This window comes from Myotis nattereri (assembly GCF_964212035.1).
Source record: "Myotis nattereri genome assembly, chromosome: 2".
Taxonomy (NCBI): domain Eukaryota; kingdom Metazoa; phylum Chordata; class Mammalia; order Chiroptera; family Vespertilionidae; genus Myotis; species Myotis nattereri.
Window position 1 is genome coordinate 102507865 of NC_138076.1, and position 72089 is coordinate 102579953.

Consider the following 72089-nt stretch of genomic DNA (forward strand, 5'->3'; position numbering starts at 1 on the left):
ATGCTACTCCAGTCCTGCTGTAGCACTAAGCCCCAGAGGCTAGCTCAGTTCATCCCTTTTCTTTTTGTCTCACTAACAATTCACCTGGCATCTGATTACATCAGAAACGTGGGCCTCCATATGAGCAAGACTTAACATGTTTCCTCAGGTCCATAGCTCAGTTGCCAGAACAGCCTTTTTAGCAGCAGAGGGGCAGACTGAAGGCCAGAAAAGTGTGTTGGGCAGAGGCAGAAACTTCCATGACTAATTTCTTAGAATTTTTTTCTTGACCCTAAGACCATGATAATTATGAATCCCTCTTGCCTGAAATTATCAACCCTGCAATCTCTACTTTCTCTCTCTCCATGTAATCTTCAAATGGTTCCCCTGAGTAGCAGCTCACTGATGGGCCTGTCTCATTAGTTTTACAATGAATAGCAGAGTTTTTCAGCTGGCAGTTGCAGAATTTTAAAATCACAATCAACCTTACCCATATTCAACTCTATTTTAAAGATGATGAAATAAAACCTGAGAGGCTAAATGACCAAAGTTACATATCGCTTCTACCTGGAACTAGACCCAAACACAGATATCTTGACTCTTAAATCAGTGCTCCTTCCACTACCCCACATTGTTTTCAAAAGCAATATGCTGGGAGAGAAGATGATAGATAGATAGATAGACCATTTTATATAATGTTTTTCAATCTTTACATTAAGAGCCAGGGAAAACTCTTACAGACTAAGGGAGGTTAAGTGGGCATTGTAGTTTAGGTAAGCAAATCAGTTTTTCTTTTTGAGGATTTTTATAAACCTGCCATAATGGAAACATGAAGCAATAGCAGGCTAAGACAGAACACTTAGAAGCACGGAAAATGGAGCTCATTCAATCTACCTTTCCCAGCAGTGTCAGCCTTGGATGTTAAAACTGCCACATTATTCCCAAGGCTTAGACTATCCAATTTTGAGATATTCTCTTTCAAAAAAAGAAATCATGTCTCCCAGTGTCTTGTACAGAACAAAAAGAGAGTTTGCAGTATTACTTAATCCTAGTTTCCTATTTCTGGGCTACAGTGAGGGTGTGGAAATATCAATTTAACAGAAGAAATGAACTCAGAGTCCCTCTTCAACACACATTGCCTCTCAGCAGCCCCCAGCTGAATCACAGTCATTGCTGGCTAGCAAGCTGAGAAGTTCTCTTTCTAGGTGCAAATTCCATTCCGGCTTATCCTATCTAATAAAAGAGAAACATGGTAATTAGCCGTACCTCTGCTACCCTTCCCATTGGCTAATCAGGGAAATATGCAAATTAACTGCCAGCCAAGATGGCGGCAGCAGCCAGGCAGCTTGAAGCGAACATGAGGCTTGCTTGCTTCAGTGACAGAGGACTCCAACGTTCCCCGCCTGCCACTGCTGGCCTCTGAGCTTGCAGTTTGTAACATTGTTACAAATATAGAAGCTAAACAAAACCCCAGAAACCTGCTTTCAGCCAGCCGGGATCTCAGAGCTGGAGTTGAAACAGTGTTTCGATTATAGAACCCAAAAAAACCAGATACCTGCTTTCAGCAGCTGAGGCCTAAGAGCTGGAGCCAAGCCTCAGAGCTAAAGCTGGCCCAGAATAAAAAAGAAAAGAAAAAAAAGGAGCAGTTGGGAGCTTCAGTAACCCACCTGTGGGAAACTGTTTATTGCCTTCACTGTCTGATAAGCATAGATAGAGAACCCCCCGAAGGCTGGGTGCCTTTGAAGCCCTCCCAAAGGTCGGAGCTAGGCACCACCTCTGTTTGTCCAGACAGTGGTAGCTGAAACTACTCCCCCATTTATTATTATGTAAATCCTTGCTGATGGGCTTGTTACTAGGAGGTCACCTGCCTAAGGGCTATGCTATGGGTGCATCCCAGATGAATAAAAGCTTGGTGAGGCCTGAGCACAGAGGGAAGTCCTTCGGGACTTGCCGCCTGGTCCCCCAATATTGCAAAATTATCTCGTGTCTTTTTCTCTCATTTTCTGTGCGGCTCCTCTTTCAGATACCGAACCCTACTCCACGCGAGTCGTGGAAGGAAACACTCAACACCGCCAGCCTGAAAACAGCCCTCAGCCCCTCATCAAGACTGGCCAGGCACCCCAGTGGGGACCCCTACCCTGATCCAGGACACCCTTCAGGGCAAACCAGCCGGCCCCCACACATGCACCAGGCCTCTATCCTATATAGTAAAAGGGTAATATGCCTCCCGGCACCAGGATCAGCATGACAGGGGGCAGTGCCCAAACCCCCTGATCGCCCTGCGGCTCTGTGTGTGACAGGGGGTGGGGCCACAAACTCCCTATCTGCCCTGCTCTGTTCTTAACAGGGGAAGGCACCTCAACCCCCTGGTCAGCCCTGCTCTGTGCCTGATGGGGGGAGCTCCCCAACCCCTGATCGCCCTACAGCTCTGTGTGTGACAGAGTGCGGCGCCCCAACCCCCTGATCGGCCCTGCCCGGAGTGTGACAGTGGCGGTGCCCCAATCCCCTGATTGGCCCTGCTCTGTGGGTGATAGAGGGCGGCACCCCAACTGCCCCCCACAGGCCCTGCCCTGAGTGTGACAGGGTGCAGCACCCCAACTCCCCTATCGGCCCTACTCTGTGAGTGACAGGGGGGAGCTCCCCAACCCCCTGGTGGGCCCTGCTCTGTGTGTGACAGGGTATGGAGCCCCAACCCCCCTGATGGACCCTGCTCTGTGAGTGACAGGGGGCAGCACCCCAACCCCCTGATTGGCCCTGCTCTGTGCGTGACAGGGGGTGGCGCCGCAACCTCCCCATCAACCCTGCCTTGAATGTGACAAGGGGCGGTGCCCCAACCCCCCAATCGGCCCTACCCTGAGCGTGACTGAGGGTGGCATCGCAACCTCCCGATCTGCCCTGCTCTGTGCATGACAGGGGGCAGTGCCCGAAGTTCTCAATCAGCCCTGCTCTGAGCCCAACCAGGGGCTGCACCTAGGGATTGGGCCTGCCCTCTGCCACCCGGGCACGGGCCTAAGCCAGCAGGTCGTTATCTCCCGAGGGGTCCCAGACTGCGAGAGGGCACAGGCCGGGCTTGAGGGACCCCCCGAGTGCACAAATTTTTGTGCACCGGGCCTCTAGTCCTATATAATAAAAGTGTAATATGCAAATTGACTGAACAGTGGAATGACTGGTCAGAGGGGGGCAGGGCTGGTGAGTAGTCTGTGCCAGGCCAGCCAAGGCGCGTGCCAGCAGGCAGAGGGAAGGGATGGCGATGCTGGGGGTGGGGGGGTGAGGTGGCGACCAGCAGCAGTGGAGGGGCGATCGGGTGGATGGGGCCAGCCGCTCATCAGCCAGTATCAGGCCAACACCATCCCCTGATGGACCTGCTCAGTTGCCTCCCACAGAGGGAGGTCAGTGCAGCGGCAAGTTGATGGGGGTGGAGGTGGCCACTCGCTGGCCAGAGCTTTTCCCTGATTATCCCGCCCAGTTGCTTACTGCAGAGGGAGGCCCAATTGCAACTTAGGCCTGCTCCCCACTATATAAAAGTCCAATGGGTGAGGAAGGGGAGAAGAGGGGCCGAGGTTGCTCCACAAACTTGCTGGGGACGAGTGAGAACTTTCTCTGGGGCAGATCCTGTGGGGTGGGGATGTGGTCCCCAGTCACCTGGTTCTTGTCTGGTCTTGCACTTGGCAGCTGCTTATTCTTTATCTTGGCCTTGTTGTAGTCTTCTGAGTCAAAGTACTTTTGCTGCCTCTCCTTGCCACTCTTTCCACAGGGTTCTCCTCTTCTTGTTTCCGAGACATGGTAGGACTGGGATTGTGGAGTGTAAGGGGTCTAGGAAGTCAAACAGAGAAGGAAAGGGGGAGGGGAAATAGGGACAATCTCTGCTGCTCCTTCAGCTCCTGTCACTAGGGTTGCTCAGTTAAAATGGTGGCCCTTGGCTGTGATGTTGCCTTATTATTTTTTAAAAAATTATTTATTAAAAGTATTACAGATATCACCTTTTTTCCCCCCTTGATCCCCTTCTCTCCAATCCCGCTCCTTCCCAGACCTTCACTGCACTATTATCTGTGTCCATGGGTTATGCATATCCTATACTAGAGGCCCGAGGCCTGAAATTCATGCATGGGGGGGGGGTGTCCCTCAGCCCAGCCTGCACCCTCTTCAATCTGGGACATCCTTCTCACAATCCAGGACTGCTGGCTCCCAACCACTTGCCTGCCTGCCTGCCTGCCTGATTGCCCCTAACTGCTTTTGTCTGCCAGCCTGATCACCTCCTAACCACTCCCCTGCAAGCCTGATCAACACCTAACTACTCCCCTGCCAGCCCGATTTCCCCTAACTGCCCTCCCCTGCAGACCTAGTTGCCCCCAACTGCCCTCCTCTGCTGGTCTGATCACCCCTAACTGCCCTCCCCTGGAGGCCTGAGTCCCCTCCCCCCCTGAACTGCCCTCCCCTGCAGGCCTGATTGCCCCCAATTGTCCTCCCCTACAGGCCTTGTCCCTCCCAACTGCCTTCCCCTGCTGGCCTGACTGCCCACAACTACCATCCCCTGCTGGCCATCTTGTGGCAGCCATATTTGACCACATGGGGGCGGACATCTTGTGTTGGAGTGATGGTCAATTTGCATTTTACCTCTTTATCATATCCTATCCAATAAAAGAGTAATATGCAAATTAACCATCACTCCCTCACTCTGTCACTCCGCCAGAAAGATGGCAGCAGCCACAGAGCTGGAGCAAGCAGGAGGCATGGGTTGCCCCAGTGATGGAGGAAGCCAAGTTTCCTGCCTGCCCTGGCCAGCCCTGAGCTCCGCTCAAGGCTACAAAGTTTCAATTATAGAAGATAAGTAAATCCCAGATACCTGCTTCCAGCCCGCGACTGTGGCCAGCCTGAAAACAGCCATCAGCCCCTCACCCAGGCTGGCCAGGCACCCCAGCAGAACCCTCACCCTGATCCAGGACACCCTTCAGGGCAAACCAGCTGGCCCCCACCCATGCATCAGGCCTCTTTCGTATCCTATATAATAAAAGGGTAATATGCAAATTGACCCTAACAGCAGAACGACTGGGAATGACTGGTCACTATGACACACACTGACCACCAGGGGGCAGACGCTCAATGCAGGAGATGCTCCCTGGTGGTCAGTGCACTCCCACAGGGGGAGCTTTGCTGCCAGCACAGTGGTGGTGGCGGGAGCCTCTCCCACCTCCTCAGCAGCGCTAAGGATGTCCGACTGCAGCTTAGGCCTGCTCCCTGCTGGCAAGTGGACATCCCCTAAGGCAGTGGTTCTCAACCGTCCTAATGCCATGACCCTTTAATACAGTTCATGTTGTGGTGACCCCCAATCAAAATTATTTTTGTTGCTACTTCATAACTATAATTTTGCTACTGTTATGAATTGTAATGTAAATATCTGATATGCAGGATGTATTTTCATTGTTACCACCTGAACATAATTAAAGCATAGTGATTAATCACAAAAACAATATGTAATTATATATTGTGAAATATTTATTTCTAATTACAAATAAATGAAATTTTGTCTTGAAGCATGGTGTAGCATGGGTAACAGTCTTAATATAACAACAGTAAACTACATTGCTACATTTTGCGACAGTATGCGTAAAAAGCCAACGTCAGTGTGAAGGTTGAGATTGCTTCTTTCTCACCAGATCAGAAATTCTCGGGGCAGTCTTTGCAAGAGCACAATGAAGAGCATCTTCCACAACAAGTCTACTTCTGTATTTAGACTTGATAACCAACAAATTGGAAAACCCTGTTTCACAAAGACATGTTGTTGGAAATGGAAGAAGAAGGTGCAACACAGTCTCAGACAGAACAGGATATGACTGCAAACACTTGATCCAGAATTTTGTAACTGGCATTGTAGAGAAATCAGTTCTCCCTGCATCATTGTTAATAAGTTCAATGAACTCCTCTTGTGCTGTCTCAGGAACATATTCAACTTTGACTGTGAATGGGCTTCTGGCAAGTGCAAATGGGGTGTCAGGTAGATTTGGAAAGTATGATGAAATTTCGTCTGCAAGCATGTGCAAGTGTTCTTTCACAGATATTATCATCATAATCCTTTTGTCTGGTTCAATGTCATGTTCCTCAAAGAAAGCAGATAAGGTAGGCAACATGTAAATTTTATGTTCACCCAATTTTTTTGGCCAAAGCTGAAGTTTCATTTGGAATAAAGATCTTTTCAGACAAATCGAGGCATGCTGCATTTGGTCCTTGAAGTGATAAATTTAACTCATTCAAGATAGCAAAGATGTCAACCAAGTAAGCTATTTTCTGCAGTTCACTTTTAGCGCCGAAAAGTGCTTTGAACTGCAGTCTTGCTTTCTGATTAAAAAACGTTTGAGTTCATCACAAAGCTCAAAAACACGTTTTAAAATTTTTCCTCTCGACAACCATCTCACTTCAGTGTGAAATAGCAGAGCATTGTTCGGCGCATCCAACTCGTTGCACAGTTGCAAAAACAGTCGACTGTTTAAAGTGCTCGCTTTTACAAAATTGACACAACTTATGACGCTTTTCATTACTTCTTGTAATTCTTTTTTAAAAAAAATATATTTTATTGATTTTTTACAGAGAGGAAGGGAGAGAGATAGAGAGTTAGAAACATCGATGAGAGAGAAACATCGATCTGCTGCCTCCTGCACATCTCCCACTGGGGATGTGCCCGCAACCCAGGTACATGCCCTTGACAGGAATCGAACCCGGGACCTTTGAGTCCGCAGGCCGATGCTCTATCCACTGAGCCAAACCGGTTTCGGCACTTCTTGTAACTCTTGTGGCAGCATATTAATTGCTAATATTTGCTGATGAATCATACAGTGAGTTCTGATGACTTTCAGTGACTCATTCAGTACCAAATATTGAAATCCAGATCGACATCCTAGCATAGTTGGAGCATCATCTGTGCAAACACCACAAACCTTTCCCCAAGAGATCTTATGCTCTTTCAGAAATTAACCAACTGTGTCAAATACATCACATGCAGTAGTTGTCGTTTCAAGAGGTTTGCAAAAAAGAAACTCATCTTTAAAGTCGCCATCATTAATATACCTCACGTAAACCAGTAACTGTGAACAATTTGCAATGTCTGTAGATTCATCAAGCTGGATACTAAATATTGGAAATGGAGCAGATTTAATTTCCTGGATCACCTGATCAAGAATATCAGCAGACATGTCATCTATTCTTCTGTGGACAGTGTCATTTATAAGGAAACTGCACTCAATTCTGTTACAAATTTGTCTCCGATCATAACTCGAACAATGTCTTTGGTCGCTGGCAACAGTAAATCCTCAGCAATGATGTGAGGTTTCATAGCTCTGGCGATTCTGAGTGCCACCAAATATGAAGTTTCAATGGCTGCTACGTTTTGTTTGTGGTACTTGCCACCAGTGTCAAGTCTGGTTTTCTTGAGTCCATCAGCTTTGCTTCTAAAATAGTTTGTATCCTTGTTGGCAAAGCTTTGATGCTTGCTATCAAAATGGCATTTTAGTTTGTTCGGCTTCATAGATTCAGCTGATAGAACTTCACAACAAATAACACATTGTGGTTTCTCAATTCCTGCTATAATTATTGAGGTAAAACCATACTGTAAAAAATCCTCACTATATTTTCATTTCTTAACGTTCTTCTCTACACGATCCATTGTCATGGGATGGTATGTTTATGAAAATAATATATAACAATAGCTTTAATAATACAAAAGATGATACATGGCATAGTTCAGTCAATACAGTTCATTAAAGTTTCCTGATTTACCATTCTGTGTTGTTGTTTTTTACATACCTGTTACTATCACAAGGGGGCAGTATTCACATCAACCACAGCTGAATATTAAAAGACCAATCAGCATCCAGATTAAGTTCCCATGATACAGATATTTTTTTTTTGCAGTAGTTGATGATTTTACAGTACATGATTTTACATTTACCCAGTAATTATAATTCATTAAGTGTTGTTTAACCTCCAATACTGCTGCTTTCAACACAGTAGCTGCTTTCTACACATGTGTGACTGGTCCACATAAGTACATTATGGCGCCAACCCTGTCACATACATCTGTATTTGTATGGGGTGTATGTGATGAGGCTGGCGTGATGATGTCGTCACATCAGGTACTCATATGTGGGCGTATCTGCATGTGGGTGGACCTGCCTGGAAACGGATAGAGGAGCAGTGTCTCGGTTCCTAAGACCATCCAAAATATGTGTTTTCCAATGGTCTTAGGTGACCCCTGTGAAAGGGTCGTTCAACCCCCAAAGGGGACACGACCCACAGGTTGAGAACCGCTGCCCCAGGGCCTCCCAAGCTGCCAGAGGGATGTCTGTCTGCCAGCTTAGGCCCATTCCCCCAGGGAGGCCCATTCCCCCTGAGGGATCCCAGACTGCGAGAGGGCACAGGCCGGGCTAAGGGACCCCCCTGAGTGCACAAATTTTTCTGCACTGGGCCTCTAGTAGGATAATAAAAGCCTAATATGCTGTGTCCAGTCGTCCGGTTGGCCATTTAACCAATCAAAGCATAATTTGCTAATGATATGCTAAGGCTGCTCAACCACTTGCTATGATGTGCACTGACCACCAGGGGGCAGATGATCCAACTTGTAGGTTAGCTTGCTGCTGGGGTCCGGCTGATCGGGACTGAGTGAGATGGGCTGGACACACCCTGGAGCCCTCCTGTGGTCCCTGCCTGGCTGACCAACCTCCTGCATCCCTCCCTAGCCCCGATTGTGCACTGGTGCAGTACCTCGGCCTGGCTTGCACCCTCTCACAATCTGGGATCCCTTGGGGGATGTCAGAGAGCCAGATTTGGCCTGATGGTAGAACAACCAATCACTATGACGTGCACTGACCACCAGGGGCAGATGCTCAATGCAGGAAGGAGCACTGCTCATCCAGAAGCTGGGCTCACTGCTGGTGAGCGCAGCGGTAGTGGTGGGAGCCTCTCCTGCCTCTGCAGCAGCGCTAAGGATGTCCAACTGCTGGCTTAGGTGGAGAGAAGCCGCCTGGGTCCCGGGTGTCTTGCTGGTGGCTGGAGGGAAGCCACATGGGTCCCGAGTGCCAGAGGGAAGCCAGTGCTGGCAGCCAGGGGAAGGAAGGCCTACTCTTGCATGAATTTTCATGCATCGGGCCTCTAGTGTTGAATAAGAGTCGTGAAAGCAGACATCCCTGTCTTGTTCCTGTTCTTAGGGGAAATGGTTTTTGTTTTACCCATTCAGTATGATGTTGGCTGTAGGTTTGTCATATATAGCCTTTATTATGTTGAGGAATGATCTCTCTATTTCTACTTTGCTGACAGTTTTTATCAAAAAAGGGTGTTGGGTTTTGTTGAATGCTTTTTCTCTGTCAATTGATATGATCAGATGATATTTTGTCCTTCAATTTGTTTATATGATGTGTCAAATGTATTGATTGGCAAATATTGTACTAGTTTTGAATCTGTGGAATAAATCCCACTTGGTCATGGTGTCTGATCTTTTAATATATTGCTGGATCTCATTTGCTAATACTTTGTTGAAGATTTTAGCATTCATGTTTATCTAGGATATTCTATTTCTTTGTAGTGTCTCTGTCTGGTTTTGCTGTTAGAGTAATGCTGGCCTTATACAGAGAGCTTGGAAGTGTTCCTTCCTCTTGGATTTTTTGAAATAATTTGAAGAGGATAGATGTTAGTTTTTGTTTGTTTGTTTTTTGAATGTTTGGTAAAACTTCACTGGGAAGCTGCCTGGTCCAGGGCTTTTGTTTGCTGAGAGTTTTTTGATTAATGCTTCAATTTCATCAGTTATTATTGGCCTATTTAGATTTTCTGGTTATTCCTGATTTAGTTTTGGAAGATTGTATTTTTCTAGGAATTTGTCCATTTTGTCCAGGTTGCCCAGCTTTTTGGCATATAGCTGTTCATAGTATTTTCTTACAATCCTTTGAATTTCTGTGGTATCAATTGTTACTTCACCTCTTTCAGTTTTAATTTTATTCATTTGGGTCCTCTCTCTTTGTTTCTTGATGAGTCTGGCTAAAGGTTCATCAATGTTATTTAACTCTTCAAAGAACCAGTTCTTGGTTTCATTGATTTTTTGTATTGTTCTTTTTGTCTCTATGTTATTTATTTCCACTCTGATCTTTATTATTTCCTTCCTTCTACTTTGGGCTATCCTTGTTGTTCTCTTTCTAATTCTTTATATTTTAGGGTTAGATAATTTATTAGAAATTTTTTTTGTTTTTTTTTGAGGTAGACCTGTAGTGCTATGACCTTCCCTCTCAGGACTGCTTTTGTTGCGTCCCATAGATTTGGGATTGTTGTGTGTTTATTTTCATTTGTTTCAGGAAGCTTTTGATGTCTTCCTTGATCTCATTGGTAACCCATGCATTGTTTAATAGCTTGCTATTTAGCCTTTGTGTGTTTGAGTTTTTTAAGTGTTTTTATTGTAGTTGATTTCCAGTTTCATGCCATTGTAATTTGAGAAGATTCTTGATATGATTTCAGTCTTCCTGAATTTTTAGAGACTTTGTTTGTGTCCTAACATGTGGTTTGTCTTTGAGAATGACCCATGTGCACTTGAGAAGAATGTGTGTTCTATAGACATGGAGTGGAATGTTCTCTGTCAATTAATTCCATCTGATCTAGTGTGTCATTTAGGATCACTGTTTCCTTGTTGGTTTTTATCTAGAAGCTCTATCTAGTGATGTCAGTGAGGTGTTAAGTTCCCCTACTTTTATTGTATTGTTGTTGATCTTTTCCTTAAAGTCCTCTAGAAGTTTTTTTAATATATTTGCATTCTCCTTTATTAGGTGCATATATGTTTACCAGGGTTGTACCCTATTGTGGTTTGATCTCTTTAGTATTATGTAGTGATCTTCATTGTCTCATATGGCCTTCATTTTGAAGTCTATTTTGTCAGATATCAGTATTGCTACCCAGCTTTTTTTTTTTTCATTTCTGCTTGCATCGAAAAATTTTTCCATCCTTTCACTTTCATCCTGTGTAAGCCTTTGTTCATAGTGAATGTCTTATAGACAGCATATATATGGGCCATGTTTTCTTATACATTCAGCTACCCTATGTCTTTTGATTGGAGCATTTAAGCCCTTTATTTAAGGTTACTATTGAAAGGTACTTACTATTATTTTTAAAAATATTTTTATTGGTTTCAGAGAGGAAGAAATAGGGAGAGAAAGATAGAAACATCAATGATGGTAGAGAACCATTGATTGGCTGCTCCCTCAATGCCTCCTACTGGGGATCTAGCCCACAATTCGGGCACGTGACCTAACTGGGGATCCAACCATGACCTCTTGGTTCATAGGTTGACGATCAACCACTGAGACACTCCAGCCACATGAGAGGTACTTATTTATTGTATCTCTCAATAGTAACCTTAAATGTAAGCCCTTTACATTTTAATTTTTTAAAAGTTATTTTTATTAATATTTTACAGAGAGGAAGGAAGAGGGATAGAGAGTCAGAAACATCGATGAGAGAGAAACATTGATGAGCTGCCCCCTGCATACCCCCTACCGGGGGTCAAGCCCACAACCAAGGTACATGCCCTTGACCAGAATCAAACCTGGACCCTTCAGTCAGGGGCCTGACTCTCTATCCACTGAGCCAAACCAGTCATAGCCATATTTATTCTTTATGCATTTGTTCCTCTCTTTCTTTTCATCTCTTCCTCTTACACCAGTTTAGCATTTCTTGCAATGCTGATTGGGCAGTAATAAATTCCTTTAGCCTTTTTTGTCTGAGAAGCTCTTTATTTCACCTTCAGTTTTAAATGATAGCCTTGTTGGGTATACAACAAGGCAGTGTTGGGTTCAGTCTTTTGCTTTTCATTATTTTGTGTGGTTTATGCCACAACCTTCTGGCCTGAGGTATTTCTATTGAGAAATCACTGGCAGTCTAATGGGAGGTTCCTTTTAGGCAACTTTCTGTCTTTCTGTTGCTACTTTAAGATTCTTTCTTTGTCTTTACCATTTACAAGTTTAATTATGATGTGTCTAGGTGTGAGTCTTTTTCAGTTCATCTTGATTGGGACTCTATGTGCTTCCTGAACTTTTTTCTCTTGTTTAAAATATTACATATAGTATTACATATGTTTCCAGCCCCCCCCCCCATTGACCTCCCCGCATCCACCCCCACTCCCTAGCACATGCCCTCATCCCCCTAGTGTCTGTGTCTAATAGTTATGCTGATATGCATGCATACAAGTCTTTTGGTTGATCTCTTACCCCCTTCCCCCTCCTTCCAACTGAAGTTTGAGGGTCTATTTGATGCTTCTCTGTATTGGTATCATTTGTTCATCAGTTTATGTTGTTCATTATATTCCACAAATGAGTGAGATCGTGTCATATTTATCTTTCTCTGACTGGCTTATTTTGCTTAGCATAATGCTCTCCTGGTCCATCCATGCTGTTGCAAATGGTAAGAGTTCTTTCTTTTTTAAAACAGCTTACTATTCCATTGTGTAGATATACCATAGTTTTTTAATCCACTATTCTGCTAATGGGCACTTAGGCTGTTTCCAAATCTTAGCTATTGTAAATTGTGCTGCTATGAACATAGGGGTGCATATATCCTTTCTGATTGGTGTTTCTAGTTTCTTGGGATATATTCCTAGAAGTGGGATTACTGAATCAAATGTGAGTTCCATTTGGGGGGGGGGAGAAAGGAGAGGGAGGTCAGAGAGAGAGGGAACCCAAGATTTCCATTCATTCATTTTTAATTTTTTGAGGAAACTCCATACTGTTTTCCACAGTGGCTGCATCAGCCTGAATTCCCACCAGCAGTGTATGATGGTTCCTTTTTCTCCACACCCTCACCAGCACTTATCATTTGTTGATTTGTTGATGATAGCCATTCTGACATGTATGAGATGGTATCTCATTGTTTTGATTTGCATCTCTCAAATGATTAGTGACTTAGAGCATGTTTTCATAAGTCTCTTGGACTTCTGTATGTCCCCTTTCGAAAATTCACTATTTAAGTCCTTTGCCCATTTTTGACTGGACTGTTTATTTTCTTTTTGTTAAGATGTATGAGTTCCCTATATATTTTGGAGATTAGTTCTTGTTCGGATATAACATTGGCAAATATGTTTTCCAAGGCAGTGGGATTTCTTGTTGTTTTGTTGATGGTTTCTTTTGCTGTGCAGAAGCTTTTTATTTTGATGTAGTCCCATTTGTTTATTTTCTCCTTAGTTTCTATTGTGTCAGTAAACATATAGCTACCACATATGTCTGATATTTTGCTGCCCATGGATTCTTCTAAGATTTTTAAGGTTTCCCATCTTATGTTTAAGTTCTTTATCCATTTTGAGTTTATTTTTGTGTATGGTGTAATTTGGTGGTCTAGTTTCATATTTTTGCATGTATCTGACCAATTTTTCCAACACCAATTACTAAAGAGACTATCTTGATTCCATTGTATGCTCTTGCCTCTGTTGTAATGTACCCCGCGAATCAGGAAGGACGCCTCAAGGAGTCGAATTAAAGAGTCACATTTATTGCAATCCGGGACTATGAGGGGTCATCCCCAAATCTCATAGTAATAAGATGGTGGCAAAACCAGACTTATATAGGCAAAAATCTCAAAGGTATTGATTACATCTCAGGGTTTGGAATGTGGCACCTGGCTCCCAAAAAAGCAGATTACAGAAGCAGAATTAAGCATGTTAATTATAGTTTCGGGTCTCGGGGTCACTGAATTGACAGAAATACATTATCTAGAGTCCTTGGGTAACCTGGGTTAAACTTAGGCATGTTATCTAAATTACAATTTTGGGTCTCTGGATCACTGAGTTGATAGAAACACATTATCTAGAGCCCTCGGGTCTCCTGACCACTGAGTTGTCAGGACAATTTAGAGTAATTGTGCTGTCCTGGTCTTGGGAACACTGAGGCAGCTGGAACGCACCACCTGTGGCCACTAAAACAATTTTGGGTAATTGTGCTGTCCTGTTTCTCAGGTACAGAAGAATGTGCTCTCTAAGACCAGTATGATAACAATCAATGTAATAGTCATTCAATCAATAAGGCATTCAATCGAATGGGATGACTTATACAATTTAGAAAATCAAAGTAACCTTTCTATTGTTAAGCCAAACAACAGGGTTAGAGTTAAACTACAGTTTCCACCTGAAATGGTTGCTACCATACTTCACCTCTTTGTCAAATATTAATTGAGCATAATGGCTTGTGTTGATTTCTGGGTTCTCTGTTCTGTTCCATTGATCTATACCAGGCAGTTTTGAGAATAGTATATTTGTAATATAACTTGATATTGGGTATCATTATCCCTCCAACTTTGGTTTTCTTTCTCAAGATTGCAGCAGCTATTCAGGGTCCTTTTTAGTTCCATGTGAATTTTTGGAGAGTTTGTTCCAAGTCTGTGAAATATGCTATTGGTATTGTAATGGGGATTGTATTAAATCTATAGATTTGTTTGGGTAGTATGGACATTTTAATGATGTTGATTCTACCAATCCATGAACACAGTATATTCTTCCATTTGTTTATGTCTTCCTCTATCTCTTCTTTCAAGGTCCTGTAGTTTTCCGAGTACAGTCTTTTACCTCCTTAGTTACGTTTATTACTAGGTATCTTAATTTTTTTTTGGTGCAAAGGTAAATAGGATTGTCTTTTTTTAATTCTCCTTCTGTGGGTTCATTGTTGTATAAAAATGTTATAGATTTTTGGGTGTTAATTTTGTATCCTGCTATATTGCCAAATACATTTATTAAATCTAGTAATTTTTTTGGATGGAGTCTTTTAGGTTTTTCTATGTACAGTATCATGTCATCTGCGAATAGTGACAGTTTTACTTCTTCTTTTCCAAATTGTATGCCTTTTATTTCTTCTTCTTGTCTGATCGCTATGGCTAGCACTTCCAGTACTACGTCGAACAGGAGAGGTGAGAGTGGGCATCCCTGTCTTGTTCCTGTTCTTAGGGGAAATGGTTTTAGTTTTTGCCCATTGAGTATGTTGTTGGCTGTAGGTTTGTGATATGATGCTTTTATTATATTGAGTTACGACTCCTCTATTCCCACTTTGCTGAGAGTTTTTATCAAGAAAGAATGTTGGATTGTGTCAAAAGCCTTTTCTGCATCAATTGATATGATTATGTGACTTTTGTCTCTCAACTTGTATATGTGATGTATCACGTTTATTGATTTGTGATTATTGTACCAGCCTTGCATCCCTGGGATAAATCCCACTTGGTCATGGTGTATGATTTTTCAGATGCAATGCTGGATCTGACTTTCTAGGATTTTGTTAAGGATTTTAGCATCTATGTTCATCACAGATATTGGCCTGTAATTCTCTTTCTTTGTAGTGTCTTTATCTGGTTTTTGGATTAAGGTAATGCTGACTTCATAGAAAGAGCTTGGAAGTGTTCCTTCCCCTTGAATTTTTTGGAATAGTCTGAGGAAGAGAGGTTTTATTCTTTAAATGTTTGGTAAAAATCCCCTGTGAAGCTGTCTAGCCCAGGGCTTTTGTTTGCTGGAAGTTTTTTAATTACTGCTTCAATTTCCTCCATAGTTATTAGCCTATTTAGATTTTTTTATTCTTCCTGATTGAGTTTTGGAAGGTCATGCTTTTCTAGGAATATGTTCATTTCTTCTAGGTTGACCAGTTTGTTGGAATACAGTTGTTCATAGTATTTTTTTTTTTTACAATCCTTTGTATCCTGTGGGGTCTGTTGTTATTTCACCTATTTCATTTCTGATTTTGTTTATTTGGGTATTCTCTCTTTGTTTCTTGGTGAGACTGGCTAGAGTTTCATCAATCTTGTTTATCCTTTCAAAGAACCAGCTCTTGGTTTCATTGTATTATCATTTTTTTAAATCTCCATGTCATTTATTTCCATTTGGATTTTTATTATTTCCTTTCTTCTGCTCACTCTGGGCTTTTCTTCTTTCTTTCTAATTCGTTAAGTTGTTCAATTAGGTAATTTATTACTAGTTTTTCTTGTTCTTTGAGGTAGACCTGTAATGCTAAGAACTTCTCTCTCAGGACTCCTTTCACTGTGTCCCATAGATTTTGGATTGTTGTGTTTTCATTGTCATTTGTTTCCAGGATTTTTTTTTTTATTTCTTCTTTGATCGTTTTGGTAACCCAATCATTGTTTAATAACATGCTATTTAGCCTCCAAGTTTATGAATGTTTTTATTGTCTTTATTGTAATTTATTCTAATATTATGCCATTGTGATCTGAGATGCTTGATATGATTTCAACCTTCTTCAATTTGAAAAGACTTTACCTGTGTCCCTATATGGAGTCTATCTTTGAAAATGTCTTACGTTCACTTGAGAAGAATGTATATTCTGTAGCTTCATGGTGAAATGTTAGGAAGATGTCGATTAAGTTCATCTGATCTAGTGAGTTGTTTAGGATTGCTGTTTCTTTGCTGATTTTTGGGCTAGAGGATTTATTCAGTGATGTCAATGTGGTATCAAAATCCCCTATTATGATTGTATTGCTGTCAATCTCTCCCTTGATATCTGCTAGGAGTTATTTTTTAATGTATTTGGGTTCTCCTGCATTCAGTGCATATATGTTTACCAGAGTTATATCCTCTTGTTGTATTGATCCCTTTAGTATTATGAAGTGGCATTTCTTATCTATTGTTATGGCTTTCACTTTGAGGTCTATTTTTTCAGATATAAGTATTGCTACCCCAGTCTTTGTGTGTGTGTGTGTGTGTGTGTGTGTGTTTTTCATTTCTATTTGCCTGAAACATATTTTTTTCATCCCTTCACTTTCAGTCTGTGTGAATCCTTTGTTCTGAGGTGGGTCTCTTGTAGACAGCATATCTATGGCTCCTCTGTTCTTATCCATTCAGTCACTCAATGTCTTTTGATTGGAGCATTTAGTCCATTTGTGTTTAAGGTTATTATTGATAGGTACTTGTTTGTAGCCATTTCTATTCTTTATACCTGTGTTTTCTTTTCCCTTTTTACTTCTTCTTTTTACAATAGTCCCTTTAGCATTTCTTGCATTGCTGGCTGGTAATGATAAACTCCCTAAGCCTTTTTTTTTTTTCTGCAAAGCTCCTGATTTCCCCTTCAATATTGAATGATAGCCTTGATGGATAGAGTATTCTTGGATTCAGTCCCTTGCTTTGCATCACTTTGTGTACTTCGTTCCATTCCATTCTGGCCTGATGTGTTTCTGTTGAGAAATCATTTGGTAATCTAAGGGACCTACACAACAGTTGACATAATCACACTGCAACACATTGGCACCTGAGAAGTATCAGGCTGCATTTATTATGATAATGTGGGGGTGGGAAGGAACCAGAGCATAGGGAGTGGGCCTTCTTACAGACCTTCCTTCTCCCCCAGCTATAGATTACTTCATGATAACCTCCTCTTTCTTCAGGTTTTTCTCATTAATTTTGGTTTCTGAAATCTAAATTTTCTTCTCACCTCCCAACTCATTCAGGTTAATGTTGGGGTGGGAGCCACAGCCCATTGGAAGCTCCTGATGAAACCCACTACAGGGGCCACTTCTAGTCCACCCTCTAGCCCAGATTCACTACCTTGCAGACCCACTCTGCACTCCGACCTCAGTCATGTTATTTGGGGTCTTTCCTTGCCACTGACCAGGAGGAATTCTTGTCCACACTTTGGACACATTAGCTCAAGCCTCTCAAAGGTAGCCTGAGAGAGGGCTAGTCGGCCTGAAGCACCTGGGAATGGCTTGAATTACAAGGAACAACAAAGACCTCTGAGCTTTCTCAAGAGATTTGGGTAGAATTCCTATTCTTCTGTTTATTACTCATGTGACCAGACAAGTTACTTAACCATGCTAGGCCTCGGGTCCAGATCTGTAAAGAGACCAAACCTAGATAAAAGTACTGAGCATTGAGGTTTGTTCCACGCATCAGGGAAGTAGAGCTGTGATTTGGCAGATCTGCAGAGTGGATGGGAGATGTATTCTCTTTCACTGAGTTAGGGGTGCTCAAGTAACTCCATCAAGGGGCAAGCACTCACATCACTCCATGCTCCACAAAGAAGCATGGCTGTTGATGAACAGGCAGAGGTCACTATGAGAAGGATCCAGCATAAGGGCTACCATGGGTTGAAAGGAAAGTGGCCATTCTAGGGAGAGCGGGTGGCCAATGCTCCAAATATGAACTGACCAAATGTTGACCAGCCCCATAACTGAGGTTACCATGAGAGAAGGAATGCTTTTCTTCCCACGTCCAGACACTGCTGAGCTGGAAATAAAATCTCTGCATGTGGGGTATAGGGCAGGGGTGGGCAACCTTTTTGTGAGTGGGTGCAAAAACCAGCAAAATCTCTGACTCAAAATTCTTCTGCGTGCCAACCCTAATTTTTTGAGAACATGTTATGCCTACTTGATATCTCTTAAGGTGTATGTATGTGAAGAACCTTGAAGAAATAATAAAATTCATTCAAATGACAAAAACACAGTATATGATGATGAAAAATACATTTATTTTTTAATGTATACGTGTACACTGATAGTCCAACAGAAAACTTTATGACTCTGTTTGATATTAGCAGTGGGACTTTTGCTGCTGAGAGAAACATAGAAATGTATTCCCCTTTCATTAGTACCGGTGGGCAAAGTGAGAGAGAAGGTTTCATTTTTATAGAGTGAAATTTTGAATAAGTAGGTGAGGCGGTTGTCTTGTCAACGAAAACCCGTTGTGTCTAAGGCTGAAACCAAAACACTCACCTCACATCATGTTTGGCACACGTGCCAGGGGTTGCCCACCCCTGGTATAGGGCTTAGAGCCAGCAAGATTCTGGTGACTGTGTGCATGTGACTTCACCTGTTCTCACCTACTGGTGAGGGTCTGGACTATTTGGGTGACAACAGGATTGGAAAGAATTTGCACAGAATACCTGATGGCACTTTGGACACTGCAACAACTGGGGGTTGCTCCCACATTGTCAAGGGTGGGGAGCTGTGTTTGTGAGGCCCTTGTGAGAGCTCTGCTAACTAATTAAGAGCCTATGACCCAGTTTGTCTGGTATGAGACCCAGGCACCAGGGGTTTCTCAGATATTGCCAGGTGATCCTGATGTGCAGCCACGGCTGAGAATGGCTAGGTCTGAAGGAGACATGGGAAATCTGCATTGGTTGCCTCTGGGAAGGGAAGGAGAAGCATGGAATCAGCAAAAGGAAACTTTAATTTTACTTTAAAACTGAAGCAAAAATGACTATATGTTAGGATTTGTAATTCTGGAAGGTGAGACCACAGGTATTTATTATGTTATTCTTGATTTTTCTCTATTTCTTTATGTTTATAAAAATTTTTAAAGATAAAAAATAAGCTTCTTTGTGAACATGTGTCATTTTGATAAACACAAGAATAATAAAAAAACATTGTTGGTTTTGTTGTATAGAGACAAAGGAAATACTAGTAAACAAACAGAGGCTTCAGATTTGTAACTGCTGAAAACTCAAAAATAAAAAAAAGAGTCTATGACCCAGACATGTTTGTAGGGGGCAGCTTAGGACATGGCTTATGGATTCAGTGCTGGATCAGCAAGTACTGGGTTAGCTAACCCTCAACCACTGCAGGCTATGGCAAATCCACAGGAGATGGTGGGCCTGGTCCCTGGAGACTTGTGGAGGACAAGGCTATTGGTATGGAGGGATTGGCTAAGAGCTGGTTCCTAGAGCAAAGCTCTGAAAACTGCTGGCTGGGACCCTGAACAATCTAATTCAAATAGACCCTCTGTGACTTTTGGGCCTGGAAGATTCTTCTTCATCCTCAACTCAGAGTCCATCTCTAGGAGGACTTTGTTCCCATTATATTGGCCATCAGTGCCCTATAGGTCCTAGGGCATGCCATTTCCTTCACAGGGTGAGGCCCTGGCCTCTGAGTCTGTCAGCTCTTCTGGAAGTCTCCCTGAGGAGGATGACTCATCTCCAGATTGCCAGCCAGCCAGCCACTCATTGTCTTAGTACGTATTTCTCCACCTCAGTCCAGGGAGAAGGGAGACCTTCCTGTATTGAGGAGCTTGGAGCCCAATGGGGTGGGGTTGGTGTGTAGCTCTGATAGATCAGAAACAGGAGCAGGAAGTTGTTAAATTATTTTTATTTTGTCAGTCCTAGAGCAGGCCTCGGGTGGACAGGAGAGCTCAGAGATAGACAGATTTAGGAGAATGCAGGGCCCATCGGCACTAAAGCAGGCATGCTTGAGGATGAGAACTTGAGAGGGGCACTATGTGGTCTGTCACAGAGCCCTGAGGGAAATCAGCAGCAGAGGCACAAGGGTTGTGCAGCTCCTGGGCTTGTGAACAGTGCCCAGAGAATTAAAGTCATCCAAAGCAGGAGGTTTGCTCTGAGGAGGAGCAGAAGAAGGATCAGGATTTGGTGAGGCTTCCTGCTTCTCACTGATCCAGCTGGAGAAGTAGGTGAGTCTGGTGAAGACGCTGGGGCTTATGGGCTGGTGGCAAGCCAAGCTCCAGCTGGATAGCCCCATCAGAAACCAGGTATTGTTCCGCTTGCAGACAAGGGGACCTCCAGAATCTCCCTGAGGAAAAAGAGGGCATACGTTCTTTAGGCAGTGTAAAGAGACTAACCCTTGTCCTCCACTAGAGTGGAGTTTAGGAGGCCTGTATCAAGATGGGGTTATACTTAAGTTCTAATCAGAATCACTTGGGCAATTTGAAAAGTCCAAACACAGGGTCCCACTACAGACCTCCTGGGTAAAATAAAATCTAGGGTGGGGCCTGGAGCCTATTTCACAAAGTTTCGGAAGAGACCCTGAGCATCCCTCCACACTGGCAGTCATCCTATATAATAAAGAGGCAATATGCAAATTGACCCTCACTCCCTCACAAGATGGCTGCCTATGACCAGGCCAGCAGGGGGCTTAGTGAAGGACGACCAAATGACTGAACAAGCAGGCTGCGTGGGGCAACCAGGACTGCAGGGGGGTTAGTGAGGGATGACCAAACAACTGAACAAGCAGACTGTGTGGGGCAACCAGGCCAGTGGGGGGGGGGGGCTGTGAGAGGCAACCAGGCCAACAGAGGAGGGCAGTTAGGGGCAACCAGGCCAGCAGAGGGGGGCAGTTGGGATCAACTAGGCTAGCAGGCAGGGCAGTAAGAGGTGACCAGGATGGCAGGGGGGTGCAGTTGGGGGCAATTAGGCTGGCAGGAGGGGCAGTGAGGGGTGACTAGGCCAGCAGGGGGCAGTTGAGGGAGACCAGGCCAACGGGGAGGGGCAGTTAGGGGTGACCAGGCTGGCAGAGGGGGGCAATTGGGGGAGACCAGGCCAGCAGGGAGGGGGCAGTTGGGGGCAACCTGGCCAGCAATGGGGGGCAGTTAGGGGTGACCAGGCAGGCAAGCAGGTGAGCAATTAGGAGCCAGCAGTCCAGGATTGTGAGAGAGCTGTCCGAGGGATGATCCAGGGATAGGGTCTAAACCGGCAGTCAGACATCCCCGAAGGGTCCTGAATTGGGGAGGGTGTAGGCTGGGCTGAAGGGACCCCTCATCCAGTGCACAAATTTTGTGCACCAGGCCTCTAGTAGACCTATAAGAATGCACATGGAGCCCAGCTGGTGTGGCTCAATGGTTGAGCAACAACCTGAACCAGGAAGTCAAGATTCAATTCCTGGTCAGGGCACATGCCTGCATTGCGGGCTCGATCCCCAGTGTGAGGTGTGTAGGAGGCAGCCAATCAATGATTCTCTCTCATCATTGATGTTTCTATCTCTCTCTCCTTCTCCCTTCCTCTCTGATATCAATAAAAAATATTATATATATATATATATATATATATATATATATATATATGAATGCTCATGGAGACCTCTGGCAGCCCTCTTGCCCTCCCAGCTCTATGTGGGAGAAGGTATCATCTGAGGTTCCAAGGGGCAGCTTATGGCAGGCCTGGGGGCTTGGCCTGCAGACCTCTGCCTAAATCCTCAGCCAGGTACTGAACCCACCTGTGCCTTTGATTTTGCCTTATTAAGGTCTCCAGTTTTTTCTCAATTTCTTAGTTGAGCTTCTTTAGAAAATGCTAATCTGTTAGATATGCTCAGAGGAAAAGAGGGGATGCCCGTGCCCAGGCGGGAAGGTGGTTGGAATTGCAGGACAGCCTAAGACAGCGGTTCTCAACCTGTGGGTCGTGACCCCTTTGGCGGTCGAATGACCCTTTCACAGGGGTTGCCTAAGACCATCCTGCATATCAGATATTTACATAATGATTCATAACAGTAGCAACATTACAGTTATGAAGTAGCAACGAAAATAATTTTATGGTTGGGTCACAACATGAGGAACTATATTTAAAGGGCCAGAAGGTTGAGAACCACTGGCCTTCTAGAAGAATTCTGGGGGCTCAAGTGCAAGACTTCAAGGCAGGTAGGCATAATGCTTTTATCTTATAGGCCAAAAATTGGGAACCAAAGAAACACAGTACCCCTCCAGCCTTCTGTTGAATAAACATGACTGAGCACCCTATATATGCAGGACATAGAGAGGTGGCATACAACACAGACACAGACAATATATCACATATATTCAGATGCAAGATGTGGAACAAAAACATCCAGTGGATAGAAAAGGGCTGCTCTAACTGGGCCATCAGAGAACTTCTCTGAACTAAGACTGGAGGAATGAGCAAGGCTTGGCTCTGCGAGGTGCAGCCAGAGGTAGCCACTGTGCTTGGTGTGGGGGAGGTTGAGCAGTGGAAGGGCTAGCCCTCATGAGCGGGGGGTGTGTGAGTGTGTGTGTGTGTGTGTGTGTGTGTGTGTGTGTGTGTGTGTGTGTAGAGAACACTAAATGACACTTAGCAGGGAAGTGATGTGACCTGATACAGATTCTAAAAGAATGGTAGGATGGTTCTGAGACTGGGTGAGCACAGCCAGTAGCAGGGCATGAATCAGCAGAGGGAGACCATTCAAGGAACTACTGTAGCAGAAAGGTTTATGGAGACAGACAAGAAATGGTTAGGTCCAGGACTGGCAATATCTAACCCTTATCTACATCTAAAAAAAAAAAAATGGAGCAATACAAGAAGCCAGAATGAGTGCTGAGTGGTGGCTCCTTGGTGTGTGGAGGTCAGAAAGAGGAGGAGAGCATGAGACACAGGAAGAGCCACCCTTGGAGTCGGAGGGAAGCACTAAGGTATGCTGCTGAGCACCACAGGGGAAGGAGGTCTGATGTTGGATAGCAGCGCTATGAAAGAGAGAGAGGAGCACAAAAGCTTCATGGGATGGGCTGAGGTGAGAAGGAGAAATGTGGAAGCAAGAGAGGGCAAGTGCCAACAGCCCTGTGGTGAGCCCTGCTAGGACAGTGGTCTGAGAATCAGGACAGTGGGCAGGGGGTTGGGGGAGGAGAGAAGATACACATAAAGTGTTTTAAGGTGGGAATCATGGCAGTATATATCTGAGCTGTTTGGAGATGGCCAAGGAGAGAGAGAAAGAGCTGGAAAGAAGGTGCAAGAGAGGAAGAGAAGACTGTAGGAGGAAGCCTGTAGTGGCCACAGTTCCAAAGGAGGGCATGGCTTCTCCAAGTTTGACTGTGGTCTCACTACCTTGCATTGGACTATCTACTTCCCTCTCTGAGCCTCGGTTTCTCCACCATAAAATGGAAAGATTGCACAGAATGAGAGAAGACATTCATAATACATAAATCCATAATAGCCAATTCAATAGGAAAGACAGAAGATCCCATAGAACTAATGGCAAAAAACTTGAATATATACTGTACAAAAAGGCAATACACATATAAAAAAAATGCTTATCTTCATCATTCACCAGAGAAATGCAAATTAAAAATCACGTGCAATGTTTAAAATGAAAATTGTGGACCACATAAAGTACTGGTGGCAATGTAGAGCAACCTGAACTTTTACCTGCTGTAGGAGTCTAATTGGTACACACAGGTTGGAAATCTGCCCTACAGCATTTATGAGAAGAACATGTACCTATTATATGGCTCAGTAATTCTGCTCCCAGGTTATACCCAACCAAAGTGTGAACCCATGTGCACCAATATACATGCACTAGGATGTTCACAGAGTGCTATTTGTAATGGTCTCATGTGGAAACTACCTAAATGCCACCAACACTAGAATGGATAAATAAAGTGATACTATATTCACACAGTGGAACACTATTCAGCAACAAGATAATATAAACCACACACCAGATGAATAAATCTTACAAACATAACACTGACTGAAAGAGACCCAATGAGAATGTGTCCTGTATGATTCCATGTATAGAAGCCCTGACACTATTTTATGGTGCTTAAGAAGCCAGGCCAGGCTTAGCTGGGGGGAGTTAATTGACAAGATAGGGGTATATAGAGGACCCTTTGGGTGCTGGTTCCAGGAGTGTATCAGTTTCTAAAATGCATCAGATGGCACACTTATAAATGGTGCCCTTTCCTATGAATGCTGTACTTCAACAAAGCTCTTTTAAAAAATGAAGAAAACAGATGGAGTGGACCAGCCGTGGGCAAACTACGGCCCGCGGGCCAGATCCAGCCCGTTTGAAATGAAAAAAACTAAAAAAAAAAAAGACCGTACCCTTTTATGTAATGATGTTTACTTTGAATTTATATTAGTTCACACAAACACTCCATCCATGCTTTTGTTCTGGCCCTCCGGTCCAGTTTAAGAACCCATTGTGGCCCTCGAGTCAAAAAGTTTGCCCACCCCTGGAGTGGACTCTATAGTGGCTTCTGTCCTTTGGCTCTGACACTTCTAACTGGGGTGGGTAAGAAATGAAAAAAACAGAGGCTGAGGAGAGAGAGAGAGAGAGAGAGAGAGAGAGAGAGAGAGAGAGAGAGAACAGATGCCACAGGAGAGGAGAGATAGCCCCGACTGAAGATATGGAGCTGGTCTTACTTACTCGGCAGATGGACTTTCCGGTAATGAGGTCCCCGGCACACAGCATATCCTCATGTAGAGAGTATTTACCGGTGTCTGGCGATTGGAAATAAATTTTACAGACCTCGTTGTCCATGATGCCAACCTCTCCCTCCTGCAGTTGTGAAGGTGGAGGCAGGAACTCTGCAGGGGAGTGATAGTTTGGTCAGATATGAGGTGGAGCCTGGGGGAGAAGCCAGCTGCCTCTCTAACCTGTCTGCTGAAGAAGAGGTCACCATTCTGGCTAAGAAGATTGAGGAAGCCTCTCAGAGGATGTGTAAAGAGCGGGGGTGGGGGCATGGAAATGTTCAAGGCAGACAAGAGAGCAAAAGTGAGCAGCATACAGTTGGAAGGACCAGGATGGAGGTCAGTGTGGTTGTTATGGGGGTGAAAAAAATTAGGCAGTCATAGCAGGATCCAGGGCAAGCAAGGCCTCCTCACCAGGTTGTGAAGTTTGGATTTCATTCTAATTGTACTGGGAAACCACTGAAGAGTCTACTTAGATTTTAAGAACAATTAATCTGGCTGCTATGTGGGGCCAGAAATAGAGGCACAGAGGGTGGAAGCTATGAGTCCTGGCTTGGTCAAGGAGTAGCAGTGATATACCTAGCAGATGCTAGATGGGGTTAGGTGGTATGACAAATAAAACATGGCCTTGCCTCAAGGAGCATCTGGTTTGTGGACACCTTTCCTGTAGATTCTATTTTCAGACACTGCTCACAGATCTGACCTGGTGTTCTCATGAGGCAGCACAGTGTTACAGTGACCGAGCACTCCTATGGAGTATGAGTTGTGTACGGCCCTCACATGTTCTCAGGGACAGCCCAGACCAGCAACTGCAGTCTGGGGGTGGATGGAGTGGAGGGAGAAAGACAATTGAGTCCCTCTTTGATGGCAGCTGCTCCCTGTCCTGGTGGCAGCTCACTTCACTTCATTCCCCAACTCCCATACTCTGACCAGCTTGGAGAATCTTGTTTGGTATGCCAGTGGTTCTTAATGAGTCCATCCAAGGAGGGTGTCTTTGGAAATGTTGGAAGTAGACAGGAGCAGGGATACTGGCACTGGCCTGCACAGCAAAGAAAGTCCTGTCCCCAACGCCTTCACTGAGATGTTCTGCCAAATTTACATCCTATTTTTTCACTCAATGTTATGTTTAAAACAAAAGCATTCATCCCTGTGCAAAAATATTTCCCCAACATTTCTCTTTTCTCCATCTAAAAATATACAAGCCCAGCAAGCAGGCAGAATGGGCAACTTTTACTTCAGTTAGAATAAAGAGAAGTGAAGTTCACAGAGGTAAAAGCTATAAATGTCCAATTCCACCACCCATACCAGAGAGCAGGCCTGCTTCATTTCCTGACTGCTGCCCAAGTACCTACTGTGGCAGTAGGATTTCAAGAGGTGTTTGACAAAGCAAGCTCTGAAGGAGCCTGACCCAAGGAGGACCTGGGAATCAGGGTGGATTCCTGAATGGCTCAAGTTCCTGCTTCCAAAAGTTAAAGATACTCAGATTTATTTGAACAATGAACTAAAGAAAACTTGAAGTTTTAGGACAGGCTGTCAGGGCCCCATGGTGGCCACTGCACCCCCCCTCCTCCTCAGCCTCACTCTCCTCATCTCCCCTATCCTACTCACCTTCTTCAGTGATCATTCCCCAGCCAGTTATCCAGCAAGAGGTATGAGGGGGCAACGTTGCATTAGGCTCTGGGAGGCAGGCAGGGAGGATATGGGAAGTAAAATTCACAGACCTATGTAGTTGCAATAATGCGATGTCACTCCCCATGATGTAGCGCTTATTAAAATCATCGTGGACGATGACTCGGTATACTGTCATCTGCAGGCTGTGCTCGGTGGGATGCTGTAGCTTATGGTACCCTAGCAGGATCTTGTAGTCTGATGGCTCATGGGACCTATTGTGGAGAGGCTCCATTATCACCCATCTCCTCTGGGTGCTGGACCAGCACCCTTACTCTGACTGCTTTCCCCACCCCCTGGTTAGTAATTAGAGCCCACCATTATTCTAGTGGTCTCTTTCTCCTCCCTTCCTAACATTCTCTTGAGGTAGTTTGATTGCTGTCCACAGCCTCAGGACATTTATCCTTTGAAAGTTACTGATGGCTTTCCCAGCATGCCCCAGAATCAAAGGAGCAGAGAATCTTAGTGCTGGAAACATGAAGTTATACCCCTTCATTTTTGAGGAGAGGAGACTTGGCTCATTCCCAACTTTGACCAGAACCCTTGTAAGGTCCCATACCCAGGAGTGAGTCTCAAAGACCCCATTTCCCATCCTAGAATGATTCATCCTCTTCCTTCCCAGTCCACACACACCAATTTCTCTAAAGGCTGATCCCCACCTGGTGACAGGCACTCAACAAGTCTTTGTGGAGCGAATAGAGGAGTGTGTGGTGTCCTGCTTGTGTTGTCCCCTACCCAGACTCCCCATGCCTGAATCCTTCTTCCATAAGGCCCAACATCTGATGAGATCTACAGCACCTCTCTTGACACTTGCTCAGCATCTACCCTCTCACACATTATGGACTCTCTACCCTGGATCACAGTAGTTGGACTGTGTCTTACTTTTCTTATAGGATGAGAAGTTTCAAGTGGAGCCTTGCATCTCTACATCACCCACAGTGGGCTTCACATGGTGCCTGGCACCCATGTTTGCTGAATAAATGAATAGAAGTGGGGTCTCAAAGCCAGCTGACACCAGCAGCCTTGTCTTCCTGACATGGAGCATGATGACTTTATCACTCCCTCTGGGCACAGAATAAGCCCAGGATACACCTGAGGAGCAGCCCACTCTCCTAACTGCATCCATCTCCCGGGACAGAGACCATCTTCTTTATTCCTCACTCTGGTCTGTGAGGACAGTGGTGACAACAGCTGTTCTTAGGCACATAGTTCTACAGAGGTGAAAGAAAGAGCTGAGTTCTAGTTAGGTGTGCAGAGTCCTAGCACACCTCTAGAGAGGAACTGTCAAGTGTGCAAGTAGTCAGGACCCAGGGAAGTTTCAGGCAGTTGTGCTGGAGACAGCCTTCAGACAAGAGGGCAAAATACTTGTTCACAATGGGCCCTGACTGATGTTCCCCACCCCCAGCTTTGGTACTGTCACTCTGACTTACAGCATGAAGCCTGTGCCAGGATGTGGCAAGGGACACTACACACCAACTACCATTTGCACAAGAGGAAACTGAGGCACATTGGAATCTTATGGGGCTATCTAGAGCTGGGCAACATATAGAAACCAGAGTCCACCTTGAGTTGAAACAGGATTTAGATTCCTAAAGTTTAGGGAAAATAAAGAATGAACTGGAGGCAATTATTTTGGAACTAAAGTCTGTTTTCCAGTATTTACTGATAATCATAATTAGAGCCAATTTCCATTTAGCTACTTAAAAATAATGTAGCTGAGACAACCACACCATCTTCGTATATGTTACCACAATATGAAGGGGGGGGGGGTGAAAAGAACATCCCCGTGAGGAGAGATGAGGCAATTATCCTCTGTCCTAGGAGAAATGACTCAAGACAGTCAGAAGACTAGAGTCAGGTGGTGACAGTGATGGTATTCCAGGTAGAGAGGACTGCAACAACACCCAGAGACACCTGGTGGTAGCAAACTATCCCAGAACAAAGCCTAGAAGAAGAAAAAAGCTGCAACCTCCTTTACCCCCTTCTTTTATGGCCATTTGTGCTCCCTCCCTCCCCACCCCCCAGCAGCTGCACCCCTGTGGGAAGACTCACTTTTGGAAACAGTGGGCAGCTGAGATCACCCAAAAGGCACTGATGAGGGCTGCTCCACAGATGTGCTTGCCATGGTAGAGCAGGCTGGCCTGCCATGGCCACCGCTGGTCAGATGCATTCTTGCCACCAAAGATCTTCCCAGTCACTACGGGCCTCCCACACACTGTGGAGATAGTCCCAGTCATGAGGCACAGCCTTGCTGCCTCCATAAACCCAGGGTGAAGTGACATGGCCTATGTGACAAAGGCCACCTGGCTTCACTGGAGTGACAGTGTTAAGGAAGCAGCTTGTGGGTCTGGAGGAGGGGGCAAAGAAGGAGGGGGGGCAGCCAGGTAGGTACAGATCAGAATAGCAGTGAGGAGGTCCAGGCTGGGCATTGGCATTTCCCCAGGTCCTTCCCCAGACCGATTTCACTTAACTAATACACAACTGTTTGAAGTCCCAGAAACTGAGGACTTAAAGAGGAATGCTGTTTGCTCAGGGCTACTGATAATGACCTGTTTGCACACCTCCCACCTCAGTACAATATTCTAGGGAGCCTGAGGCCAAATGATACATACTTTGCTTGATAATCCCCCTCCTGAAGTAGCACTTCCCATTCTTAAAATGAAGAGGCTGTGGGGGGCTGACAGAGACAGGCTAGTGCAGGACCTCTACTCCTGGCCTAGGATACTGAAATCTAGTGGGAAAGAGCTGCAGGGCAGAGGGGGCACCTTGGTCTCCCCTGCCTCTCCCTCCATGGCCCCACCGCGTATGTTCCGCAGAAACCCAGGGACCTTAGAGCCCAACCCCCTTGGCTGCTGTTGAGGGTGGGACATGTCAAAGTGGGTGACCTGGGCTCCCTTGCCCTAGCTGCCCACTCACCAGCCCCAGCCTGAGTGGTCCTCCTGGGCTGGGCGGTGGTCCCCGCAGGCTGGGCGGTGGTCCACGCAGATTGGGCGGTGGACCCCGCGGGCTGGGCGGTCATCCCCGCAGATCGGGCGGTGGTCCCCGCAGATTGGGCGTGCAGCAGTAGTGAACACAGCCAGAGAAGGGCCACAGCCAGGGCGTAGGCTGCCCACCAGCCTGGAACTGCACCCCCCACCCCAGCGTTCGCCATCAGATGGAGCGGACAGCACCTTGGCCACCACGCAGGGGCAGCTGGGAAACCGCCTCCTGGGGGTCGGTGGAGTGCACTGATCTGGACTCAGATGGCCCTGCGCCACACCGGAAGCTGCAGAAGCTGGTGTCAGGTCCAAGAAGGCAGTCCACACTGGGAGTCCCCAGGCTAATAGGGGAAGCAGAAGGTACATAGGTTCCCTCTATCCACAGGACCCCGGTTTGGTGACAGAGTCATCAGGAAGTTACGAGGTAGACCCGGGAATATGCACTAGTTCATCAGAGGTCAGTTGCTTACATAATATCACCAAATATTGCCAATTTGTTTTCAAGATCTGATGTAGTCATCTATACCATCTTCTATGACTAGGTCAGGCCCATGAAGGGTAATATCTCTTTCTGAAACTCACTAGTGCAATACAGCATGACATAATCAAGGAGAGGATATCTCTTCATTCAAGTGTCTCCTCAACTTAGCAGCAGGAAATTATGGGTCAAGGGGAAGCGGGGTCCAACCTCTGTCCTCTAATAACTAGTATCCTTCCTAAATGCAAGATTATTCACTATATCTCAAGGTTCCCAAGTCTCTACCTATTACAGTATCAACACAAAACACAAATTCTCATCTGTTGGTGGAGGTCATCAATAGGACATGACCTCCAGTTAATCACTGAGCTGGACTTCAGCAATTGAAGGTTCCTTACCCCTCCCCTGTCCTTGGACTGTACACTCAGCCAACTGTTCCCACAGTGGGAGCTGTTCCAAGGATGTAACCTTGAGAGATATAGGTATTGTTGAGACAATCTGGATGGTATATTTGACTGAGCCTAGGTATATTCTCTATATAGATTCTGGCAGGTGGAAGTGAGTCTTCTGGTTGTCAAATATGTTGCCTTGTTTATTAAACCTGCCACCTATCTATCTGGAGTGGTCTACTTATTTCTTCCATCTCTTCTTGCCCTCTATGTAGAGGGGCCAGTTTGTGAACCAAAATCATCATCTAAATCTAAATATCATTATCTCATCACCTCAAAGTCCAAGATCTCATCATCTAACTCCTCAAAGTCAGGTGAGAATAAGTTTCCTAGTGATAACTATTAATTTTTTAAAAACATATTTTTTATTGATTTCAGAGAGGAAGGGAGAGGGAGAAAGAGATAGAAACATCAATGATGAGAGAGGATCATTGATCGACTGCCTCCTGCACGCCCCCAACTGGGTATCGAGCCTGCAACCCAGGCATGTGCCCTTGACCAGAATCAAATCTGGGGCCCTTCAGTCCACAGGCCGACACTCTATTCACTGAGCCAAACCAACTTACTAGGCAATAACTATTTAAATACAGCTTTTAAGCACAATTCTTCCTCATCTATAGACCCATGATACTGAAGAAACTACCCACCCAACATTCCCAGCACACAGTGGAGGGACAGGCATGGGTCACAGACATTTCTGTTTAAAAAGGACTGGTGGTGGATGGAAAGTAAAAGGAGTTACTGGTTGTTTTTTTTGTTTTGCTTTGTTTTTTTTTGTTTTGTTTTGTTTTGTTTTTTTCATTAATCATTGCAAAATTTTATTTTTGAAATAATATGCAATTATACTACAATCAACACTTCAACATAAAAAGAACCTAAGATTTTCCCTCCAAGTTACATATAAAATGTGTTCTATATTCATAAAGCAAATATTTAGATATTAGCAATAAAATCGAATGACTTGCTTTGTTTGTGTTACTAATGGTAACTGACAGTCATATGCTTATGCACAGATTTAGGGATACAAGAAATGACATTAAGGTAGATATTTGACCTTTCTGCATCCAAGCCAAAACAACCCCAAACACAGAGGTTGAAGATCAACATCAGTGCTAGGTGCTAGATAGCTTTTCCTTAATTGCTATGTTAAATATATTACATTTTCTACATATTGTTGGTATGCAGGAATTGAGTTTTGCATGTTGATTTTATATCTAGCAATGTTGCAAAATTTTCTCCTAAATTTTAATAGTGTCTCTTATTTTGGGGGCCATTGAAGACCACCATAACAGCTGTGAATAATGACAATTTGTCATTCTTTTATAATGGTTTTCTTTGCATTGCTTTTTTGTTAGGGTGAGGGCCTCAACAATGTTGGATAGAAGCAGAGCTAGCAGTCATCTGTCTTGTTTCTGATTTTTAAAGAGTATGCTTTCAACATTACCTCATTCATTACGAAGTGAGCTAAGTTTTTCAGAGAAACTATGGAAACAAAATTGGAAACTCCGTGTCTTTTCATTCAACAAGTCACATTTTCAACAAGTCCCATATTCTTAGATTCAGCCTGGCTCAAGAAAAGCAGGGGTATGTCAGAGATTAGGAGGCTCTTATAGCATTCGTTAGCAGGAACCTTGAGAAGATTAGGACTATTGGCTCAGTAGGAGAAAGAAACACAGATAAACTTTGCAAATATCTGTGAAACATTTGAAGATGCCAAGAATGTAAATTTTTATTAAAAAAAAATTTGTGGTGAAATACACATAACATAAAGTTTACCATATCCAAGAAATCATTGCGATATCCAATATTATGGACATCCCCCCTATGTTTATTCTGAGTTTTATAGTTTAGGTTTTGGGCCCATTTTGAGTTAGTTCTTGTATATGTTAGGGTCCTACTTCATTCTTTTGTTTGTAGATAACCTGTTGTCCCAGCACCTATTCCATTGTTTCATCTACCTTTTTGTTAGTGTTACATTGTTTTGATTACTAGAGCTTTGCAGTAAGTTTTGAAATTAGGAAATGTGAGACTGTCAACTTTGTTCTGCTTTTCCAAGACTGTTTTGGCTATTTGGGATTCCTTGACACGCCCTATCAATTTTAGGATGGGTTTTTCTATTTTTGCAAAAAAGCATCATTGGGATTTGACATTGATTGCAATGAATCTGTAAGATATAGTAAATCTGGTGTCAAGGCCCTTTTATTTTTTTGTTTTGTTTGTTTTTTATTGCTTAAAGTATTACAAAGGGTATTACATATTACATGTGTCCTCCCCCCCCACCTTGACAATCCCCTGGCCTCCCCTACCCCCCAGTGTCTTATGTCCATTGGTTATGCTTATATGCATGCATACAAGTCCTTCGGTAGATCTCTTACCCCCCTCCCTCCTGCCCCCCCAATCCTCCCCGGCCTTCATGCTGCAGTTTGACAATCTGTTTGAGGCAGCTCTGCCTCTGAATCTATTATTGTTCAAAAGTTTATAATGGCCTTTATTATTCATGAGTGAGTGAGATCATGTGGTATTTTTCCTTCATTGACTGGCTTATTTCACTTAGCATAATGCTCTCCAGTTCCATCCATGCCGTTGCAAATGGTAAGATTTCCTTCCTTTTTAGAGCAGCATAGTATTCCATCGTGTAGATGTACCACAGTTTTCTAATCCATTCATCTATTGATGGGCACTTAGGCTGTTTCCAGATCTTAGCTATGGTGAATTGTGCTGCTCTGAACATAGGGGTGCATATATCCTTTCTGATTGGTGTTTCTGGTTTCTTGGGATATATTCCTAGAAGTGGGATCACAGGGTCAAATGGGAGTTCCATTTTCAGTTTTTTGAGGAAACTCCATACTGTCTTCCATAGTGGCTGCACCAGTCTGCATTTCCACCAGCAGTGCACGAGTGTTCCTTCTTCTCCACATCCTCTCCAGCACTTGTCATTTGTTGATTTGTTGATGATAGCCAGTCTGACGGGTGTGAGATGGTACCTCATTATTGTTTTGATTTGCATCTCTCGGATGATTAGTGACTTTGAGCATGTTTTCATATGTCTCTTGGCTTTCTGAATGTCCTCTTTTGAAAGGTGTCTATTTAGGTCCTTTGCCCATTTTTTGATTGGATTGTTTATCTTCCTTTTGTTAAGTTGTATGAGTTCCCTATAAATTTTGGAGATTAGGCCCTTATAAGATATGACATTGGCAAATATGTTTTCCCACGCAGTGGGTTTTCTCGTTGTTTTGTTGATGGTTTCTTTTGCTGTGCAGAAGCTTTTTATTTTGATGTAGTCCCATTTGTTCATTTTCTCTTTAGTTTCAAGGGCCCTAGGTGCTGTATCAGTAAAGAAATTGCTTCGGCATATGTCTGAGATTTTGTTGCCTTTGGATTCTTCTAGAATTTTTATGGTTTCCCATCGTACATTTAAGTCCTTTATCCATTTTGAGTTTATTTTTGTGTATGGTGTAAGTTGCTGGTCTAGTTCCATTTTTTTGCATATATCTGTCCAATTTTCCCAACACCATTTATTGAAGAGACTATCTTGGCTCCATTGTATGTTCTTGCCTCCTTTGTCAAATATTAATTGAGCATATTGGTTTGGGCCGATTTCTGGGCTCTCTATTCTATTCCATTGATCTATATCTCTGTTCTTTTGCCAGTACCAGGCAGTTTTGAGAACAGTGGCTTTGTAATACAGCTTGATATCTGGTATTGAGATCCCACCTATTTTGTTCTTTCTCAGGATCACTGCAGCTATTCGGGGTCTTTTTTTACTCCAGATGAATTTTTGGAGAGTTCGTTCTAGATCTCTGAAGTATGCCATTGGTATTTTAATGGGAAGTGTGTTGAATTTAGAGATTGCTTTGGGTAGTATGGACATTTAAATGATGTTGATTCTACCAATCCATGAACACGGTATGTTCTTCCATCTGTTTATGTCTTCCTCTATCTCTTTTTTCAACGTCCTGTAGTTTTCTGAGTAGAGGTCTTTTACCTCTTCAGTTGAGTTTATTCCTAGGTAGCTTAATTTTTTTGGTGCGATGGTAAACGGGATTGTTTTTATAATCTCTCTTTCTGAAAGTTCACTACTGGTGTATAGAAATGCCTCAGATTTCTTGGGGTTTTGTATCCTGCTACATTGCCAAATTCATGTATTAAGTCTAGTAGCTTTTTGATGGTGTCTCTAGGGTTTTGTATGTATAATATCATGTTGTCTGCAAATAAGGACAGCTTTACTTCACCTTTTCCAATTTGGATGCCTTTCATTTCTTCTTCTTGTCTAATTGCAATGGCTAATACTTCCAGTAATATGTTGAACAGGAGTGGTGAGAGTGGGCATCCCTGTCTTGTTCCTGTTCTTAGGGGAAATGGTGTTAGTTTTTGTCCATTGAGTATGATGTTGGCTGTGGGTTTGTCATATATGGCTTTTATTATGTTGAGGTATGATCCTTCCACTCCCACCTGCTGAGAGTTTTTATCAAAAATAGGTGTTGGATTTTGTCAAATGCATTTTCTGCATCGGTTTTTTTCTTTCAATTTGTTTATGTGATGTATCATGTTTATTGATTTGCAGATATTGTACCATCCTTGCATCCCTGGAATAAATCCTACTTGGTCATGGTGTATGATCTTTCTGATGTACTGCTGGATCAGAATTGCTAAGATTTTGTTGAGGATTTTGACATCTATGTTCATGAGGGATACTGGCCTGTAATTCTCTTTCATTGTGTTGTCTTTACCTGGTTTTTGTATTAGGGTGATGCTGGCTTCATAGAATGGGCTTGGAAGTGTTCCTTCCTCTTGAATTTTTTGTAGTAGTCTGAGGAGGATAGGTTTTAGTTCTTCCTTGAATGTTTGGTAAAACTCCCCTGTGAAGCCGTCTGGTCCTGAGCTTTTGTTTGCTGGAAGCTTTTTGATGACTGCTTCAATTTCTTCCATAGTTATTGGCCTATTGAGATTTTTAGATTCTTCCAGATTGAGTTTTGGAATGTTGTATTTTTCTAGGAATTTGTCCATTTCCTCCATGTTGTCTAGTTTGTTGGAGTAGAGTTGTCCATAGTATTTTTTAACAATCCTTGGTATTTCTGTGGGGTCTGTTGTTATTTCGCCTCTATCATTTCTGGTTTTGTTTATTTGGGTCCTCTCTCTTTGCTTCTTGGTGAGCCTGGCTTGAGATTTGTCAATCTTGTTTATCCTTTCAAAGAACCAGCTCTTGGTTTCATTGATTTTCCGCATTGTGGTTTGTTTGTTTTTTGGTCTCTATGTCATTTATTTCTGCTATAATCTTTATTATCTCCTTCCTTCTGCTCACTCTGGGCTTTTCTTGTTTCTCTCTTTCTAATTCTTTGAGTTGTAGAGTTAGATGATTTACTACTATTTTTTCTTGGTTTTTGAGATAGGCCTGTAGAGCTATAAACTTCCCTCTCAGGACTGCTTTCATTGTGTCCCATAGGTTTTGGGTTGTTGTGTTTTCATTGTCATTAGTTTCCAGGATGTTTTTAATTTCTTCTTTGATCTCATTGGTAACCCAATCAATATTTAATAACATGCCATTCAGCTTCCAAGTGTTTGAGTATTTTGGGTTGTTTTTATTGTAGTTTATTTCTAATATTATGCCATTGTGGTCTGAGAAGATGATTGGTATGCTTTCAGTCTTCTTGAATTTGAGGAGACTTTGTTTGTGACCCAATATGTGGTCTATTTTTGAATCTGTCCCATGAGCCCTTGAGTAGAATGTATATTCCATGGCTTTGGAGTGAAGTGTTCTGAAGATGTCAAATAAGTCCATCTGATCTCGTGAGTCATTTAGGATTTCTGTTTCTTTGCTGATTGCTTGTCTAGAGGATTTATCCAGTGATGTCAGTGGTGTATTAAAGTCCCCTACTATGATTGTATTGTTGTCGATCTCTCCATTGATATCTTCCAGGAGTTTTTTTTTATGTATTTGGGTGCTCCTGCATTGGGTGCATATATGTTTACCAGGGTTATATCTTCTTGTTGAATTGATCCCTTTAGTATTATGAAGTGGCCTTCCTTATCTCTTGTTATGGCCTTCACTTTGAGGTCTATTTTGTCTGATATAAGTATTGCTACCCCAGCTTTCTTTTCCTTTCCATTTGCCTGAAAGATATTTTTCCATCCCTTCACTTTCAGTCTGCGTAAGTTCCTTCTAATGATGTGGGTCTCTTGTAGACAGCAAATGTATGGGTCACGTTTTTTTATCTATTCAGCCATTCGATGTCTTTTGGTTGGAGCATTTAGTCCGTTTATGTTTAAAGTTATTATTGAAAGGTACTTGTTTGTAGCCATTTCTTTTTTTGTGTGGCTGTTTTCTTTCTGGACTTTTTATTTCTTCTTTTTACACCAGTCCCTTTAGCATTTCTTGCATTACTGGCTTGGTGGTCATAAACTCCCTTATCCTTGTTTTGTCTGTGAAGCTTCTTATTTCCCCTTCAAGTTTGAATGATAGCCTTGCTGGATAGAGTATTCTTGGATTCAGTCCTTTGCTTTGCATCACTTTGTAAATTTCTGTCCATTCTTTTCTGGCCTGATGTGTTTCTGTTGAGAAATCATTTGACAATCTAATGGGAGATCCCTTGTATGTAACTTTCCGTCTCTCTCTTGCAGCCTGTAAGATTCTCTCTTTGTCCTGAACATTTGCCATGGTAATTATGATGTGTCTTGGTGTGGGTCTTTTCGGGTTCACCTTGTTTGGGACTGTCTGGGCTTGTGTGACTTTTTCCTTCCCCACCTCAGGGAAGTTTTCTGATATTATTTCTTCTAATAGGTTTTCTAATCCTTGTTCATCTTTCTGTTGTTCTGGCACCCCTATTATTCGTATGTTGTTTCGTTTCATGTTGTCCCAAAGCTCCCTTAGGTTCTCCTCCTGTCTTTTAACTTTTTTCTCCAATTGCAGTACAGTTTGGGTGTGTTATGCTTCCTTGTCTTCTAATTCACTAATTCGGTCCTCTGCTTCTCCTTGTCTACTGTTGATACTAACAATGGTGTTTTTTATTTCAGCTATATCGCTCTTCATTTCTTCTTGGTTCTTACATAAGTTATTGATTTTTTCATCCGTTTCTTCTTACTTCTTGCATAATTTATTGATTTTTTTCATCTGTTTCTTCTTGCTTCTTGCGTAGGTAGTTGATTTTTCATCTGTTTCTTCTTGCTTCTTGCATAAGTTGTTGATTTTTTCCTCCATCCGGTTTATGCACTCTGGGACCCTTATTCTGAATTCTTTTTCTGTCATGTTGCATGCCTCTGTATCACTTAGCTGCTTTTCTGGCAAGTCCTCCTTTTCTTTCCTTTGGGGGTTTCTTTGTCTACCTATGTTTGATCTCACTGACATATCTAGATGTTGAGTCATTCAATGGCTGCTCCCTGGGTGGCAGTGGCTCCTTGGGCTGTGGTTGTTCCTCGGGCAGTTGCAGTAGCAGCTGCTCCTCAGTTGGCAGCAGCTCATCTGGTGGGTGCTGTTCACAGCTGTGGTGGCTCTTCTGGCTGGTGGCGGGAGGCTTCACGCACAGCTGCTGTTCCTCAGACAGAGGGTGTGGTGCTCAGGATGCTGCTGTTGCTTGGATCTGCTGCGTTGATTTAAAGGCACAAAATACTACACAACAAGGCACCACTTACCAGGCACTGAACACAAATATATTCACGATATTAATAACCCCAAATAAAGGTGACCACCCGAATTAAGAGAATTAGGGGATAAGGAAGAAAAGAGAGAAAAAGATAAAAGAGAAAAAAGAAAAGAAAAGTAGGGGGGGGAAAGGAGTGCAAAAATGAAATTGGGAAAAAGGAGCAGGGGAAGAGGAAAAAAACGAGCGAAAAGAGAGAATGAAGTAGAAGAGGGGAAGAGACTATTTATATGAGGATAAAACTCCAATAGAACCGCCACTAATCCCAACAAATTCCAACAACAGCTCCCTGGAGATGAATGCAAACTAGAAACAACCAATAATATCAAGAGAGGCAAGGGAAAACAGAAGCATAAAAATAACCGGGAGGTGGAGGGAGGGGGGAGGGAGGGGAAAAACCAGCAGAAAAAAATAAAAAGAAAAAGCAAAACAACCTCACAACCAGTCCTAAAACACACACACACACACACACACACACACACACACACAAAATAAAACAAAAAAACAATATACTCAACAATCAAGCAAACAGCAACAAAACAATAAAAAGATAAAAGAAGAGAGAAAAAAATTTGGATAGTGAAGAAAGATAAGGGATATGTGTATAAGGATTTAGAGCAGTAGATTGGAAATAGGATATATAAGTAGGGTGAAATTTTGACAGGAGGTAAACAGAAGGAATAGGGAAAATCTGAAGCAGGAATAGGGCAAGAGAAACAGGACAACAAATTGGGAAAAGTGAGTGAGAGGGTTTTAGCATAGAGGTAAAATTGAGGTAGGAAAATTGATGCTAAAGGAACGATGAAAATAGAATGGAGAACACTAATCCCAAAATAAAATAAAGAGGAAAAAAATGGCACTTTAAAAAATGGTAAAATGGTAGCAGTAATAATACTGGTTAAAAAAAAATGTAGTAATTAAAAGGGTAAAATCAGGTGATGGAAAAAGAAGAAGAAATAAAATTGGTTTCTTAGTTAAAAGGTGAAAAAAGAAAAAAAAATTGCAGTAGTGAAGGTCCTTCAGTTCTTCTACTCGTCAGTCTGGCTCACCTTAGTCCTGCCAGATATTCAGCAGAGTGTTGAATTTCCCTGCGATACACTGTTCCTCCGTGTTGTAAACCACAGCCCTGATTTTAAAGCAGGCCGTATTTGTGTCCCTAACTGCCTTAATTTGTATTTAGCTAAGAGTCAGTTTGTGGCTCAGCCTCTGGGTGGCAGTGTTTTTGGGTTGGCCTCTGAGGCTATACGGCTTCTCTATCCAGTAGCAAGGGTTTATTTTCTCTATTGCACTTAAAACTGGTTTGGGGAGATCAGCTGTCCAGAGCTGGTTCTTTAATCGTTACCCTGCTCTGTGTTGTTGCTGGGATTGAAAATCCCTCTATAGGCCAGACCCTGTTAACTCCCAGGGACTAATCAGATTATTTTAATCCTTCATCTCGTTCAGGGTGGAATCTGGGTGTGGCTGTGCTCCTTGCCTGGGGGCTAGGTGGAGTAGTCCCACCCTCTGGAGAGAATGGCTGCCCCAATCCTGGGCCCAGGGGTGTCTCAGCACTCAAATCGCTGCCACCTCTCCCAGACCCCCTCTCTCCTCAGCCTCTACCCAGATTCCACTTGTCCACACCTTCTCCCTCTCTTCAGCACAGGTGAGTGTCTGTATCCGAAATGTCTTATGAACAAGGTTCAGTGAAAACAAACAAACAAACAAACACCGGCCACGGAAACGGGGAAGGCTGAGTTTCTGTAAGCTCTTCTCTTACCGGCACTGCATGGTCTGGTCAGCTCTTCAGGCTGTCCCCTTTAGGCTCAGTCCTCCGTGATCACAGAACCCAGATCTCAAATCCCGTGGTACCAGGAATCCCTCGGATCTCCTTTCCCCAGTCAGGGGCTGTGCCTGTCCCAAGGGATGCGGCTGTCTGCCACGCGGTCTCCCTCTAACCCTCTGGGCTCAGAGGTCTGGCAAACTTTTTTGCCCATATCCCTGGTTTTTTTTTTTACCTTTCCAGGGGAGTTCTGCCCTTCCCAGCTGCAAACTGCCTCACCAGCTGAGTAATTTCACCAATTTGGGGTGGGTGTTACTAGTTTCAGCTGCTTACTCCATTTGCTCCAGGACACGACCTGGGACGTGTCTGCCTATATCGCCGCCATCTTGTCTTCCGAGTTACTGGTTCTTAAGTATATACATGTATACATGAACAAAACTAATTCTCTCTCTGTGTCCAGATTTCATTTTAAGTTTCATGCTGTGATCTTTGCGACCAACTTCACTGTCCTTAGCAAACCTTCTAGTTGATGTTGATCTGTGTTCCTTAAAATGTAGCCTTAAATATTTTTGTTAGCAACAGCCAGAATGGCCTGACAACTGAGATAAATATCAAACTGGTAAGAGTATCAATTAGGTAAGAGTATCAATTATAAACAATCATTTATCATAAGACCACCAGGAGGGATGCCCCCTGCAACTATTGCATTCTTTGTCTCTTTGTCTTGCCAATCATTATACCTGAGTTATACTATAAAAGAAGTACTGTAATAGGAGTCTGGTAGTGAATAATAACTTAAGAAAAATTGCTGAGTCATCTGTCCACTCTGGCCCAATCTTCCTGTAAGTAAATTACCTTGTAATTCTGTTATTTTCTATGCAGTTGCTTGCTTCATCTTTTGGTCTGAAGATACCTTCTTGTTATGGTGGCCATTAGATTTTTGCCCCACAGTCGACAATAAGTTTTAATGTCTTTCTTTTTATTTTTTGTTAATCCTCACCCAAGGATATTTTTTTCCATTGATTTTTAGAGAGAGTGGAAGGGAGGGGGAGAGAGAGACACAGAATCATCAATGTGAGAGAGACATATTGATTGGTTGCCTCCTGCATGCGCCCAGTCCTGGGGTCAGAGATTAAGCCTGAAACCAAAGTATGTGCCCTTGACTGGAATCGAACCATTACCCTTGAGTCTGTAGACACTCTAACCACTGAGAAAAACTGGCCAGGGACGTTTTAATATCTTTCTAGGAAAACTTGATTAGATCTCAAGGCCTGGGGATGAAATTCTCTGGGAGAATCCAAGATGGCGGCAGAGTATGTTGAAGTTACACTCATCTCCTCCCAGAACCAACCTGGAATTATAACTAAAATATAGACTAATCAACCTGAATAGTCAAATGAAGACGAGCTGAGTTGTACTTTTATCACCAAGGATTTATAAAAGAAGCCACATTTTGATTGGTAGGAAGGGTGGAGATGCAAAAAGAGCTGGCCCTGCACCCACATGCAGCAGCTGAGAATCTGGAGGAATATCTTAGCTGCAAAGATTTACTCCTGAGAAGCTTGGGGTTTTAACCCCACAGCGGGGTCCCCATAAAATACCTACTATAAAAAACTATACCAATACTAGGGACATAGAAGATTTACCTAATACACAGAAACAACTACAGAGAGGCAGCCAAAATTAGGAGACAAAAATGCCTCAAATTAAAGAACAAGAGAAATTCCCCCCCAAAAACAGCTAAATAAAATGGAATATACCAGATACAGAATCCAAAACAATGGTTATAAGGATGCTCAAGGAACTTAGAGAAAGAATGAATGAACTCATTGGGAACTTAAAAAAAAGAGATAGTAAGCGTATTAAGAATACACCAGAAAGAATAAGCAGTAGGTTGTATGAAGCAGAAGATTGAATCGGCGATTCAGAATAAGAGGTAACAGAAATCTCCCAATCAGAACAGAAAAAAGAATTTTAAAAAATGAGAGTAGTTTAGGGGATGTCTAGGACCAGATAAAGAATAACAACATTTGCATCACAGGGGAACCAGAAGGAGAAAAGAGAGAGAAAGGGATTGAAAACCTATTTGAATAAATAATGATTGAAAATTGAAAACTGACATAACCTGGTGTGGGGGCCCTGTCCAACGTACGCCGGATGTTCAAGACCAATCTGAGCAAGGACACAGAAATCTTACTGTATACACTGCACAGGCGTGCCTTTCTATAACCCAAATACTGATGTTACTATTTGGCAAAAAGCCTCTTTTGTTTGAGCTTGTACCTAAGTTGCCACTGACCAGCCAGTTGTTGGCTGTTTTGTTGTAATAAAGCATGTTCCACTTGTCTGCTTGCACCTGAGTGTTCTTCCAATTTCCTGCCCCCAGAAGGGTCAAGTCCCTGGCTGAGGAACTTGGTGTAGTAGTGGGCAGGATTCTGGGGTAAGTACCCCATCTATCCCATTGGAGGACATGTGGCCTCTGACTGGTTTATGGTATCTGGTAGCAGTGGTCCTGATGCCTTGGAAGATTGGGAGTAAGTTAAGGCATTAGAGAAGGCTTTGTTGCCCTTGATGGGCACAATCCCCAAAGACCAGTCGAAGGTTGTCAGGCAGGTAGACTGGTTGCTCCTAATGCCTTGAAACTGCAACACTGAGAGAGCTATCTCCAGCCAAGATGGAGAAGTTAGCCTCAATAATGACCCATCCCTCTTTGGGGCAGTGACTGCAGATCAGTCACTGTTTGGGAGTCAGACAGGGAGATCACTCCCTGATGGATTGGTTAATGGTGGCATCTCGAAGCATTTGGCAGGATGCCGGAGAATTGCCAGAAACCATGAGAAAATGGACTATGAATGTAGATTTAGTGCAAGTGATACAGGAATTGGGCACGAAACAAGCCATGTTTAACTTGAATACTTGTGGTCCTGATGATGAGCATTTTTTGACGCGTAGGAAAGATTTGATTCTCACTGCAGCCCCTCCAGCAGCGTTTGGGTGGCTGGCAGCTATTTTGACCCTTTTCGTAAACCACTGTATACATGAGGTAATTACAGCCATGGCCAGCTTGGGGGATGTGAAAGTCAAGTGATGATAAAAGGGAATAGCGAAACCCATCACTGTGCAAAAGCCTTTGTTACATAAGGCGGTGCCTAAGACCACGGGCTCGGGATCCAGAAAAGTGGTGGGGACAGAACCTGTGAAAATCTCCCGCACGCAAATGTGGGTGGATCTGCTGGCTACAGGGGTTAGGAAAGAGAAGATAGATCAGCAGCCTAATGATGTGCTGCTGGCCTTGTGGAGGCAATTACTGGTAGGAAAGCATTTCCAGAAGCTACTGAAGAAAGGCAGTTCCACCAGTGGTCGCAAACGGCGGCTCGCGAGCCACATGCGGCTCTTTGGCCCCTTGAGTGTGGCTCTTCCACAAAATACCGACTTCTCCGCATGGGCCATGAAGTTTCAATCGCACTGTACATGCACGCCCGCACATGGTATTTTGTGGAAGAGCCACATTCAAGGGACCAAAGAGCCGCATGTGGCTCGCAAGCCGCAGTTTGCCGACCACTGCCCTAGACCAGTATGCCTCTAGGACTATTTAGGTTCCCCTGAGGAGGAGGAGCTTAATGTCCTAGACTGAGGAACAGGCCAAGGAACCCAGTCAGGAGAGGGGACCCGGAGGACTGGCGGCTGTATGTTGAACTCACAATATATTGGTTCTCCCCACCCCACCCCCATCCCTGCAACATGCAATGTATGTTGGCACTGGTTGATATGGGTGCAGACTACAGTTTACTGTATTGTAACCCTGACAGATATACAGACAGATATGGAGGCAGAACTGTTCATGTATGGCAGGCAACCTTGACACTGAGTATTGGCCGCCTTCCGCTGAAAGGCCTATACTGTGTATATATCTCCCATACCAGAATACATCTTGGGAGTGGACTTGCTAAAAGGGTTAACAATTGCAATGACCCAGGGTGAATTCCACCTATAAGTGTGTGTGGTAAAGCCTACCACAAGGGGGCACCTACATCACATGGTGGTGACACTGCCTAATCCCTGCCAGGTGGTGTGGGTGTGGCAGTACCTCCTCCCAGGAGGTCAAGAGGAAATCAGACAGAAGATATTGCAGCTGGAGAAGGCGAAGATCATCTGGCCCACGCACAGCCCCTACATTGTCCAGTATGGCCAGTGAAGTAGCCTGATGGCACCTTGTGAATGACTGTGGATTACAGAGAACTGAATAAAGTGACTACCCATTACATTCCACAATTCCGGTTATAACGGATCTGATCAATCACCTAACTATGTTGTTAGGGTGATTCCACTATGTGGTGGATTTGGCTAATGCTTTCTTTTCCATAGATATAGCCCTGGAGTCAGGAACAGTTTGCTTTTACTTGGGAAGGTTGACAGTGGACTTTTGTTTTCTCCCTCAAGGATATTTACACAGCCCTACTATCTGTCATGGTCTGGTGGCACAAGATTTAGCCACCTAGGGCAAGCCTCCCACAGTGACAATGTTCCATTATATTGATGATATCATGCTAACTTCTGATTCTTTTGCAGATTTGAATAGAGCTTCCAGTAGCCTATGGCAGGCATTGAACTCATGGGTATGGGTGGTTAATGACTGCCAAGGTCCAGGAACCTGGCTTGTCTGGCAAATTCCTGGGAGTTGTCTGGTCTAGTAAGACCAAGGTGATACCTGAGGCAGTTATTGACAAAGTGCAGGCTTTTCCCCGACCTACAACAGTGAAAGTTACAGGCCTATGTTGTCTTTTAGGGTATTGGTGAGTGTTCATCCCCATCTGGCACAACTGTTGTGGCCCTTGTACCTGTTATTCTGGAACAGGGGTGACATGGCACTGGACTCCAGAAGTTGAGGAGGCCTTTCTCATTACCAAGAAGCCCAAAGCTTTCAGGTTGTATATCTAACACAGCCATTCCAGTTGGACATAACTGTTACTCCATCAGGGTTTGGTTGGGATCTATGGCAACAGCATGGGCAGAGAAGGGTGCCTATTGGGTTCTGGTCTCAGCTGTGCAAAGGGGCCAAGTGTCAGTACATCCTCAGTGAGATGCAGTTGGCTGCCATTTATGTAGCCCTGCAGGCCTATGAGGCAATCACAACACAAAGTAAGGTGCTCGGCTTGTGAAGACTGCCTATTCTATAGCCAGTGGCTTAGATCTTGGGTGACCACACCCAAGTCGAGAGTGGCACAAACCCCCAACTTTAGCAAAATGGAGGCCTATTTGGAACAGTGGTGAGTACCAGGCCTCTGTCACAGAAATTGCAAACCCTGTTGGGTCCTGTGACATATGAGACCCTGTCAAGGGATGAAACTCCTATAGAGGAGGTACTCCCTAGTCCAGCCGTGGGCAAACTACGGCCCGGCCCGTTTGAAATGAATAAAACTAAAAAAAACAAAAAGACCATACCCTTTTATGTAATGATGTTTACTTTGAATTTATATTAGTTCACACAAACACTCCATCCATGCTTTTGTTCCGGCCCTCCGGTCCAGTTTAAGAACCCATTGTGGCCCTCGAGTCAAAAAGTTTGCCCACCCCTGCCCTAGTCCATTCTGAGAAGCTATGCCATCTCTCCCAGAGACCATGTAGTACACAGACGGATCAAGTAGGGGGAGCACTGCTACATGTACAGCAGTGGCTGTCCATTTAAATACAGACAAACTGTCATTTGATTCTGGTACTGGGCAAAGTAGCGAATGGACTGAACCAAGAGCAGTCTGGATGGTGTTGACAAAGGAGCCTGGCCCTTTGATCATTGTAACAGACAGCTGGGCTATCTTTAAAGGCTTGACTTTGTGGTTGCCACAATGGCACAAGCAACAGTGGCTGGTAGGACACCGCCCCGTGTGGGGACAGGAAATGTGAAAGGATATATGGAAAGTAGGGACTTCCAAAAAGGCAACAATATATCATTTGAGTGGCCATCGACCATTGTTAGCCCCTGGGAACAATGAGGCAGATGCCTTGGCAAGGGTTTGGGAGGTAGTACCTTTCCCTGAAGATTGGGCTTGGTGGCTCCATTGGAAACTAGGGCACGTGGGACAACAGACAATGATGCAGGTGGCTGAGAGGTGGGGCCTGGCCCTATCCACAGGGGAACCCCTCGCTGCAGTACGAGGTTGTCCCTGCTGTGCTCGGACACCTTCCCCCCGCCCCATCGATATGGCCTCCAGGGGAAGAAGGGCCATGTCCTCAGAGGAGGGACCCCTCTGCAACATTGGCAGGTGGATTTCATTGGGCCTCTCCCTCTGGACTAGGGTTTTAACTATGCCCTGACTGCCACCTGCCTCCTTTTTGCTCACCCTGCAAGAGAGGCCACCCAACGGACAGTTGTCCATGGTTTGGAACACTTGGAGGCCACCTATGAGTGACCCCTTAGCATAGCAAGTGATAATGGAACCCATTTCACAGGCAAGGAGGTACAGAGCTGGGCCAAGGCCCAGGATATAGCTTGGCAGTTTCACGTTCCATATAATCCCCAAGCTGCTGGGGTGATTGAACAGTATAACGGCCTGGTAAAAGACAAGCTCTGCCTAGGGGTGGACCCATCTAGCCTAAAAAGTTGGGCTAGATGATTGAATGAACAGCCAGTGCTTCTCCCTTTGAGTTAATGATGTGGAGGTATCCTCAGATGCTGCATGTGCAGGTGAAAACAACAAATGAACTATTGCGCCCCAAGGTACACCCATCTGGAAACTTTGCTGCTGCCTACACACCTGCCCACTTGGCAGAGGGGAATGAGGCAGTGTGGACCTGGCCATGGACTGTTACTGGGGAAGGGCCCTGGGGAATTGGGTACGACTACAAGTTCCAGTTGCACCCTTTGATCCAGCCCTGGCCAGTAACAGTGCAAGTCCAAGCCAGAAAGCATAGGAGGGGTACATTGTTAAAGGGGACTTACACTATTCCCCTCTGACCAGTGCTCAGATTTCCCATAGCTTCCCTTGTGAAACCGGGCCCCTATGAAGAGGGAGATCCCACTTGGTATCACTGGCCAGGTTGTCCTCTGATTCCAGTCACAGTGCTGTCTAGAAGAGGCACAGTTGCTTGCATCTTTCCAGAAGGCTGTGATCTCTCTATGATGGTTTCAGTTTCTCTTTTGTCTCTTTGATCAGGGCAAGCTTGGCTAACAGCGTAGTGTTCTGGTCACACACCTATGCTCGATGCATAATGTCTCCCATTGTTGGGTGTGCACAGAAATTCCCCCAGGAGTGGCCGGTGGATTTCCATGGCACATCCATCTGGCCACCACTGCCAATTGGACATGGTTAACTGACCAAGACTTCAACAACATCTCCTGGGATTCTGTGTACCAAGCCATAGAGACTCTGATCTGGTGGGACCACCTCAATACTCGCCCCTTTATTGGTTATACAGTGTGGAATGGTTGGGGGTGGTTGCTAGGAGAACAAGTAGAATTAAGAGACCCTGCAGACAGGTGTGTAGAGCAGCAGTGACTCAATAAGAATTGAGTTGTTGGCTGGCTGCCTCCAGACTTGTGTTGTAACATAACTACTAATGTTGAGGTTCAGAAGCGACAGAATGGAAAGCATTATAGCGGCACAAAACCTGTAGATATGATGATTCCAGGATACTTATGGGTGTGTGGAAGGTATGGCTGTCCTTACCTCCCTGTGAATTGGTCGGATCGATGTACCTGGGGTAGGCCCTATATCCCTGGGCAAATTCTTAAGACTTTAGAAGAGATTCCCCATAACTGGGACTCAGTTTACCACTGGTGGCATTGTGTTAAATAGACTTCCTGGTGGTTTTACTCCTTAGCTGTATTCCTTCCTGCGGGAGGAGCAATTAAGGTAGAGTTAGAAGTAACAGCCTTAGCTGAGAATATAGCTAAAGACTTGGGTCAGACCCAGCAAACCCTTACCCTAATGACAGATGAAACCACGTAGATGTGCAAAGTGATACTGCAGAATAGAATAGCACTAGATTTGTTAACTGCTGCACAGGAGGCACCTATGTCATCATACATGTAGAATATTGTACATATATACCTGACAATCAAGGGAATGTAACCAGTGCCCTGGAAGAGATAAACAGGGAAGTGCGAACCATACAAGCCATGTCCCATAACCCCCTCCGAGGTTGGTGGGATAGACTCTTAGGAGTAAGGCATTGGGCATTTGTGAGTGTTGCTATTGGGGCTGGAGTACTGGTTATAACATGTTGTAGTTTGTGTTGCTGTTGTGAACTCTGTGCTCAAGGTGCTGGAAGATAGGCCAGAGAATCCCATAGAAATCACCGGTGTAAGGCGTGGAATGTGGGGGCCCTGTCCAGAGTATACCAGATGTTCAAGGCCAATCTGAGCAAGGACACAGCAATCTTACTGTCTACACTGCACAGGCATGCCTTTCTATAACCCAAATATTTATGTCACTGTTAGGCAAGAAGCCTCTTTTGTTTGAGCTTGTACCTAAGTTGCCACTGACCACCCAAATTGGTAATTACAATATAGCCACAGAGATGTAAATTACAGGGTAGGGAAGATAGCCAATAATCCTATCTAATAATAGACAAACATGGTAATTAACCATACCTCCGCTATGCTTTCCATTGGCTAATCAGCAGGATATGCAAATTAACTCCCAACAAAGATGGCGGCCGGCAGCCACGCAGCTGAAGTGAACATGAGGCTTGGTTGCCCTGGCAATGGAGGAAGCCAAGGTTCCCCGCCTGCCACAGCCTAGCTCTGAGCTCTGGATGCAACAATGTTGCAATTATAGAAGCTAAACAAATCCCAGATACCTGCTTTCAGCCAGCTGGCCTTGGAGCTGGAGCCGCAACAAAGTTTCAATTACAGAAGGTAAATAAATCCCAGAATAAAAAAAGAAAAAGAAAAAAAGAAGAGACTGGGAGCTTCAGTTGCAGGCTTGGCCTGCCTGAAAACAGCCCTCAGCTCCTCATCCAGGCTGGCCAGGCACCCCAGTGGGGACCCCTCCCTGAAGGGGGTGCGGGCAGCCTGAAAACAGTCATCAGCCCCTCACCCAGGCTGGCCAGGCACCCAAGCGGGACCCCCACTCTAATCCAGGACACCCTTCAGGGCAAACCAGCTAGCCCCCACCCAGGCCTCTATCCTATATAGTAAAAGGGAAATATGCAAACTGACCCTAACAGCAGAAAGACGGGGAATGACTGGTCACTATGACACACACTGACCACCAGGGGGCAGACGCTCAATGCAGGAGCTGCCCTCTGGTGGTCAGTGAGCTCCCACATGGAGGAGCTCTGCTCAGCCACAAGCCAGGCTGACAGCTGCCATTACAGCAGTGGTGGTGGGAGCCTCTCCTGCCTCCTCAGCAGCGCTAATGATGTCCGACTGCAGCTTAGGTCTGCTCCCCAATGGCAAGTGGACATCCCCCGAGGGCTCCCGGGCTGCCAGAGGAATGTCTGATTGCTGTCTTAAGCCCAATCCCCTGGGGAGCAGGCCTCAGCCAGCAGATGGTCATCCCCCGAGGGGTCCCAGACTGTGAGAGGGCATAAGCTGGGCTGAGCAACCACCCCCCCCCCGAGTGCAGAAATTGTTTTGCACCTCTAGTCTATATATATATAAGGCTAAGTGACTGACCGCCCATCCATCTGACCGTCTGATGGACTGACTAGCCAGTACATATGACGTGCATTGGCAATCTATATATGTTAAGAGCCAGGGGCTGTCACATTTGAAACAACTGAACAGATGACCGAATAGGCTGAGTAGGGCAACAAGGCTGGCAGGGGGATTAGTGAGCGACAACCAAACGACTGAGCAGCAGGCTGCATGGGGTAACCAGGCTGGCAGGGGGGTTACTGAGGGACAACCAAACGACTGAACACCAGGCTGTGTGGGGCAACTAGGCCAGCAGGGGGGGCAGTAAGGGGCAACCAGACCGGCGGGGGGGGGCAGTTGGGGGTGACCAGGTCAGTAGGGGAGGGCAGTTAGGGGTGACCAGGCCAGTGGGGGGGGCAGTGAGGGGCAACCAGGCCGGGGGGTGGGGGGGCAGTTGGGAGCGACCAGGCCAGCAGAGGGGGGCCATGAGGGACAACCAGGCTTGCATGGGGGCCAGTGAGGGGTGACCATGCGAGCAGTGGGGGGCAGTGAGGGGTGACCAGGCCTGCAGGGGGGCAGTTATGGGCAACCAGGCTGGCAGAAGGGGGCAGTGAGGGGCGACCAGGCTTGCAAGAGGGACAGTTGGGGGCAATCAGGCTGGTGCAAGGGGGCAGTTGGGGGCAACCAGGCTGTTAGGGGGGCAGTTAGAGGCGACCAGGCCAGCAGAGGGGGGCTTTTGGAGTGACCAGGCCAGCAGGGGGGGTAGTTAGGGGTGATCAGGCTGGCAGGCAGGCCAGTTAGGGGTGGTCAGGCAAGCAGGCAGGTGAGCAGTTAGGAGCCAGCGGTCCTGGATTGTGAGAAGGATGTCCAACTGCCAGTTTAGGCCAGATCCTGGGGCCTAAACTGACAGTCAGACATCCCCTGAAGGGTCCTGGATTGGAGAGGGTGCAGGCTGGGCTGAGGGGAGCCCCCTCCCGTGCACAAATTTTGTGCACCAGGCCTCTAGTCCTTTATAATAAAAGGCTAATATGCAAATAGACAGAATGGCAGAACAACCAAACAATCGGTCGCTATGATGTGTGCTGACCACCAAGGAGAGCATGTGGAAAATGGTGGGCATGGGCAGCAGGCAGCAGAGCACAGAACATGGTGGGCATCAGCTGTGGCGGGATGGTGGAGCAGGTGAGCGGGGGTGCCAGACAAAGGCAGGGTGCTGGTCGCTGTCATCAGGACGAGCCTCTGGTAGTTACTGAAAATTCTTTGCTCCCATGCACTGCGGTCTTGCCCAGTGCTCACACCTGCTGCTGGTGCCGTCCCCACTCACATCTGCTGCCAGTGCCCAGGGCCCATTGCTCAGTGCTATAAGTGGGTGCAAGTGGTGGGTGCCAGCCCCGATTGACCCTCAGGGCTTCTTCACCTCCCCCTACTCCTGAGGGGTGATTGGGGCCAGTAGCCACCTCTCGCACCCACTGCCATTGGCAGCCCCGCTTGCACCCACAGCTGGCGCCTGGTTCCAGTCCCGATTGCTCAGGTTGTCAGTGGGTGCAAGCAGCGGCTGCTGGCCCCAATCACCCCTGAGGGCTTCTCCACCTCCCCCTGCTCCTGAGGGGCAATTGGGGCAGCACCCGCAGCTCACTCCTGCTGATGGTGCCAGTCCTGCACCATCAGCAGATGTGAGCGGGGCCGACACTGTCAGCATGTGGGAGTAGCAGTGGTGGGAGCAGTGCTGCTGGCAGACAGGGGACCCAAGACCGTGGCGGGAGGGGCCGGGCGGGGGTGTGGAGGATGGGTCAAGACCCATCCCTGTGCCCACCACAGCCTCGTGGCCCACAGTCCTTTCAAAGTGCACAAATTCATGCACTGGGCCCCTAGTTGTTAATAGCCAGTGTGCTGTTCATTTCCTTTTATGTTAAAAGGAAATGTTCAGAGCCTGAAGCTAAAAAGAACTCAGTCAGCAGTCTCTTTTCTTTCTGAGGGAGGTTTTGAAAGCTATAGAAACCATCTTCTTCTCATGGTTTTGTCTGCTCTCCTGTCATCTTTCTAATGGATATGCTGTATTGTTTCATCTTTTTTTGTTGTTGCTTTTTTTATTAGCTGTCTCAAAGCTACTTTGGAACTGTACCAATCCTATATAATAAAAGGCTAATATGCAAATTGACCAAACGGTGGAACAACAGGTGCGCACTGACCACCAGGGGGCAGGCACTCAATGCAGGAGATGCCCCTGGGTGGTCAGTGCTCTCCCACAGAGGGAGCGGTGCTCAGCCAGAAGCCAGACTCACAGCTGGCAAGCGCAGTGGTGGTGGCGGGACACCACCCAAGGGCTCCTGGACTGTGAGAGGATGCAGGGTGGGCTGAGGGGCCCCCTCACCCCTGAGTGCATGAATTTCATGCACCGGGCCTCTAGTTTAAAAATAAACGTTGACTCACACATGCACGATATTTGTCCCTGTCTGACACTGGCCTCTCATTTAAATTAATTCAAAGACAGTTTCCCATGATGCCAGCATTTGCGATAAGTATTAATAAATCACAAGGACAAATTCTAGACAGAGTAGGAATATTCTGACCTGAACCCATTTTTGGACATGTTCAGTTATATGTTGCTTTCTCTCCAGTTCGAAGAGTGTGTGATGTTAAAGTTGTAAATACTTCATCACAAGGGAAATTAGTCAAGCACTCTGAAAGTGTTTTTACTCTTAATGTGGTATACAAGGAGATATGAGAATAAGTTTAATCCATTTACCAGTCATTGTTTTTATCAATGTTGTTTTTATATCATGTTTTTGTTGTTTTATATTATGTTTTTGTTGCTTTTATATCATGTCTTTGTTGTTATGACATGTTGTTTTTGTTTATTTATTAATCAGTTTATATATTATTTTCATATACATTTTACTAATTTTCTTTCATCTCTGACACTTCTATTATAGAGAAAGAGCAAATAGCGATATCAAAATATTTCTTCTAATTAATTTCCTTTCAATGTCCTCAAATCTGTGCACCAGGCCACTAGTATTAAAATAAATATATATGGCGCCAATTGGCTTCTTGAAGCAGTGGGGGACCATGCTGCAAAGTACATAATTTCCTAACAATTTTGCTGCACATCTGAAGCTAATACAGAATAACAGTGAATATAAAGAGTAATTGAAAAATAAAAACTTATTTAAAATATTTTAAGAAATAAAAATAAAGACCATATGGATACACCCACAGCTAACATCATAGTCAGTGGGGAAAAACTAAAAGCATTTTCCTTAAGATCAGGAACAAGACAGGGATGTTCATTTCGCCACTCTGATTCCACATAGGACTGAAAGTTATAGCCACAGCAATTAGACAAGAAGAAGTAAATGAGAAAAGAAAAAGAAAAAAAAATAAAGGAAGAAATGGGTTCCAAATTGGAAAGGAAGAAGTAAAACTGTAATGATACTATATATAGAGAACCCTAAAGATTCCATCAAAAAACTACTAGACCTAATAAATGAATTCAGTGAAAAAGTAGGAAACAACCGGCCAGTGTGGCTCAGTTGTTGAGCATTGACCTATGAACCAGGAGGTCATGGTTCGTTCCTGGTCAGGGCACATGGCCAGATGTAGGCTCGATCCCCAGTAGGGTGTGTGCAGGAGGCAGCCAATCAATGATTCTCTCTCATCATTGATGTTTCTATCTCTCTCTCCCTCTCTGAAATCAATTAAAAATACATTTTTATAGAAAGCAGAATATAAAATAAAAATTATGAAATCAGTTGCATTTTTATACACCAATAATGAACTATAAAGAAGGGATATTGAAAAAAATTCCATTTACAGTTGCATCAAAAAATATATAAGGTGAGAAACCAAGATGGCGGCATAGGTAAACACCAGAAATTGCTGCCTCAACAACTTCAAAAATACAACAAAAAGACAAAACGGACATCATCCAGAACTACAGGAAGGCTGGCTGAGTGGAAATTCTACAACTAGAAGAAAAGAGAAAAGCACACTGAGACTCAGAGGAGCTGCAGAAGTAAAGCGCAGGGCTGGTACCTGAGGACGCAGCTGTCTTTTTGAATCGGGAGGGGGTCACAAGCTCCTGACTGCTCTGAACTCTGGTTCCGGGAAGTCTCTGGGGACCCAGGGCTCATACGGGGAGAAACTGGACTGTCTGGCAGCAGGTAGAATGCGGAACTTGAGGACAGCTTTCCCTCAGAGGTGCTTGCAGCAATTACTGGGACACTGAGACGCGCAGCCCCTTAGAGCAGGGCTGAAGATCAACCATAGCTGCTTGCTCCACCCTTTGATTCCCTGAGACCCGGCCCCACCCAGGCTGTGGCAGAGGCTTTTGCATATGAATGCCCTGGCCTTTTGCAACCTGAAAATTACTTAACAAATTGCAGCTGGGCCAGACAGACCCAGAACTTCCAAGAGAAGGCCCGAGGCCCCACAGCAGCTTGCATTGCTTCACAGTTGGGCCTCATCTGGGCACCTCCAAACCCCAAGAAAGGAAGGGGAATCTGCAGATCTCTTCTTAGCTCCTGCTGGGTAACCTCAGGAAGAGGCTAAATTAGCACCTCCTTAGATCCAAGAGCTTGTGTACCCAGTGGTCAGAGGGGGACCATTCAGATTACAACTCCTCAGATCCATAAGGGATACACTCAGGGGGCAGACTCAGTGAGCACCAAAGCCCCACTGAAGCAAGTCTTGCCCCAGAAGGGTGTCTTCAGCACAGAAGTTCTCCCACTGCAGACACAGCTGATTCTCACACCCAATTGTCCTGGAGGTCAATTCCTCCCAGTGATACCTACAACAATCAAGGCATCACTACAACAAGACTGCACAAAACCCACAAGGAGGTGCACCAAGAGTGTCCACCTCAAGTAACTGGGGAGGCTGAGCCACTAGGCCCTATAGGACACCTAGCACACAAAACCACTCTACCAACACAGGGAAGCATAAAAAATGTGGAGACAAAGAAACAGGTCACAAATGACAGAAATGGAGGAAAGAAAACGACTGGATATAGAGTTCAAAACCATGTTTATAAGGTTTTTCAAGAATTTTATGGAAACCACCAATAAATTTAGTGAGACCCTGGAGGATATGAAAAAAGACCAACTAGAAATTAAGCATACACTGACTGAAATAAAGAATAATATACAGAGATCCAACAGAAGACAAGAGGATCCGAAGAATCAATCAAAGATTTGAAATACAAAGAAACAAAAAATACCCAACCGGAAAAGAAAAAAGCAAAAAGAATCCAAAAATATGAAGATAGTGTAAGGAGCCTCTGGGACAGCTTCAAGCGTACCAACATCAGAATTATAGGGGTGCCAGAAGAAAAGAGAGGGCAAGATATTGAAAACCTATTTGAAGAAATAAGGACAGAAAACTTCCCCTACCTGGTGAAAGAAATAGACTTACAAGTCCAGGAAGCACAGAGAACCCCAAACAAAAGGAATCCAAAGAGGACCACACCAAGACACATCATAATAAAAATGCCAAGAGCAAAATACAGAGAGAACCTTAAAAGCAGCAAGAGAAAAAAAGTCAGTTACCTACAAGGGAGTACCCATACGACTGTCAGCTGATTTCTCAACAGAAACCATGCAGGCCAGAAGAGAGTGGCAAGAAATATTCAAAGTGATGAATAGCAAGAACCTACAACCAAGATTACTTTATCCTGCAAAGCTATCATTCAGAAGTGAAGGTCAGATAAAGAGCTTCACAGATAAGCAAAAGCTAAAGGAGTTCATCACCACCAAGCCAGCATTATATGAAATGCTGAAAGGTATTCCTCTTTAAGAAGAGGAAGAAGAAAAAAGAACTCTTACCATTTTCCACAGCATCAATGGAACTGGAGAGCATTATGCTAAGTGAAATAAGCCAGTCAGAGAAGGATAAATACCACATGATCTCACTCATTTGTGGAATATAATGAACAACATAAACTGATGAACAAGGACTGATCCAGAGACGGAGAGGCATTGATTGGACTGTAGGGCCTTGGAGGAAAGATATGGGATGGTGGGGGTAAGGGGGAAAGATCAACCAAAGGACTTACATGCAAGCATATAGGTCTAACCAATGGACACGGACAACGGGGGGGTGAGGCCTTGAGTGTGTGTGGGGGGGTACGGGGTAACGTGGGGATAAGGACACATATGTAATATCTTAATCAATAACAAATATATTAAAAAATATATATATAAGGTACCTAGAAATAAATTTAACCAAGGAGGTAAAAGACCGTACTCAGAAAATTTTAAGACACTGAAGGAGATATCAAAGAAGATAAAAGTAAATGGAAGCATAAATAGGAAGAATTAACATAATAAAAATGTCTATACCACTCAAGTAATCTATAAATTCAATACAATTCCTATCAAGATACCAATGGTATATTTCACAGAACTGGAACAAATAATCAAAAAAAATGTATATGAAACCACAAAAGATCCCGAATAACCACAGCAATTTGAGAAAGAAGGATAAAGTTGGAAGTATTATGCTATCTGACATGAAACTATGCTACAAGACTATGGTAATCAAAACTTATGACCCTGGCATAAAAGCAGAAATATAGATCAATGGAACAGAATAGAGAGTCTAGAAATAAACTGCCTATGTGGGCAATTATTTTTAAATATATATATATTTTTTATTGATTTTAGAGAGAAAGGGAGAGGGAGAGAGAGAGATAGAAACATCAATGATGAGAATCATTGATCGGCTGCCTCCTGCTCGAGCCCACAACCCAGACATGTGCCCTTGGCTGTAATCGAACCCAGGACCCTTCAGTCCACAGGCTGACACTCTATCCACTGAGCCAAACCAGCTAGGGCTGGGCAATTAATTTTTAACAAAGGATACAAGAACATACAATGGGGTAAAGACAGTTTAGTCAATAAATGGTGTTGGGATAATTGGACAGATACATGCAAAAAAACAAACAAAAAAACTAAACCACCAACTTAAACAATATATAAGAATAAACTCCTTCCTTCCTTCCTTCCTTTCTTCCTTCTCTTTTAAACTACTTTATTCCTTTCTACTCTCTGAACTGTTTTGTTTTTCTTTCTTTCTCCTCCCCCCCTTTTTTTGGCCTTTAAGGACAGACAAATTTGCATCCTGGACCCCAGGTGAGTCCACGGAGGCCCATAGGGGCAAAGTAATTTAGCCAAGATCACACAGTTAATGATGAGAGGCAGAGATAGGGTTCCTTTGAAGTCTTCGGACTATAACACCATTGAGAGAGAGAAGGGAGGCAGTGACACTGTGTGGTCAGAGGATCCATGGTTAATGGATGAGGCAACTGTGTCACCTGCTGATTCTGGTCTAGGTGGCATATATAATGCAAGGCTGGCCCTCTCATGACTCAGTCTCTAAAATTCCTGTCTCCCTCTGACCCTAATAACAATCTGGCTGTGCTGAGGAAGGCCCAAGCTCCATGGTAGTTCTCTCTCCAGGTAGGCAGAATTTGGGGGGCCTTGGGTGGGCTGTGGGAGGGCCCAGGGGCATGGAGTAGCAGTGCAGCTGTTTCTGCAGTGATGATAAGAGGATCTGTAAGCAGAGAGGACTGAAGCTCCTGGAGAGTGTGTTGGGAGGTATGGGCTGCACCTGATTAAAACCTCTGGATTTTTGCGACACTTCCATGAGGTTCCCATGAGAAGCATTCACATTTACAAATAAGAAAACAAATGTATACATGTGAGCAAATCTTCTCAAGGCCACACAACCAGGACCTTCAAAGCATGAAGCCTGAGTCCCATCCCTTTGGCCTTCCCACCATGGGCCCAGGCCAATTGCACACAACTGTCTACACCTCTGGATAACCTGAGATGTCCCAGCTGCCTAGCTGACACACACAAGTCTCCTATCCTCTTCTCTCTTCTACTTCCTTCTCTTCCTCTAGCTCAGGGGTCCTCAAACTTTTTAAACAGGGGGCCAGTTCACTGTCCCTCAGTCTGTTGGAGGGCCGGACTATAGTTTTAAAAAAGAAACTATGAACAAATTCCTATGCACACTGCACATATCTTATTTTGAAGTAAAAAAACAAAACGGGAACAAATACAATATTTGTATTTGCATGTGGGCCGCGGGCCGTAGTTTGAGGACGCCTGCCTAGCTTCTATGGGCTTCTATCTGCCAGACTATGGCAGGGAATTCCTACCACATAGGGATCCCACACATGGATGGCTGAGTACTCTTCCATGTGAAGTCCCATGTAGAAGGGTGTGGGACACACACACACACACACACACACACACTGTCCCTCTCATGGGGGCTGTGGCCCAGGGCTCTGTGAGGAAGAGTATGAGCCTGCCAAGGTTTCTCCATCCTGACCTCATTTCCTGTCATGTGCAGCCCCAGTCAGAAGTTAGGCCTGGCAATTCTAGTTCCCAGAAGCTGCTCTTTCTTTTCTAGCCTCTCACCCATGATCCAATCCAATGTAGTGAGTATTGTGCCCTCCCTGCTGGCTTACCAGACAGGTTTGAGGGAAATTGAAATGGGGGACACTTATCAAGAGGTCAGTGACCAACAAATCATCACAATAAACTAATCTGTTTAGGTATACTCACACACACACACATGCAGCCTGGACAGCTAGCAGAGATGTGCATTCGCATGTGAGCATAATTTTGCATTGTTGTTTTTGTTTTTGTTAAACAGTCATTCCTAAGACCTGCCCAAGCCCAGTATCTCTGCAGAAGAGTGGCACTATCAGGACCCCTGTAGATGAGATCCATACCAGGGGCAAGTGCAGAACCAATCACCTATGACAAAGCCTGCCACTCCTGCCAGGAATTATGGGGGTGTCAGTTGGCACCTTGACCCCTGAACACAACAGCCTGTTTAGCCTGACCATCTCATCAGCAAGCTCCCTTGCATGTCCTAGGCAGCCAGCAACACCTCCCTGAGCCCAGGGATCTCAGGGTGTCCATTTCCTGCTGCGCTGGTTCTTCCTCCCTTGGCTCTCCTGGCGGTGGCCATGCTAGTTCTGAGCTGCTGCTGCTGCTGGCTTCCATCTTGCTCTCATATCCAGCCTACATTATCTTTCATATGTTCATCTTCTCCAGTAACCTGGGCAGCTGGTATTCTCACAGACTCTGTCTTCACTACCTACACCAGTGCCACCTTGTCCTTCATGGCCACTGTGCTGCACAGCTACCTAACAGTCGCTCGTCCTCTGCACTTCCTCTCCTTCATATCCTGTGAAGCTATCCATAATGTGGTGGCCTCCTTCTTCCCCATATTTCTCATTTGGCTTTGCAGGATGCCAGGTTGGAGAGCTAGGATTCTCATGCATCAAATAGTTGAGACTGGGCATCAAGTTGAGCCATGGCTCCCTAGTCACTGTCACACACATCTTGTGCATTTTCTTTCTATGCACAGCTCTATCACCTACTGTTTCTGCATGATCTATGCAGGGGTCAGGATTTCAGGTTTCTGGGTTCAGGCTATTCCCAGGAAAGCAGCACTCTCCTTATCCACCAGTGCTAATCACACTGTATGTGAGCTCAGTGGTGGCATTTTCCCTGGATATTGTGCTGACCAAGGAGCACCACATTGATGCCAGGACTGACATATGGCTCACAGCAGCCAGCAGTGAGGTGCTCTTGGCTTCTGATGGCTGCTGGGGATAGTCTGGGGCCACTTCTCATCCAGGAGGCACAGTGACATTTTCACCATTTTTCAGATCTAGACTTCTCAGTCTGGCAGGCGAAAATTAAAGTTCAATGTATCAGCATCCATTTATAGCCAGATCCTCAAAACTGCACAATAATTGTAGGACATGTCAACATAAGAAACATTCAAGCCTGTAGAGAATTTTATGAGTTTATTTGAGCCAAACTGATGGCAATTGCTGGGAAGCAAAACTTCAATGGATTGAGAAAATGCTCCAGAAAATGGCAATTCTGTATCTTATTTTACACATTATAATCAAAAGAGAAGACATAAGTGGATTACATGAAATCCATTGGCAATAGATTGGGGAGGGGGAAAGCAAAGTGGAGAAACTTCTGAGATTGGATAAAAAGTAAAACGATACCCACATACCTCCTTTACACAGGTGGGTACAGGACAATTATGGGTCAACATTTAACATGATAATGACAATGAGGGGATTTGTAGTCTTTGCTCTGTTGTGGTGTCTGTGCTCTGAGGGGGTCTGGAAAAAGGGAAATTACATTGTTTTTGCAAGGACATGTTTATTAGGCATGTTATCCTAGACACAAAAAGACAATAGACAGACTTAGCTAAGGTGAAGACTGACCTTCGCCAGGGAAGAATACTGCCTTAGGATATGACTACCCACTATGCACTACTCTTAGTTAAAAAGCTTTACTTTCAGACCATCCTATATAGTTACTAGAGGCCCAGTGCACAAAAACTTGTGCACCCGGGGGTAGGGGGTCCCTCAGCCTGGCCTGTGCCCTTCCACAGTCTGGGACCCCTCAGGGGTGACCACTTGCTGGCTTAGGCCTGCTTCCCGGGGGATTGGGCCTAAGATGGCAATCAGACATCCCTCTGGCAGCCCTGCAGCCCTTGGGGGATGTCCACTTGCCAGCGGGGAGCAGACCTAAGCTGCAGTCAGACATCCTTAGCGCTGCTGAGGAGGCAGGAGAGGCTCCCACCACCACTGCTGTACTGGCAGCCATCAGCCTGGCTTGTGGCTGAGCAGAGTTCCCTCCTGTGAGAGCGCACTGACCACCAGAGGGCAGCTCCTGCATTGAGTGTCTGCCCCCTGGTGATCAGTGTGTGTCATAGTGACCAGTCATTCCAAGTCTTTCTGCTGTTAGGGTCAGTTTGCATATTTCCCTTTTACTATATTGGATAGAGGCCTGGTGCACGGGTGGGGGCTAGCTGGTTTGCCCTGAAGGGTGTCCTGGATCAGGGTGGGGGTCCTGCTTGGGTGCCTGGCCAGCCTGGGTGAGGGGCTGATGGCTGTTTGCAGCTGGTCACACCCCCTTCAGGGAGGGGGCCCCACTGGGGTGCCTGGCCAGCCTGAATGACAGGCTGATGGCTGTTTGCAGCTGGTCACACCCTCTTCAGGGTGGGGGTCCCCACTGTGGTGCCTGGCCAGCCTGGATTAGGGGCTGATGGCTGTTTGCAGCTGGTCACACCCCCTTCAGGGTTGGGATTCCCACTTGGGTGCCTGGCCAGTCTGAGTGAGGGGCTAAGGGCCGTTTTCAGGCTGGCAGGCGACTGAAGCTCCCAGCCTCTTTCTTTTTCTTTTTTATTCTGGGATTTATTTACCTTCTATAGCTGTCACTGGAGCTGAGAGCCGGCTCCAGCTCTGAGGCCGTGGATGGCTGAAAGCAGGTATCTGGGGTTTGTTTAGCTTCTATAATTGCAATATTGTTGCATCCGGAGCTCAGAGCCCAGCCGCAGAAGGCGGGGAACCTTGGCTTCCTCTATCACTGGAGCAAGCAAGCCTCATGTTTGCTTCAGCTGCATGGCTGCCGGCCGCCATCTTTGTTGGCAGTTAATTTGAATATCCTGCTGATTAGCCGATGGAAAGCGTAGTGGAGGTATGGTTAATTACCATGTTTGTCTATTATTAGATAGGATTTTAGATCTCTGAGTCTGCAGGGTTGTGATGCAAGCCTCTCCTGAGCTTGTCAGACTTATGACCTCTTTTCATCCACAAAGGTCCTCTTTAAGATGACTCCAATTGAAGGTTTTCAACATTTCAGCAGTTTTTAAGTAAAGTGACACCATAACCTACTTATAAATGGAAGCAAATGAAAGAGTTCTGGTCAAAGTGGGTCAAGGTTCTGAACTGTTCCCTTCTCCTGCCTTCCTTCACACCTTTCACGGGCATTGATGAAGCATAGCTGCTGACAAACACACAGAAGCCAAAACATTACTGAAAACCGGAACCCAAGAAGTACACAGGCAGATCTGTTGAATCTGGGACGAGGTGCTCCCATTTTGGCAGCTACTTGGGATGTAGGAGGGAAGAAAGCAAACCCAGGATACACCTACTATGAAGAGTGACATAGAGACTCTATGAAGCTGGGACCCCAGGAGATTACAGTCTCAGAAAAAGGATAAATCAGAACTAAGAAAGCAGCAAGAGAACTACCTGCCTTAATATTGGTGCCATGCAGAAGAGGGAGAAAATTCCTTTAGAATTCTTAAGTAGAAGCTACCCTTCTGACAGAATTAAAGCTAAGTTTCAGGAGAAACAAAATGGCAGTGGAATAGGCAGACGTGACCCGAGCCTTGTCCTGGAGCATATAGGAGCAACTAAATTGAATAACATCCACCCTGAATTGGTGAAGTAGACACAGCTGGTGAGACAATTCACAGCCGGAAAGGGCAGAGGACTCCTGGAGAATGGTAAAATCAGGGATCTGGGCTGGAGAGAATTACAAGACTTCCAAGCCCAGAGGGTCAGAAGGAAGCCACACAGCACCAAGTCCGCATCCCTTGGGACAGGCAGCTGGCAGCAGGGGATTCTAGATCTAAGCCCACAGTCATGAGAGGCTGAGCCCCGAGGAGGCAGCCTGAACAACTGCCCAAGCCACACCGTGTAAGGGGGAGAGGGGTTCACAGTGGCACAGCTCTTTCCCCTCATTGGTCTTTTCTTTTATTCGCTAAACCCAGTTCATAGGACCTTTCAAATACAAACACTCACCCATGGCTGACGTGCAGACTTATGGAGTCTGGGGAGAGGCTGGGGAGAGGAACCGCTCAGGGAAAGGTGGCCAGGAGTCTGGCATTGAGTCATATCTGATGTGCTAGACCTAGGCAGCCATTATCTCCTGAAGAGATAACCCCTCCCTGCAGTCTCCAGAAAACTAATATCGCCACACCCAGACTACACCCTGAGTGCTACAAAGGATACAAAAAAAAATCTGAGAGACCCTTCAGTCCCTAAAAGCCATATGGCAACCTCCCCAACTATAGCCCTGTCAGAAACAGCCACTTGAGAGATTAAGATTGAAAGTGGGCAGATAGGCTTAGTGGGAAGATTGATCCTGCCAGCTGGTAGTCAAGGCTGTGGAAATAGTCACAAACAGAGGACAGTGCGCTGCTTGGAACTTCAACAATCTAACAGGAACTGAGAAGTGGCAGACAGTACAGAAGAATGGGATCTTAAACAGCGCCATGGGGGATTAAAACTTGGTGGACACTTAACTTTTTCATTTTTATTTTATTATTATTTTGTTATCTCTCTTTTTCTTCTTTTTTCTGTATTTCCATTTTTTGTTTGTTTCTTTATTTTTATTTCTTCCCACATTATTTTTCATCATTATATTTCTATTTTTTCTATTTTTATTTTATCCTATTTTTAATTAATTTTTTAAAATTTTTTTCTACTTTCTCTTTCTTCTTATCCACTCATCCTCTTCCTACTTCCTCTATATGAGCTGAGGTCCACCCAATATTCATCCAATTCCTTAACCTTATTTCCTGTATATAAACTCAGCCTCTACAGATTCTGCCCCTGCCCTTTTTTCTGAGTGTTTGGTGTTTGCATTTTTTAGTTTATCTGTTTGTTCTGTGGTGTTTCTCCATATACATATACCGAGCGGCCAGATTATTATGACCACCCCATCAGTACTTCGTTGGGCCACCTTTTGCCTCCAATGCTGTGGTGATTCTTTTTGGTATTGACTCCATGAGATGTTGAAAGGTGATGCAAAGAATCTGACACCATGCCTGATGAATAGCATTGTCCAGTTCTGTGAGATTTGATGGCTGTGCAACCAGCTGCCTGATGGCTCTCTTAACTTCGTCCCACAAATGCTCAGTTGGATTGAGATCTGATTGTAGGGGCCACGTAAGCAAGGTAAAGTCTCCCTCATGTTCTTGAAACCACTCCTGCACAATACGAGCACCGTGGCATGGCGCATTGTCTTGTTGGAAGAAGCCATTTCCATTGGGATACACCATCAACATGATAAGATAAACCTGATCAGCAATGATACTTAGGTATGTTGTGCTATTCAGACATTGTTCTACACGAATTAAAGGGCCCAAATCATGCCAGGAAAACATTCCCCAAACCATAACACTGCCCCCACCAGCTTGAAGGGTTGTACTCATGCATGTGGGGTGCATGCTTTCATGCTGTTTCCGCCAAATTCTCACTCTGCCATCTGCATGATGCAACTGGAAACGTGATTCATCGGACCACATGACTTTTTTCCAATGCTCGACTGTCTAATCCTTGTGTTCCTATGAGAATTAGAGACTTTTTTATCTTGGTAACTGCAGACAGCAAAGGTGTTCGAACAAACCTTCAGCTTCCATATCACATACAATGCAGTGTATGGTTAATTTGCCTACAAACGTCAGGTGGTCATAATAATCTGGCCACTCAGAGTGTGTGTGTGTGTGTGTGTGTGTGTATATTTCCCTTTTTCTTTCTTTTTCTTCTTTTTCTTTTCTCTCTTACCATTTTTTCTCTCCTTGATATCATTTGCACTCTCTTTTCTCTCCCCTAATTCTCTTTTCTCTGGTGGTCACTTATATTGGGTTTATAGGTGTCATGAGTACATTCGTGTTTTGTTTCCTTTGTGTCATATCTTTTTGAGTTGCATTTTGTCCTGTTTGATCAATGTGGTAGAGAGCGAGCCACATAACCAGACACCTGGAGAGGAGACTCCATCCATGAAAAGGTCAATAACACTCCAGACACTCCAGACCCAACTACAGAGGCAGGAAAAAGGCAGCAGTGAGGGAGAGAGTGTGAGTGAGGGAGGGAGAGAAAGGGGAGTGTGTGGATGTGTGTGTGGTGTGTGTGTGTGTGTGTGGTGTGTGTGTGTGTGTGTGTGTGTGTGTGTGTGTGTGTGAGTGAGGAGCAGTTAGATCCTGCAGGACAGGCAGACCGAGCTCGCCTAGATGGGCAGGCTCTGCTACAATTGCAAACAGTCCTGGGGAGGCTGGCTCTACCACAAAGGCTGCACCTTCTTGAAGGGGAGAGCTGCTGTGACTGGGAGCCCAGCCTCACCTCCACCTAGGGTACCCTCAGACACCACCTGGGATTTTACAGCCACCCCTACCAGGGACCTGCTGCCTTGGGTGCAGTCCCACCGTCGCCAAGACTCCAGCCACCCCAGCCACCGGCTCCTGTGAGTTCCAAAGCACATTCCTCTCTGGCTGGTCCAACGCTTTGCACAGGGTACCACAAACACATGAGCAGCAGCAGCGTGAGAAGCCCACCCCCATCTGAGGAGCAGCAGCCACACAGGCAGCCTGCCCCTGTCCAAGGAGCAGCAACTGTGTGAGCTGCCTGCCCCCGTTTGACTACCAGCAGCCACACACAGCTCACCCCCATTTGAGGAGCAGCAGCCATGTGAGCAGCCACCCCTGTCTGATGAGCAGCAACTTCATTAGCTGTCCACACCCATTTGATGAGCAGCAGCCGCACGCAGTCCACCCCCATCTGAGGAGCAGCAGCCACATGAGCTGCCCACCCCCATCCAAGGAATAGCATCCTCGTGAGCAGCTCACCCTGCCTAGGGAACAGCAGCCAGGCGAGCAGCCTGCCTCCGCCAGCCAGAGGAGGCACCACTGCTGCAAAAAGCCACACAAGCAGTGCCCACAAGAAGAGCTGCCACCAACTGAGGAGCAGCTGCTGCTGCAACCGCCCAAGGAGCAGCTGATGCCTGAGGAGCTGCTGCCACCCTAGAAACAGCCCCCACATGACTCAACACCTAGATCCTTAGGCAGAGCAAAAATGGGGAGGCGAAGAAACTCCCAAAGGAAGGGAAAGGAGGAATAGCCAGAGAAGCAACTAAGTGAAATGGAGCCATGCAATATGCCAGAAAAAGAATTCAGAATAAGGGTCATACAGTTCATAAACCAGATGAATGAAAAAAATCAACAACTTATGTAAGAATCAAGGAGAAATAAGGAGTGATATAGCTGCAATAAAAAACACTATGGAAAGTTTCAACAGTAGGCTAGGAGAAGCAGAGGACTGAATTAGCGAATTACAATACAGAGAAGCAAAACACACCCAAACTGACCTGCAATCAGAAAAAAAAATTAAAAGACAGGAGGAGAGACAAAGAAAACTTTGAGACAACAGGAAATGAAGCAACATACGAATAATAGGGGTGCCAGAATGACAGGAAAAGGAACAAGGGTTAGAAAACCGATTTGAAGAACTAATGTCAGAAAACTTCTCTGATGTGGGGAAGAAAAAATATCACACAAGCACAGAGTCCAAAACAAGATGAACCTGAAAATACCCACACCAAGACACGTCGTAATTATGATGGCAAATGTTCAGGACAAAGAGAGAATCTTAAAGGCTGCAAGATAGAGACAGAATGTTATGTACAAGGGATCTCTCATTAGATTATCAAATGATTTCTCAACAGAAACACATCAGGCCAGAAAGGAATGGAAGGAAATTTACAAAGTGATGCAAAGCAAGAAACTGAATCCAAGAATACTCTATCCAGCGAGGATATCATTCAAAATTACAGGAGAAATCAGGAGCTTCACAGACAAAAAAGGGCTAAGGGAGTTTACCACTACCAAGCCAACAATGCAAGAAATGTTAAAGGAACTGATGTAAAAAGAATAAATAAAAACGAAAGAAGGAACACAGGCACCAAAACCAAAAATAGCTACAAATAAGTACCTATGAATAATAACTTTAAACATAAATGGACTAAATACTCCAATCAAAAGATATTGAGTGGCTGAATGGATAAGAAAACATGATCCATATATATGCTGTCTACAAGAGACCCACCTCAGAACAAGGGACTCACACAGGCTGAAAATGAAGGGATGGAAAAATATCTGTCAGGCAAATGCAAATGAAAATAAAAGCTGGGGTAGCAATATTTATATCTGACAAAATAAACCTCAAAGTGAAGGCCATAACAAGAGGGAAAAAAAGGCTACTTCATAATACTAAAGGAATCAATACAACAAGAGGATATAACCCTGGTAAACATATATGGACCCAATGCAGGAACACCCAAATACATAAAAAAATTTCTGGAAGATATCAAGGGAGAAATCAACAATACAATCATAATAGGGAGCTTTAATACACCATTGACATCAATGGATAAATCATCTAGATAAAAAATCAGCAGAGACATAAATCAATCCTAAATGACTCACTAGCTAAGATGGAATTAATTGATATCTTCAGAACATTTCACCCCAAAACCACAGAATATATTTACTTCTCAAGTGTACATGGGACATTTTCAAAGATAGACCACATATTGGGTCACAGGCAAAGTTTCTCCAAATTCACAAAAATTGAAATCATATCAAGCATATTCTCAGACCACAGTATCATAATATTAGAAATAAACTACAATAAAAACAATCAAGAAATTCAAACACTTGGAAGCTGAATAGCATGCTATTAAACAATGATTGGGTTACCAAAGAGATCAATGAAGAAATTAAAAATGTCCTGGAAATGAATGACAATGAAAACACAACAATCCAAAATCTATGGGACACAGTGAAAGCAGTCCTGAGAGGGAGGTTTATAGCTCTACAGGCCTACCTCAAAAAATACGAAAAAATCGTAATAAATCATCTAACTCTACAAAATAAAGAATTAGAAAGAGAGCAAAAATAAAAGCCCAGAGTGAGCAGAATGAAGGAGGTAATAAAGATCAGAGCAGAAATAAATGACATAGAGACCAAAAAACAATACAAAAGATCAATAAAACCAAGAGCTGGTGCTTTGAAAGGATAAACAAGATAAATGAACCTCTAGACCAGTGATACTCAACCTGTGGGTCTCGACCCCTTTGGGGGTCACACAACCCTTTCACACGGGTCACCTAAGACCATCCTGCATATCAGATATTTACATTACAATTCATAACAGTAGCAACATTACAGTTATGAAGTAGCAACAAAAATAATTTTATATGCCAAAACCGGTTTGGCTCAGTGGATAGAGCATCAGCCTGTGGACTGAAAGGTCCCAGGTTCGATTCCGGTCAAGGGCATGTACCTTGGTTGCAGGCACATCTCCAGTAGGGGGTGTGCAGGAGGCAGCTGATCGATGTTTCTCTCTCATCGATGTTTCTAACTCTCTATCTCTCTCCCTTCCTCTCTGTAAAAAATCAATAAAATATATTTTTAAAAAAATAATAATTTTATGGTTGGGTCACAACATGAGGAACTGTATTTAAAGGACCAGAAGGTTGAGAAACACTGCAGACAGACTCACTAAGAAGCAAAGAGAGAGGACCCAAATAAACAAAATCAGAAATTAAAGAGGCAAAATAACAACAGACCCCACAGAAATACCAAGGATTGTTAAAAGATACTATAAACAACTTTATTCCAACAAACTACACAACCTAGAGGAAATGGGCATATTCCTAGAAAAATACAACCTTCCAAAACTCAATCTGGAATAATCTAAAAATCTCAATAGGCCGAGAATTATGGGGGAAATTGAAGCAATCATCCATAAGCTTCCAACAAACAAAAGCCCAGGGCCAGACAGCTTCACAAGGAGTTTTACCAAACATTCAAAGTAGAACTAAAAACTATCCTCCTCAACTATTCCAAAAAATTCAGGAGGAAGGAACACTTCCAAGTTCATTCTATAAATCCAACATTACCCTAATATAAAAACCAGATAAAGACACCATAAAGAAAGAGAATTACAGGCCAATATCTGTGATGAACATAGATGCTAAAATCTTCAACAAAATTCTAGCAAATCAGAACCGGCATTATATCAGAAAGATCATACACCATGACCAAGTAGGATTTATCCCAGGGATGCAAGGATAGTACAATATCCATGAACCAATGAACATGATACATCACATAAACAAATTGAGAGACAAAAATCACATAGTCATATCAATTGATGCAGAAAAAGCACTTGACAAAATACAACACCCTTTCTTGATAAAAACCATCAGCAAAATGGGAATAGAGGGATCATACCTCAACATAATAAAAGCCTTATACAACAAACCTACAGCCAACATCATACTCAATGGGCAAAAACTAAAACCATTTCCCCTAAGAACAGGAACAAGACAGGGATGCCCACTCTCACCACTCCTGTTTTGCACAGTACTGGATGTGCTAGCCATAGCTATCAGACAAGAAGAAATAAAAGACATGCAAACTGGAAAGAAGAAGTAAAACTGTCACTCTGCAGATGACATGATATTCTACATAGAAAACCCTAACGGCTTCATCAAAAAAAACCCTACTAGACTTAATAAATGAATTTGGTAATATAGCAGGATACAAAATTAACACCCAGAAATCTATGGCTTTTTTATACGCCAACAATGAACTCACAGAAAGAGAAACAAACAAAAAAAAATCCTATTTACCATTCCAACAACAACAAAAATTAAGATACCTAGAAATAAACTTAACTAAACAAGTAAAGACTTATACTAGGAAAACTACAGGGTGTTGAAAAAAGAGATAAAGGAAGACATAAACAAATAGAAGAACATACGATGTTCATGGATTGGTAGACTCAACATCATTAAAGTATCCAAACTACCCAAAGCAATCTATAGAATCAATGCAATCCCCATTTAAATACCAATTGCATACTTCATAGACCTAGAACAAACTCCAAAAATTCATATGGAATAAAAAAAGACTTGGAATATTCTGAGAAAGAAGAACAATATTGGAAGGAATCACAATACCAAATATCAAGCTATATTACAAAGCCACTGTTTTCAAAACTGCCTGTTATTGGCACAAGAACAGACTTATAGACCAGTTGAACAGAACAGAGAACCCATAAATCTACCCAATCTATTATGCTCACTTAATATTTGACAAAGGAGGCAAGAGCATACAATGGAGACAAGACAGTCTCTTCAATAAATGGTGCTGGGAAAACTGGACAGATACATCAAAAAAAAAATGAAAGGAGACCCCCAACTTACACCCTTCACAAAAATAAACTCAAAATGGATAAAGGGCTTAAATTTAAGACAGGAAACCATAAAAATCTTAGAAGAATCCATAGGCAGAAAAATATCAGGCATATTTTGTAGTAAAATGTTTACAGATGCAGCTCCTAGGACAGTAATGGCGAACTTATGACACGCATGTCAGAGGTGACACGTGAACTCATTTTTTTGGTTGATTTTTCTTTGTTAAATGGCATTTAAATATATATAATAAATATCAAAAATATAAGTCTTTGTTTTACTATGGTTGCAAATATCAAAAAATTTCTATATGTGACATGGCACCAGAGTTAAGTTAGGGTTTTTCAAAATGCTGACACGCCGAGCTCAAAAGGTTTGCCATCACTGTGACATAGGACAATGGAAAATAAGCAGAAAAAAAAACCAAATGGACTACATCAAAATAAAAACTTCTGCACAGCAAAAGAAACCATCTACTAAATAAGAAAGCCCACTGCATTGGCAACATTATTTGCCAATGCTGTCTCTGATAAGGGTTTAATATCCAAAATTTATAGGGGACTCATACAATTTAACAAAAAGAAGGTAAACAATCCAATCAAACAATGGGCAAAGGACCTAAATAGACCCCTTTCAAAAGAGGTCATATAGAAGGCCAAGAGACATGCAAACATGGTCTAAGTCACTAATCATTGGAGCGATGCAAATAAAAATGACAATGAGGTATCACTTCATACCTGTCAGAATGGCTATCATCAACAAATCAACAAGTGCTGGCAAGGATGTGGAGTAAAGGGAACCCTTGTACACTGCTAGTGGGAATTCAGACTGGTGCAGCCACTTTGGAAAACAGTATTGAGTTTCTTCAAAAAATTAAAAATGGAACTCCCATTCGACCCAGTAATTTCACTTCTTTTTTTTAAAATATATTTTATTGATTTTTTACAGAGAGGAAGGGAGAGAGATAGAGAGTTAGAAACATCGATGAGAGAAACATCGATCAACTGCCTCCTGCACACCCCCCACTGGGGCTGTGCCAGCAACCAAGGTACATGCCCTTGACCAGAATTGAACCTGGGACCTTTCAGTCTGCAGGCTGATGCTCTATCCACTGAGCCAAACCGTTTTCAGTGTAATTTCACTTCTAGGAATATATCCAAAGAAATCAGAAACACCAATCAGAAAGGAAATATGCACCCCTATGTTCACTGCAACACAATTTACAATAGCTAAGATTTGGAAACAGCCTAAGTCCCCATCAACAGATGAGTGGATTAAAACACTGTGGTTTACAATGGAATACTATGCTGCTGTAAAAAGAAGGAACTGTTACCATTTGCAACAGCATGGATGGACCTCGAGAGCATTATGCTAAGCAAAATAAGCCAGTCGGAGAAAGACAGATATCATATGACCTCAGTCATTTGCAGAATATAATGAACAACATAATCTGATGAACTAAAATAAATCCAGAGACAGAGAAGCATTGAACAGACCATCCAACCTCAGAAGGAAGACGGTGGGCCCCCAGGGGGTGAGAGATCAACCAAAGGGGTCCCAGATTAGAGAGGATGCAGGCTGGGCTGAGGGACACCCCCCCCCCACTACAGTGCATGAATTTCATGAACCGGGCCTCTAGTAATAAATAAAAAAGTGTAGTGAAGTCTTGTTCATTTCAACCTAGTGTAATGCCCCATGGGAGCTGGCTTAGGACTCCACTCTTCTTTTCTTTCTGCCAATTTGGGGTTCCTATTAGGTACTTAGGTTCCAACCACTGTCAGACACTGTCTTTTTGCTTTTAGAACCTTGCTTGATGCTCCAAGCAATTCACTGGTCCACTGCTTGTGTCTATCTCCACAGGCCTTGGCTGCAAGCAGAAGAGGCCATTCTCCCCGCTTTGCCTATCATCCAGCTGTCAATCTCAATCACTCATCACTCAAAAGTTTGTTTCTGACAGGGCTTTCGGTGGGGATGGTGCTGTTTTGCTTTCAGGGAATATGATAGGTGTTTTTTCTTATCCCAGAAGTACTCCTCTGCAAGTGAACAAAAAATATTACTCTGCCTTTGGCTGGACAGAGATAGTTGTATGGAGCCTAATGGGGTCAGCTGAGACCCTGGAGTTTATATCAGTCTGGTTCCTAGAATAGTGGGGTGGATGGTACTTCTCCAGTCCCGTCACTAAGGTGACGAAGCAAGCATTCCACCAGGCCACTCATGCTGCCCACTCTCAGAGGCTGCCCTTCCCCGGGACTGGGGGACTCTGGCAGGGCTGAGAGGACTGGGCGCTGACAATCTTTGTGATGGAGTGATGGTTAATTTGCATATTACCCTTTTATTTGATAGGATATATATATCATGGTCTGAACCATACTTCTTATTTCTCTGGTAATAAAAACAAAACAAAACACCAAGGCAAGAGAGTCAGTGGTAGGTAAATGAATGCTCAATTTATTGGAAATGACTCCATCTATTTGCCTTTCTTTGCTGTTTAGTGTAGAGAAAGAATACTGCTCATTACCATGTGGTTTTCATCTGTCTTCATTAACAAGAGAGACTCAGACTTCTTCCTTCACCAAACTAAAGCCTCTATTCTGGCTAATTAGATGTGAGCAGAAGAATTATGTGGAACTCTGGAGAAGGCTGCTTAGATGGAGCATACATGGCCATGTAGGAAATTTATCCCTTTATCTTTTCTTCTTCCTGCTTCAGAAATGTAGACATTGTGGCTGGTTCAGGCTGGTGCCCCAGCAGCCATTTTGCAACAAGAGACAGCCTGAGGATAGACACCATCTAG

The 72089-nt window shown here is 44.3% G+C and overlaps 1 protein-coding gene across 1 annotated transcript; it reads right to left on the bottom strand.

Moving 5' to 3' along the window:
• Positions 1-18424: 18424 nt before the first annotated feature.
• LOC308513431 (serine protease 40-like) lies at positions 18425-29525 on the bottom strand. The gene is made up of 3 exons (XM_081083499.1): positions 29460-29525; positions 24832-24992; positions 18425-20496 (listed from the first exon to the last, which is right to left on the bottom strand). Exons 2-3 carry the CDS (start codon positions 24943-24945, stop codon positions 20197-20199), a joined length of 414 nt encoding a protein of 137 aa, XP_080939625.1. The 5' UTR covers positions 24946-24992; positions 29460-29525; the 3' UTR covers positions 18425-20196.
• Positions 29526-72089: the final 42564 nt, after the last annotated feature.

Coding starts and splice junctions, on each gene's coding strand:
- LOC308513431 (XM_081083499.1), bottom strand. CDS start 24,945: ATGGACAACGAGGTCTGTAAAATTTATTTCCAATCGCCAGACACCGGT. Junction 20,497..24,831: donor CCGGAAAGTCCATCTGCCGA/GTAAGTAAGACC, acceptor CTTTTTCCTCAG/GGAGATTCTGGAGGTCCCCT.